Source organism: Leguminivora glycinivorella, chromosome 18 (genome assembly GCF_023078275.1).
Source record: "Leguminivora glycinivorella isolate SPB_JAAS2020 chromosome 18, LegGlyc_1.1, whole genome shotgun sequence".
NCBI lineage: Eukaryota > Metazoa > Arthropoda > Insecta > Lepidoptera > Tortricidae > Leguminivora > Leguminivora glycinivorella.
This window is the reverse complement of record NC_062988.1, coordinates 16729240-16801328: the sequence shown is the minus strand read 5'-3', so window position 1 is coordinate 16801328 and position 72089 is coordinate 16729240. Positions and strand designations below refer to the sequence as shown.

The window sequence follows — 72089 nt, the reverse complement described above, 5'->3', positions numbered from 1 at the left end:
GTTTAAAGTCCCGTTTGAGACGACCGCTAATCACTTCTACAACCCACCTGACAATAGTAACAAGACGCGATTTGTTGGCGTCTTCGGTTCTCAGTTGAGTTTGGTTAGGGAGTTTAGATGGTGGCATGTGTGCTTCATAGCCACAACCTTCGATATCAGGAATCGCATTCCTAAACCCCCTATCAACAATAAACACGTCACCGGCTTCCAGCACATAGTTCATGGGGCAATCTACAGCTAACTCATGAGACATAATATCTGCATCGGACGTCGTTGCTGCATATGGCCCTGCCACGTGGACTATATAGCCGTCGGGACAGACCACTAGGTAAGGTTTTACTAAGTTTCTAAACTTATGCGGACTGTATGTTTTTTTCTGAAACAGGAAGTTTCCACTTTTCTGGATATATATGTAGGTACCATCAAAAATTAGGACAGCCTTGGTGCCTACGTCTTGGCTATGAGCAAGTTCTTTTGTATAATTTCCTCCCTGGTTATGTGGTCCCAGCCCAAATGATTGGGCACAAAGTCAGCAATCAAACACTCTCTAGCTAGTTTCAGTTTCCGTTCTAACGACCGCCGGATCATGCTGAGCCTAGCGGCAAGTCTCTCGTCGGGTTCGCCTGACCTCATTTTCATAAGGTAAGCACCTAGTGCCGATTTTGGGTGACGAGACCGTTCCGACAGTGAAGAGTTTCACCCAACAAAATGTTCGAATTGGAGTTTGTCAGAAGAAATATTTTCGATCTCATCGAAGTTAAATTGATTTTTTTCCGTGTAAGTAGGCCTTAACCCGTCCAACTCTTCCCAATTGCCGTCCAAAAAATGTTCGTTGCACACGCGAGTACTCGGGGGCAGATACAGTTTTGAATCTATTAGTACGCGAACTTTGAGGGATTCGGGAATTCTGCGCAGGTTTTCATTTCTGAAAGCCGGAAACAAACACCTAGTCGCGGTATTGGAAGCTCGTCTGTATCCCTCTAAAGCGATGGGGTCACGCTGAGGTTTAGCCGCCACGACTGCATCGTTTGCGATGATTTCGGCTGCGGGGTTGTGCCGGCCGGCTGCCACCAACAGCGATGGCACATCATAAATTCTCTACGGTCCAGAATCTATAACCATTCATAAAGACGTATTTAATTAAAGTAATGAAATTGCTATTTATTTATTTCAACTAAACAATAAAATTGTACCTTTTATAGCTAGGGCCACAGCGGGACCAATTAGTTAACAGTAATAATACTTGTCTTATACAGCATGAACAAAAATATTTTACAGAATTACATTAATTAACTCTCCTTACAGGCATTTCTCTCTCGATTCACCTTCTTACATTCCATCCTCGAAGTGTAGTGACATTATTGCAAAGTTGAAGTGCGATTGTTGTATTATAAATAACCAGAATCCCTTCAGGTGGCGAAAGCCGGGAGCCGACCGCACGTAAAGTGGCAGGTAACCGGGAGCCGGACTTGAAATAAAAAGCTGTTGAGTGGCAAGGATACCGATAAAATGACAGAAAAAGTTTACCCTTGAGTGGCGGCTGGGACCCTTGATTTGGGTGGTCATCGCGAATGTTACTTGTTACAAAAATTATAATTACTCAAAAAATGTAGGGATGTTGTGCATAAACCATATATCACTGGATTCATTATAAAACGGCTAAAATCAATCTATAGCAATAAAATACATTTCATTTATGTGAATTTTGCCAGACTCGATCAAATATCAGATGGCTACATTTTCCTTAAAGTAACTTTATTTAGGGGAAAAACAGTAGATTGTAGAAAAACCGACCAAGAGCGTGTCGGGCCACGCTCAGTGTAGGGTTCCGTAGTTTTACGTATTTTTCACAAAAACTTCTAGTTAAACCTATCAAAATGAAAACAATTTTCCTAGAAAGTGTTTATAAAGTTTTACTTTTGTGATTTTTTTCAAATTTTATAAACATATGGTTCAAAAGTTAGAGGGATTTTTTTTCCTTTAGGAGCGATTTTTTCCGAAAATATTAATATTATTATCAAAAAACAAATTTAGTAAACCTGTATTAATTTTTAAATACCTATCCAACAATATATCACACGTTGGGTTTGGAATGAAAAAAAAAAAACAGCCCCCACTTTATTTTATGTTAGATATTTAACTATAATTCCCCATGTTCAGGCAACTAACTATACACATATTGGACACATACACAAATAATACAGTAGTTGCCTTGCTATCCGTTCTGTTCCTTGCGGCCTTGATTCTAGACGCCGGTTCCAGAACCTCAAGTCCGAGACCCCACTCCTTAATTACACTGAATTCCGAGTTCCACTTGATATTGTATTCACTTAATTAAATTGTATAAATTGGCACACAACTGTTTTTTAGCACATTTACATAATTAATTCATATTTTTATGCGAGAAGCGAACGAGAGACGCGCCGGGCGCTATTTGTTTTTAGACGCGACTAGTTTCCGTCTTTTGCCACGGAGACAATCAACCGGCGAGTGGCGTGACGGTCGCGCGGTCGGACGTACGGCGTTTTCCCGCGTCATTTGAAATATGTGGCCAAAAGTCGTGTTTTATTATGCCTGAACAGGGGGGTACCCTAACAAAACATTTTTTTTTTACTTCTTATTTTACCACTTTGTCAACGTGGTTGGTATACATATTGGTACTAAATTTCAGCTTTCTAGTGCTAACGGTTACTGAGATTATCCGCGGACGGACGGACGGACAGACAGACATGGCGAAACTATAAGGGTTCCTAGTTGACTACGGAACCCTAAAAACCGGCTACATAATAAGTTTTTTGTAAAATATTACTTTTAATGCGCGACACTTTTTTTAATAGCTCAGTCCCTGCACGTAATCCAGAGTTGGTGTCATACAATAAAATGATGTTATGAGTAAGGCCTTTCAAACGAGGTATGTCTGATGCGTATACATTCATGGGACAAAATGCCCATTCTCCTTGTTATAATTATTCAGATCGTAATCTTTTGATAAAAGTAAGTTTAATTGTTAAGTGGTCTTATCTCACAATTTTGAAATATATTTTTTTCGAGAATCCATTCACCATTTTTTCTGCCGAATACCGGTAAGTGTTGTAAATAAGTATCATAATCGGTCTCATACACTGACTTGGAGTCGATTGTTCTGAATTTAAGTTGTAGCATAAAATGTAATAGGTTTTTGTAAAATAAATATAATTAATTTTCAGGAAAATAAAGCTTGAAAAACCGGCCAAGAGCGTGTCGGGCCACGCTCAGTGTAGGGTTCCGTAGTTTTCAGTATTTTTCTCAAAAACTACTGAACCTATCAAGTTCAAAACAATTTTCCTAGAAAGTCTTTATAAAGTTCTACTATTGTGATTTTTTTCATATTTTTTAAACATATGGTTCAAAGGTTAGAGGGGGGGGGACGCACTTTTTTTTCCTTTAGGAGGGATTATTTCCGAAAATATTAATATTATCAAAAAACGATCTTAGTAAACCCTTGTTAATTTGTAAATCCAACAATATATCACACGTTGGGGTTGGAATGAAAAAAAATTTCAGCCCCCACTTTACATGTAGGGGGGGGGGTACCCTAATAAAACATTTTTTTCCATTTTTTATTTTTGCACTTTGTTAGCGTGATGGATATACATATTGGTACCAAATTTCAGCTTTCTAGTGCTTACGGTTACTGAGATTATCCGCGGACGGACGGACGGACGGACGGACGGACAGACAGACATGGCGAAACTATAAGGGTTCCTAGTTGACTACGGAACCCTAAAAAGGAACACTAAAACTTGTATTTCTGTTACAAGTAATAAAATACAATTGTTCTACTTTAACTTATCTAAGGCTAGGTGGTAATTGAACATGTGAATGGGGATTCTTTTTATTAAATGACGCAAAACAAATATAACGCAGTAGAAAAAAAAACACGCACAAGTCCTCGTCGTTAAGTAGCCCAGAAGGCTGGCCGCAGTGCTCCGCCGGACAGCAATGCTGACCCGCTGAGCGAAATATTTGCCAGCCCTCTGGTCATCCGAAGCATTGAACATGTTCCACTCTACACACTACAACAATTTTTTTGTTTGTTGGTGGTTCAGATATGTCTGAATTATTCCCCACGCAAGCCCTGAACCATGGCGCTTAGATTTTCCGCTCGGAAAGTGAGTTATATCTATTTGCTGAAGTTAGGGAGCGGTTTTGTCCGTGCTCTGAATAAAGTTAGTTTTAAGATATAGAATGTTGGATGATAATGGAATTGTAGTGCTTTTGTGGAAGCAAAAGCCAACTTTGTAGATTATTTTGGTATTTATATAACACTATTAGATTTACCTTTGTCATACAATACCTATTAGTTTTTTTGTTATAACATCTTCAGAACGCTACATTTTATTTTAAATAAATAAATAGTTGATGGTGGTCTGCCCGCGGATGTTACTGCGCGTGACGTAGGCAATCAGATCGAAGATTGTAGGTTCCAGCACTCAGTAGGTATAATCAGCGACGAAAGTTCTTCTTTAATTTAAAGCTGCATTAGCTGCAGCCCAAACACACTATTTTACGACAAAAGTAAAACTCAAGCTGTAAGTAGATATAATTAAATTAATGCAACTTCAGACTGTAACATTTGCTATTCCCGACAGAGAAAATTTTCTACGAAAAAACAAAAAAACATATATCTGTGAAGTAACATATACACCGTGTTTCCGGTATCACTCGAAACCTCAGACATCCCAACTGATTTTTATTTTTTTAAACGTATCTACAATGTTCATTTTTTAATCTGATGATTATTATTTTTTTAAATTGAATTTTTAATTTTCTGTGCAGCTCTACTCGACTTTTAACTCTACACTCAATAAAATAATTGCTAGCTACCATCATAAACCTTCAAACTGTTTAATTGTGTATGTTACTGCAACGACATAAGGTTTACCAATAGACAGCTATGTCACTGTAAAGCACTTTAACCTGTGTCACAGTAAACTTCAAATTGGACAGGTGACGCAGTAAACAAATTTAAACCTAACATTCAAAATGACAAGGTTGTAATTAGGTACGAGTTCAATTTGTTATGACTTATGATAAACTTTAAAATTAAACTGACGCAAAACGTCTATCTCGTAGCGGAAAAAATAATCGTCCAAGTAACCAGCCAGTATTAATACCCTTAAATACTGAAAAAGGTATACAACCTCTAACAATATGATATGCACAATGTTATATTACGAATTTGTAGAATGGGCACGTAAACAATAACTAATAATACAAATTAAAACAAAAAATATTACCCCCATCAAGATATAGCTCAATCGATTCTACTCTCGATTCTGAACAAACAGTTTTCAGGTTTTTAGTGTTAAGTGAAACACGGTGTATAGTGGTTTTCAGTTTTGGCTTTTCCGCTCGGCCAAAAAAATATCCCAATCGCAGCAGAGGTAAAAAAATTCCTCCTATATTTTAAGTAAACAAGTAACAAACACAAACTTTCAGATATTCATTTGTAATAACCAAGTGACAATTGACATCGAACTAATGTCTACTCATAGATTCATAATACCTGCAAGTATAAATCTACTTACATATCTACCGGATATCCCCAAAACCAACGCCAAAATGAAAAGACGTATCGAATCACCCCTAGGTACCTAGGTTATGACCTTAATAATAATAATGTCATGGTTTTCGATATATTGGCACTTCTGTTGTTTACGTTTTATAAATTAACTGAACCGCCAATATCTCAAAACCTATGACAATTTATTAGGCTAAATTCGCTTAATGTGATAGCTAATAATGCGATGTTCTGTCACCCATTTTCATTTTGACGTTAGTTTTAGGGAGACCCGTATATATGTATACGTCAACAATTTCTACAAAATACGAGTATTTTGTGACGGGCTATTAATCGCAACGTTGGCGTGACTCTGAAGCCTTATACAGATTGGAGCGGAAAATATATCACTAATACGATTATGTTAGATAATATGATAGGTACATCTTATTTCATTGCAATAAGGTTTACCATGTGTTTTTTTCAGCGATGTGGCTTGCCGGGGGCTTGCCGCATCATCATGCTGAGCCAGCGCCAATTCTCTGCCACGACACATGGTCGTATCATTTTATAGTTCAGTTTCTTCGTTTTTAGAATAGATTGTTATTCTTAATTTAAGTTTGCATGTAAATGTTTTGTAATTTAAACCATGCATGTTGTGGAAATGAATAAAGTTTTTATCTATCTACCATGATACGGCAAATAACCAGCCACCGGGCGGGAAATAAATCTAACTGCTGACTCGATTTCAACAGATAACCAATTATGAGACTTGCGCTGATAGAAGCCCTACATATCTGTATAATGTTGTCCTGCCCTGTCTGTATAATATTGAAGGTAGTCATATCAGTATAGTTTCTTCTTCTTCTTATAGTGCCATATCCTATCGGATGTCGGCGATCATCATGCGAAAGTTTTCTCTACTCTTTGCCGTTCTAGACAGAGTGGCGGTGTCTTTAATCCCTAATATTTGTACTCCATGCTGTCCTTGGTCTTCCTCTCCCTCTTTTTCCTTCTATTTTTCCTTCTAATGTGTTATATTTGTTATTTCTGTGTATGTGGCCGAAGTAAGCAGTTTTCCTTCTTTTTATTGTTAGTACTACTTCCATTTTCTTTTCCATTTTAACTAGAACTTCCTTGTTTGGTACTTTATCTACCCAAGATATTTTCAACATTCACTATAGAGCCACATCTCAAAGGCATTTAATTTTTTGATTGTGGATTTATTTAAAGTCCATGCTTCCGACCCATACATTAGAATTGACAGCACATAACATTTAACTACTCTCCATCTCAGTTTCATTCTTATGTCCCTATTTATGTATAGTTTGTTCATCTTCATAAATGCACTTCTGGCTATCTCTATTCTTGTGCGTATCTCCATTTCTGGGTTCCATCTCTCGTTCAGCCAGCATCCTAGATATTTGTCCTTGTTTACCCTCTCTCTCTCAGTATAGTTTAGTCCTTGACTTACGACCCCACTTCATGGTCTATTTTTTCGTATATTAAATATGTATATCAAGGATTGGAAGAGGCAGGAAATATCTCCCCCCATGTGAACCACACAATAATGAAGGATACTACAAGTGAAATTATTTCATAACCCATGTTCACTTAGTAGAAATTACTTAACTTTAGGAAAAATCGACAGCGTTATTTTAACGGACTTTGTAGGTACCTACCTAAAATAAAATTGCCTTGAGCTAAAATAACTGTTCAGAATTAAAAGTAAACAATTTTATTTTACTTACAGTAAGTATGTTCATTTATATCAAGTGTGTAAATTGTCGTTTATATAAAAATGTTTTCCACGAACACCGACAAAAACTACGAGGGAATTGTAAATTTAAAAAATCTGTTTTAATTTCTATTGCTCCGAAAACATCAACCAGAAGCTTGTATGTCTTTATTGTATGACGATTAGCGTCGTATGAAAAATAAACTTGTAAATAAAATCAAATTTATTTCAAGTTCATTTACAAATATTAGAGAAATACCAGAATATATAACAGCCAGGGACGTGAAAGTAAAATTAGCTGACAGGTAAGAGCGTGAAACAAGGCTCACTTTGCTGAACAGATGTGGTAGAAGCAGGCCGAGGGCGTCGCGTCGAACGTGGGTCTGTATCGGTAGGTTGTCCCGGGCCTTCTCGAAGGAGGAGCAGTCAGACGAGGATGAAGGGTTGCAGGAAGAGCTTGAATCTAGAAGAATAGCGGCGTTCCGGACTCGAGCGCAGTGTAGAGGGATAGTAACTGGAGTCCGGAGAGGAAGGTAAGTAGCCTCGAAGCCTGGAACACAGCCCCAAATATGGGAACCGTAGCACACAATAAACTAATAAACTAAGGTTTTATAAATAATCATTGTAGAAATTTAATATGCAAACGCATGGTAAAAAATATTTATACATGTATATCCAAAGTCCGTCGGCGATGTTTTGGCGTTTCCTAAAACGTCTCAAACAGCAAATAAAAATTTTGAATTTTCGTCAAATCAGCCAGTACCAAACGCAAGTAGGAAAAAAAAAGATTGGGGAAAATAGAACCGTTACACTTGGAATACTCTGTAGTACAAGTATTGACCTATCATTCACCATACTTTGTCCTTATTTTCTATTGGAAATGTTGTCTATATTTCCTCTGCGTCCTTTGGTCACATGATAGTGACTGAGTTAACAGCGCCCAAAACCTAGGGCAAATGACAAAACTTAAAAAAAAACTACTAACGTCTACTCAAAGGTCGGCAACGCATAAGTGGGCTCCCCTGATGTTGCTTATGTCCATGGGCGGCGATGACTGCTTACCATCAGGCGGCTCGCCTGCTCGTTTGCTGCCTATTTCATTAAAAAAAACTTAGTTCTTCTTGGATATACCTCTAGAACCTACAATTTAAATGTTAATTGACGTTCAACTGATAATCTTCGGGAATCATAATTTGGATTTTCATTCACTTTTTAGGATTGATTGCAGTCTGTCATTGAAAGGTTTTTATTTTTATCTGCGTTTCTGGATTTAATTATATTTTCAACATGTAGGCTTGTATAGCAACCGCAAACATAAACGTGTTTGAAATTTGACGCAAACCTTGACTGACAAGTTAAGTAATAATCGTTTTATTAATCACAGTGACAGACCGTGACGTGTATCCGGATAAGCCGATGATCGACAATTTTGACAGTGTTTCTGTTGTTTGATTGGTTATGTGTTTAGGGTAAAGTTGGATTGAATATAGTTAATATATTCGATCCTAACTCACTCAGAAATACTATAAGCACCTCGTCATGAAACTAATAAATAAGCAACTTGTACCTAATAATACTGTATTGATGTGTACCTGTATGTTACCAATAAAGATTATCTTATCTTATCTTAAGAATGTTCGGCTTCTTCTGCATCTAACTGTACATCCCTTTTTAGTTAGGTGTCAATCATTTAGAGTTCAAATAATACTGACTGTATTTATAAATATGTTTCACTGGTTCTTTTTTCCTCCCTTATAAAGACAAGTGTCCTCACTGATTGTGATTGGTGTTACTGGTTTATATTTGTACTATTTTGTAATGATAGGAACCCATTAAAGATAATATAGTCTTCGCAATTCGATCATTTAAAACACCCTACAAATAAAAAAATAAATGTAAAAAAAGGGTTTCAAGCGAAGCGCAACACGAACAATATCGTTACTACATACCGTTTAAATGAAATAATTCTTAAGCTTCATATATCTACATCAAAATAAACAAAACATTGGTAGAAGAGTGTTGTTATGGTCTTGTAACTTGAATTTGTAAAATGTAAATCGTTGCATGTATATACATTTAAATATTATTTTTTTGCGAGATATTTACAAATTTTACAATGTATATTCAGTAAAGTCGTTGAGGTTACATGCCAGATCAAATTTGACCTCAATGAGTGTGTTTTCTATTTTGAAGGTCATGTGTTCTGTTCTTTTTTTATGTTTAGGTATTTTTATGTGTATTATTTAAACATTAATTATCAAGTTCGATATGTATACTATAAGAGTTCGAAGATATAAACTAATTTAGTTTGCATAAATATATATTAGTAAGTTGAGCGTTGGAGGAAATACTAGCAACTTCCCTGTGGTGGAATCAAATTTAGGGCCCATTCGAGGACCAAAGCCCATGACAAATTCAGTCCAATACCCAATTGGAGTTCAATGCGCACTTGGTCTCCGATATCAGCCCCAGTCCTCAAAACATCCAACTACTGCATATCGTGGCATACCTAATATACCTATCAGCTGTATTCTGTCGGTTACAAAACTGTAAAAATATAAAATTCAAAATCGGTCAGACATTGTTCTCAGATATAAAATAATCGTTCCACATGGATATTTTTATATTAATCACACCGCCACGCACCGGTGCCATTTGTGTTTTCCACATGAGATACATATTAAATTGTGCAAAAAAAAAACAATATTCATATTTTTTGCTATTCTATTTCTATTGATCATCGCATGTAATAAACCCGCAGCATACTACTACCACTACTTGGCCACGAGCAAACCATTGTCAATTACAATAGATGAGCCAGTTATGCTCCTCGCTTTATCGCTGGCTAAAAACAGGACCAAATCAGCGACTTCTTCAGGTTCAGATATCTTCTTCAGCGCTGTATTGCCTTTGAATGTTTCCCAGATTTTATCAGGGTTTGGTGCACCTGCGTTCACAACGATGTCCGTGTTCACTGGTCCTGGATTGATACTGTTGACCCTCACTCCATACTGAGACAAGTCTAAAGCAGCACATCTGGTGAAATGATCCACTCCAGCTTTCGATACAGCATAACACATGTAGTTCTTCCCTGGAACCCTTACCCCAGCTACACTAGATATGTTGATCACGTTACCCTTCGTCTTAATAAGATGAGGAGCGGAAAGACACGTCAAATGGACAGTAGCGCGTAGATTTGTATTGACAACTAGGTCAAAATAATTGATGATTTCTTCGTCCAGCATGGAGGAAAGGCCGACTACTCCTGCGTTGTTGATTAGGATGTCCAACTGTCCGAAGGTTTCGACTGTTTTTTTAACGATATTTTTAGCTTCTTCGTCTCTGCTGACGTCTGCTATGATGATGAGGGGTTTGGGGCCGTTTTCTTCACATTGTTTAGCGACCTGGTTGAGTTTGTCTCCGTTTCGGGCTACAATGGCAACTTTAGCGCCTTCTTTCGCAAGAGCCAACGCCGCGGCGGCTCCGAGACCTGCGCTCGCTCCTGTCACTATTGCCACTTTGTCGGTAAAACTCATTGTGTCGACTGAAACAGAATACTAAGGGTTAGTCATTATGTTGGTAATTTATATACCTAAGCTGCGCGTGTAAAACACATGACGTATTTCAGGTACATATGACGTACGCGTAGCTCAATTGAACCTACATTAAAATTCGTCTTTGTACCTAGATTTTTTTTTCAAGGTTATGTTAAAAATAATAACATGGCAAGTTGTTATACCTAACACACTAAAATATTTGTCAGTATATATATACACCGTGTTTCACTTAACACTCAAAACCTGAAAACCGTTTGTTCAGAATCGAGAGTAGAATCGATTGACCTATATCTTGATGGGGGTAATATATATTTTTTAAATTTGTATTATTAGTTATTTTTTACGTGCCCATTCTACAAATTCTTAATATAACAGTGTGCATATCGCATTGCTAGAGGTTGTATACCTTTTTCAGTATTTAGGGGTATTCATACTGGCTGGTTACTTGGACGACTATTTTTTCCGCTACGAGTTTGACGTTGTTTGTCAGTTTAATTTTAATGTTTACCTCTAATAAGTCATAAGTCATAACAAATTGAACTCGTACCTAATTACAATCTTGTTATTTCAAGGTCATAAAATAATTTATTAATAACCAAATAAATACAAACCTGATCCGCCACATGCTTCGTCAAAACACAAATGTAATCCGCCCAAGCGTCGTCAGATTTTTATTCTACATTATCAATAAAACAAACCACAATATCTGCAACACGCTTCGTCAACACACAAAAACTAACATAACTACAAACTATTTCCATCCCCTCTCTGCATCGTGCCCGGCCCGAAAGTTCCCATCACACTGGCCGCATTCCCACGCTGTATAGCGATGGAAACTTGTTGGACCAGCCAAGACCCAGAGCGGGGATCTTGTTATTTTAAATGTTGGGTTTAAATTTGCTTAGTGAGATTATCTGTCCAATTTAAAGTTTGCTGTGACATAGCTTTAAAGTGTTTTACAGTGACATTATGGTAAACCTTATGTCGTTGCAGTAACGTACCTACACAAATAAGTAGTTTTAAGGTTTATGATGGTAGCTAGCAACTATTATTTTGAGTGTAGAGTTAAAAGTCGAGTAGAGCTGCACAGAAATTTAAACATTCAATTTAAAAAATAAATAAACATCAGATTAAAAAATGAATACTCTAGGTAAGTTTAAAAAAATAAAAATCAGTTGGGGTGTCTGAGGTTTTGAGTGATAACGGAAACACCGTGTATATATATATAATAAAATACTTGTTTAGTTTAACGGTTTGAAAATAATTTGATTTAATTTTGCATTTGTGGTCCAATCAATTTCAAGGGTGACATTATTTATATAAACTAAATTAAATAAAAATAATACAATTCCATTTGCAGGGATTAAAGCTTTTTATAAGTATTCCAAATATGAAAGCCATAGCAAAAGTAGTACTCGAGATATTTAGTTTTTAATGTGACAGTCAGACAGACAGACGAGCAGAGAGTCGCACAGGTCGCACTATAAGGCTTCCTTTTATACCTTTTAGGTACAAAACCCTAAATAAAAAACTGTACTGTAAATGTACTTAATTCTTGTCTAAACACGTCTATGAAGAATGTTTTCAAACAATATTAATAGTAACTTCAGACGGAACATGAAAGGCACTCCCAAGAACTTCACGAGCACGTGAAAGGGACAACAACCGTACGTTTATGTGTTTAAACTAGTTTACGCTTTACACCTATTGTTGGCGCAGCTTACTTCAGAGAGCTCACTTAATTGTTACTATAATATATTTAGTGCTTGGAATTTGGCAGGGCATTGTATTTGGATTTTGATAGACAGTTATAAATTTATAAATAGTTATGTTAAACTAAAACAAGTTTTCAATAAAAAAAAAGTTTTCAATAATCTAAAAAATATAGGCACATTATTGGAACACCTTCAATTCAGCGGGGAGTGGCTGTAAGTTGACTTTTCACGAAATTTGCTGTTTCAATTACAGTACTGGAGGGTTTCTGCTCGAGAGTCTCGAACTCGAGACTTCTCGAGAATTTCGGCTTCATTCGAGACGAGAAAAAAATGACAGGTACTCGAGACGTCTCGAGTCCCGAATGTAAATCGCGGTGGTGGTTGCGGCGTCGAACGGCGGCCATAAATTGGAACGTGATATAGCAATCTAACCTCTCGTTCGGCTCGTTCCCCCATATGGCTACCGCTCGCTACAGTCGTCGCCACGGGAATTTAGGCAAGTCTCTCGCTCAATTTCGGTGACGACACGTGTGTGTCGCGTTGCGCGGGCGACGACGACGGCTACTTCCGTTCACAATGTTCACATAATCATGTAAGTATCTAATTGATTTGTTTTATAAAGTGAAATGAAAGTATGTTTGTTGATGATTGACTGAATAAGGTTTTAGTAGGGTTATATCAAGGTAAGCTAGCTTTGACAGCATCGTCACTCGTGTTATTTTAAACGTTTAATTTCAATGATATCATGATTTAATACTGGTATTTTTCAGTACAAATTCAAGGGTCTTAAACTCCTACAAAATATCTATGTACATATTTTTAAATTAAAAGAAAATGGTAAAATTCACACCTCCAGCATGACTCGAACCTGCGTGCGGCCATCTAACCTGTCGGTCTAGCCGAAATGACAATAATTGACGCTAGGCGCCGAAACGCAGTCTGGCTCTGTCGTGCCAATATGGAAGCAGGAAGAGTGATAGAGATTAGTTAGCTAGATGTTATCATAAGCGTTTGTGTATTTGGCTACGCTGCTCACTTGGTCGTAGGTTGGAGTCCCGCTGGAGGTGTAAATTATCCAATTTTCCTTTAATTAAATAAAATGTAGTATCACTTGTAGACGTTTCTGCATGATAAAACAATAAAAATTGTCTATAGTCAAGCATGAAGAAAGCGTTTCCTTGACAAGTGGACTATCTATTGTACTAGAACATACTCTAAACTTCAGTGAAACGCTCCTGACATGTTGCAAGAATGCACCTAGTTTATACCGCCGCATAAAGAGTTCTAAAACGGGAACCTTTTGTACCGTAGACAATTTGGTGAGCTCGCTAGGAAGTGCATTTTGTTAGTTTGTCTACGGCAGTGCTTTTCAAACTTTACCGAACTTCTAGAAAGGCAAAGAAAAGGAAGTTTCAAAGTTTTCATCTGTATGTTTTGATCGGATTAACTATTTAAACTCCAACCTTGCTATCATTTTGTTATATATCAGTATTTAAAAGCATTGAATTTATTTTGATTTGTTTTGTGTGTTTTGTTTTTTTTTTTAATTTATTTAGTTGGTAATAGATTTATGTGTAATTGTTAGTAATTAAGGATTTATTGTATTAACTTTTAATTGATTGAATAAACTTAGTTACATTGTTTTGATTGTTTCATTGTTCGATAGATTTTATAGCGAAAAAGTAAAAAAAAATGTGTAAAATGTTTGAATGAAATGTACACCAAGTAATACAGATTGCCCACTATAATATTGTTATTGTTAAAGTAAAGAAAACGTAAACATATTCTTCAAGGTTAAATATGGACGAAGTTAAAATTATGAAAATATTCCGGTACGCAATAATAAACCAAGGGAGTCGAAAATGTAAAACCGAGAATTTTTGATACTCCCTACCAGAGTAGATTAATTTCCTTAAGTATTAAAAAAATCATTCTCCACATGCATTAATAAATAATTTCGTCTCGTCACCATTTTATATGTAGAAATTAATAATTTTGTTCGCCCTTGCGTGTCACCGTTTGAGAACCTCTGGCCTACCCGTACATTTAGAAAGTTAAAGCTTTCAGCGGGCTGAAAAAGTGGGCGATCGCCGTTAACCGAATGTCGGTGCTACGGTTTAAAAGCTAGAGGACGACTTTATTAGCGCTGGATTCTTTCCGCATCCGGTGTAGTGTAGAGGCATAAGACATTGGCAACGATTTTGATAGTCCCGCCTGTAGAAGGGTTAAGTAAACATCTTTAAGCTCATAGAAGTTGAGCGTTTAAAATAAAATTTGCACCGGCGTGTCTGTCAAAATCGTTTATTAAATACTCTACGACTGTGTGTTATATAGCGTTTTTTCCAAATTATTACTGATTTTATAATCACTGAGAGTCGAGAAAGCTTGTACTCATGACATTTTTGTGTCAGATTAAGGGTAAAAATGAAACTTCCTGTTATTTAGAGGAAATTAAAAAATATCAAAATTGTTTTGTAAATATCAGAGTATTTTCACACATACTAGAATAGAATAGTAGAGTAGATAAAGTCTGTTCAGAAAGAGAAGAGTGTATGGGGTATATCCAATACATTCCACGACTTTTATAGATATAGTACAATTTTTACATATATGTTGAAGTTTAATAATTATTAAAACATAGATAGATAGATAGATAGAATACTTTAGTCTTTATTGGCACACCTCAGCAAAAGATACAGTAGAGACAAAACAAATGATTATAAATAGAGGCAGACAACAGGCGGTCTTATCGCTAAAGAGCGATCTCTACCAGACAACCCACTTTGTGACTTACCATAGAGACGAGATTTGCTTATATCTTTGTACGAATATACTGTCAAAGTGTATGTCTCATGGCAAGCGATAAAGTAGGCCGTTTTACTGAACTTCAACACATTCATAAGCAACTATATTTATAGTTGTATTCCTATATCCTGATAAAATATGATGCTATGTATAAAAACTTGTTACTCCAAATAGGAGATGAGGATTCTGTACTCGATCCAAACGTCTCGTGCAAGAATTGAATCAACATAAATAGCATTACAAGATCTATTCACGACGCATATTGTCACGAGTATTTCCATAATAGTTATTTGTTATACAAGGGGGCAAAGTTGTATTTTAACGCCGAGTGTGGAATTGAAAAACGAGCAAGTGAAAGGATTCTATAGTTGAACCACGAGCGAAGCGAGTGGTTCGAGAATAGAATCCTGAACTTGCGAGTTTTTTTACACACGAGAAGTAAAATACATTTGCACCCGAGTGTAACACAAAACTTTTCCCCTCACTATAGCGAGGAAACTAAAACGCAAAAAATGCGTTTATCACTGTTTCCAGTAGTTCCACAGGTGGTAAATCATATTTATTACTAGATTCACCTACTTTTATCAATTTTAAAGCAGTCAATTTAACTTTATTCAAGGTCAAATTACTTTACCCACTAGTGGATAAAATGCGTTTTTACCCGCTGGTATTAAAGGACAAAACACGTGTTTCCGAGCTAGTGAGGGGAAAAATACATTTGCACCCGAGTGTAACACAAAACTTTTCCCCTCACTACAGCGAGGAAACTACAACGCTAAAAATGCGTTTAATACTGCTTCCAGTAGTTCCACAGGTGGTAAATCATCATTATTACTAGATTCACCTACTTTTATCAACTTAAAAGCAGTTAAATTGACTTTATTCAAGGTCAAATTACTTTACCCACTAGTGGATAAAATGCGTTTTTACCCGCTGGTATTAAAGGACAAAACACGTGTTTCCGAGCTAGTGAGGGGAAATAGTTATTTATTATACAAGGGGGCAAAGTTGTATTTTAACGCCGAGTGTGGAATTGAAAAACGAGCAAGTGAAAGGATTATATAGTTGAACCACGAGCGAAGCGAGTGGTTCGAGAATAGAATCCTGAACTTGCGATTTTTTTAACACACGAGAAGTAAAATACATTTGGACCCGAGTGTAACACAAAACTTTTCCCCTCACTATAGCGAGGAAACTACAACGCAAAAAATGCGTTTATCACTGTTTCCAGTAGTTCCACACGTGGAAAATCATCTTTATTACTAGATTCACCTACTTTTATCAATTTTAAAGCAGTTAATTTGACTTTATTCAAGGTCAAATTACTTTACCCACTAGTGGATAAAATGCGTTTTTACCCGCTGGTATTAAAGAACAAAACGTGTTTCCGAGCTAGTGAGGAGAAAAGATAGATTGTTTTATGACCGTTACATTCTTTATTTATATACAAAAATGTACTTACAAGGATTTTCGTTTTAATGGTTGTCTAGGAATGCATATCTTAAATTTATTTATTTATCGTATGGCATATATACACTCAACGTCACTGAACAGAACATAAAAGTTGTGGAAGCCACCTTGGCGCTCGATAGTTCTAATGATTCTGATTCGGAAAAAAATACAAAAAGAGAGGGTCAGAGGTCATGTTCGGCAGGGCGAAGATTGTCCAATTATTAAGTGTCTGTGTCTCTTTTGTTTCCTTTATGTACAATAAAGCTTATACATACATACATACATACATTAAGGATTAAAGGAAAGTCACTTGTAAATTAAACTTTCTTGTTGGAGCAGAATTGTACGCAACTACACTAAACTATACATTTATATCAGGCCCCGTAGCCGAATGGCATTTCTACGACGCGAAACGAAATCGAAACGCCGCAGAAAGGTAGTCTGGCTCTGTCGCGCCAATACGCAAGAGCGATAGAGATAGACAGCTACGAAAGAGATATTATCGTGAGCGTTTCGAGAGCGTTTGTGCATTTGGCTACGCACACTGATATCTGCAAAATCCGCATATCAAAATATCAACCGTTTAAAACATACTTTTAATCTACATTTACGAGTAAATAGAAGATACCCAATTTACAAAATCGAATGAAGGCAAAAGTCTAGCCTTCGTTCATGACTAAAATCCCTAAAATCATTGTCGCCCTAAAATTAATATCAGAAAAAAAAGATAGTATATGAAAAAGTCCACATAATGTCAACCCCTTTAAAACATATTTGAGTACGTATAGTATAGAGGTTTCAATCCACATTTACGAGTAAATAGAAGATACCCAATTTCCAAGAGTACAAAATCGAATGAAGACGAAAGTCTAGCCTTCATTCTTGACTTTCAAGTCTTCCTACACACGTCAGCGGTTCCCTAATATCGGACGAAAAGGAATAGTATGTAAATGTGAAATGTTTTAGTCATTGTATGGCGTTTGATCGCACTTAGGGTCCTGGTGACGGAGCGCGTCAGGGCGAGCCATTGAGGGGAAGGCAATCATATGGTAAGGCTGTGGGCAGGGGTAAGCGGAGAGGTTTAGTTCTTGAGGTTTGTTAAGTTTTCCTTTTGGAAGTAAAATTCAACACTGTTGTGGGCTGAGGGGTTCAAACTTGTAGTGGTTAGGAAAATCGTAGATAATACTAGACATAGACTATATTGCAATTTTGTTAGTTCGAATAAGTAGTATAGTGCATGTGCATGATTATTACTATTTTTAAAGTATGATAATAGCTCAATAATAAAGCTTTTTATAATCTAAACTTAGTTTTCTAAAGTCTAAGATAAGACCCCAAAAAGAGCTCTGATGAAAGATATGAATACAAGATTAGTATCATATGATTCACCATTAGTATTGTGTTAGTACCTATTCAGAGAAATGGAAACAAAAATTTAAATAAAAAAAAAGATTAAAAGATTTAAATAATTTTTACCAATATTGCTTAGACAATCACCTATTCTTAAATACCGACAAATGCTTTATAATTAGTTTTAGCCGCAAACTGAATCCAATAATTTTTAACTACTCTCTTTGTGGTAATATGATAGCACGGGTATCATCCATTAGGGATTTAGGTGTTACAATGGACTCACAATTGAACTATAACTTGCATATTGATAACTTATGTAAGCGCTTATAAAAAGTTAGGGATGATTCTTCGTATTGGCCAGCCTTTTAAGAGACCTATTACCTACAAATTGTTATTTTATTCCTTAGTTAGAAGTATCCTCGAATTTGGTAGTATAGTTTGGTCTCCTCAGTACCAAGTTCACATTGACCGTTTGGAGAGGATACAAAATATTTTCTTAAAATCACTTGCCTACAGAACAGGTAACTATTTTGAAAATTCTGCATTAGCGGCTAAATATTTTTGTGTCCCGTCTTTATCCAATCGCAGGAATTACTTAGATGTAATGTTTTTGTTTAAAATTCTTAGAGGTGCTATTAATAGTCCAGATCTCCTGAAGTTAGTGAACTTTGGTTGTCCGCGTCTCCCCTTACGGCCTAGACCTTTATTCCATGTTAGTTTTTCTCGTAAGAACTATGCTAAGCATACTTTTTTCAGACGAGTTCCCAGTTTATATAATAAACTTTTATTTGATATTGATCCCTTTAATAATTCGTTATCTAGTTTAAAATTGCAAGTGAGACGTAAACTTTTTTAAATAACTTTATTATAGTAAACAATAGGTATTCCTTGATGTCTGTATTTATTGATGCTTTTTGAATCGTAATTGTATGTGTTGCATTTCTTTTTTGAACTACGTTGTATTTATTATACTATGTACTACGCTGTTTTATAACTACATACCTACTGTTTTAAGTTAACTTCATATGTATTTTATGAACCTCCAGGTCTGTTTGTATTAATTTCAGTTTTTTGTAGGTACTCTATGTACTACACCTATGTATGATGTATATTACGACTGTTTGTGTTCTAAATAAATTAAAAAAAAAAAAAAAAAAATACTGTCTGATACAAAATTAGCCATATTTGTCTGGTAGAGCTGATTTGATTAAACAAAATAATACTTTGTTTAATCAAATATTATTATATCTTACGTCAAACATGTTTTTGAACTTATAATTGTTAAGAAATTCTATCCTTTACTATAACTCTTATTTACTTTTTCTGTAATTCCACCTAAATGTATTTATTTGAACCACCCTCAGCTACAATAAATATCACGCTATATTTAAATCCCTCATAGAGACCCCTCTACAGGGGTACACCCGTATTACAGTATGTACTCGTGATAATCGAAACCTGAAATTCCTTCAGGTGTCCCGCGCCGCTGAAACCAAAGCGTGACCTCTCTGCAGCCTTACAGCAGCTCAGATTGGCGCGAGACTGCGTCTGGAACGCACGCGTGCGACTCGCGACTCGTGCGGCGACTTGCGACTAGTCGCGCGACTGACAGTGCAGTGTGTGTGATGTGTGTTTGCATTGGATTAAGGACGTAAGTTCATTTCTTTTATATACTGTGTGTAATTTTATTTGCGATTGAGTGATGGTTTTTATACGCTTCATTTTTATTCCTTTGTTTAAAAGATTAGAATCGAAACAAAACACTAATTAGTGTTAGTGTGCTAATTTAATTTTGCTTTTTTACTTTATAATAAAAAAAAAATTCAAAAAGTAGTGTTATTCATTGAAGCTGTTTTATGTTTCTTAGAAGTAATTTAGTTTACTTTCTTTAGAAAACATATTTATTAGAAAATCACTTGTTTGAATTATTATGATATATTGACATATTAAGGTTACCTAAGATACTTTTAAGATCTCATTAACTGATTAACTATAATTAAGGTGATACGAAGACGCAAATATTAGGTATATGTACTTAATTGTAATAAAACACACAAATTAATTCAATGGGTTAATTGTCAGAAAAGTCAATTATTTACTGCATTACATTTTCAAAAATAGCAGAACATTTAACTACGATTATTATTAATCTGTGACTACGATAATTAAAATGATAATGTGAGGGCCAATTTAATGATACGATTTTTCATCTATAAATATTCAATGTTATTTATGACACCTACATTATTTTAAACTTTTATTTGAAACCATAACAATTAACAAACTTATACAACTTAACACCTTTATACAACTTAACCCAGAATCCTTATTACATGCCAAAGTATTAAAACACTTCTAAAATTAATTCATCCCATTAAAAGAAGACCTATAATTTTTAATGAAAGACGGCACGTCTTTAATTAACACAATTAAATCGGATTACGGGATAAGGCATTCTGAACTACCGAGCACGCACTTTCCGTCCCAGCGAATTTTCTGCCCAACCATTGTGTAGAGAGGGCTTAAACTTGTTCATCATCCATTGATTGATTTTCAGGTTTTTGTGACGTCTGACATGACAGCGTAAATTGGTTGGTGGAATCCCAGGATTGAAAGTGAACGAGTTTTCATTACTGGGGGAATCATTAGTTTGAGTCTCGAATTTTGTAATCAAATTTCGTGAATTCCTTTTATACACCGTGTAATATGAGGAAACCGCAAGATTACGCATTTCTGAGGGCAAAATAAAGATATAATTTTATATGACGTCAAGCAAAAATTTTTTTTTTTTTGTTATTTTTTTCACATAAAAAGTAAATTTTTGTAGGTACGTTTAAACTTGTTCATCATAATCATCATCCATTGATTGATTTTCAGGTTTTTGTGACGTTTGACATGACAGCGTAATTTGGTTGGTGGATAGAATCCCAGGATTGAAAGTCAACGCGTTATCATTACTGGGGGAATCATTAGTTTGAGTCTCGAATTTTGTAATCAGATTTCGTGAATTCCTTTTATATTTATTCTGCTATATTTTTTAAATGGGTAATATAGTTATTCGATTTTTGATTAAATTAAATTGAAAAGACAGAAAAGACAAAATAATAATAATTATGAAAAATAAACAAAGTTCCCCGTCGAGTACGTTCAGTCACCAGCATAAAAGTGATGATTTCTGTACCTTGTCACATTAACATCTTGTTTGAAATGTCATACGAAGTTGTCAAATGATTTAAAGCGACAAGGTACCTACAGATTAGAAATTATCACTTATTTTTGCTGGTGACTGTACATATGTATTGTCCGAAGGTGTGTCTGCCTATTCGTATATATAATATTATAGATTTTTGTGCGAATTAGTTGAAATACAGCTATATTTAATACATTGGGAAGCAATCATGCTGACTAAGTGTATAAACCAAAAAGACTGCCCAATCCATTTGAGAAATAATACCACAAAGTCAAATCATTAGTCTACAAGGAAAGTCGGCGATACTACTGTATATAATATTATTATGATATGACTATAAATTTTAGGATAATAATTTTTACCCATTTTTATGATTTAAGTAGTCGTATCGAATTTGGGTGGCTCGCAACTAATGATAAACATATTATACGTACTAAGAGCCACTGAATTCGCAATTGTACTTTATGATACAGGTATAATAAAATTATTAAAAAATTGTTTCAGAAACGTTTGTCGCAAAATCCTTTCTTAACTTTTGAAAGGGATTTAGGGAAATATCAGATTTACGTAGGCGAAACAGTACTCGAAAGATGTTCAAATTATCTTTCACTGTTAATTGTAATTTGCCTTTGGCATTCAATACTTGAATAATAAATACAATTACATTATTACATAAAATATATAACATTTGTAACGATAAATGACCTTTATCTAAGTACTGATTTCTTTCAGTACTTACACTTATGTTAATAATATGGATCATTTTGGTCAAGGTATTGGAAACATTAAAACGTAGACGTAAATCGTAACCGAAGTTAAAACTATGGGCGGTTTTTTTTTCAATGTAACAAAAGTTACCTAGTACTTACTTTCAGTGACGAAAACCAACACGGAATGGGCAGTACAATAGAACTGACAAAAAGATCGATGTTGCCCAAAATTGTTGGCACCGCTGGTAAAACCTTTTTTAAAACTCTTCGTGTTTCTCATATACCTGTACTGTTTGCGTTCATTCCACCCGGAATCGTCAAATATTTTGAACTTTTCAATTTTCTCATATACCAGGGCACACAATCGTTGACGCGAATGATTTATACAACTGGCTTTCGCGCCTATACGGAAAAGCATTAGAGAGATAATGACGACAGGATACGTATCGTCAACGATTGGACTCTTTGTTAGAGGGCCTAGACTGTTTGAGTTTATTTATCTCAATTGTCAGATGAATTTTATAACATTCAAACGAAAGCAGAATGGAACAAATATGAAAAATTAAAACAAAAAATGAATGAGACGATACCATCTAGCAGCTTATCGATTAAATTAACAGCTGCACCGGCTGGTCATGTCGGAATTGTATTACTTATCTTATATCATTATACGATATTTAAACGATATTCTTGTATATTTATTTATCAATATATACACCCTGTTTTTATTGGATTCCGTTAACTTTAAGGGAAGGTTCTTTAGATCAAATACAATTAATTTATCTAAGAAACTAGCGTCTTAACTGTTACGGTTATCGAGTTATTAAAAAAATAAAGATAATTACTTAATTCCTAATGTTATTTGTTCTGACATATGCCGTCAATCACTTGACACTAACTTGAATGTTATTCTGAAAGGTCTCTCACACTAATAAATTCATTTATTATGTATGAATACAATAAAGTGATATACAGGGTGGTTCCTGATAATGAATCTAGCTCCGTGTCGAACTTAACGGAAAACAAAAAGAACACGGTGTATAAATACCGACGATCTCGGAAACCGCTCTAACAATTTCGCTGAAATTTGTTATGTGGGGATTTTCGGTGGTGAAAAATCGATCTAGCTTAGCCTTAGGTTCCGGAAAACGCGAATTTTCGAGTTTTCATGCGTTTTCCTTTCGCGTTAGTAAACGATCGCTAATTTCGTCGCCCGCACGTAGGCTGCACGTAGCGCAGTCGTATAAGAGGGTCGGTCTAATATAATTCGCAGGCTCTTCGCAGGTTTTTTTTTATATTTATATAACAGTTTTTTTTTATCTAAAGACAATACATAATAAAATTTATTTATTTATTTATTTACATAATAAAATAGAACCGAGCGAAGCTCGGTCGCCCAGGTACTGAAATTAATGTTGATTGACTACCCATGACAGAAGCGATCTCAAATTAGTGGTCTATAATTACTTTTTAATTTATGAAAAGGTGACTTTTTACAACGAAGTTTATTAAGACAGCCCTGTGTAGGTATAATTTAATAGTTAAATTCGTCTTCCTGTAGTCGACTCGCCCATCTATCAATGCATCGTTAACTAAATGGACGCTAAACAGCTATACTATTGCCAGTCCGATGTAAATTAACAGAAACAATGCCCACAAACGGCCCAGACTACATTAATCACAATGACAGATCACTTAACAAGAACCGTGATTGATATCCGGCGAACAATACTTGGAGAATTCTAATAAGTAATTAACTTAGGATATCTCTTTTAATGAAGTATTCTGCAAATGGCGGAAGGGCGATTCGGACGATTGTATTTGTTGATTTAAGGAACCGGAGTGATGACGTGGGTCTACGGTGTAACTTGACTTGCTTTTTGCCCGGATGTGTTCCTCTACAGGTCGCAATTCTCAACTAAGTACTATCAGCTGCAAAAGTGCATGGAGAAATTATGAATGAATATCCGCCAAAAACAAACTTTAATAGCGAAAGGCTCAACAAGATATTTGCCCATGACGTCCAGGCTCCTGTGAGCAAATCAGCATTGTTCATGAGATGCCACAGGCAGGTAGCGGCAGGGGTTTACAATGCCTTACCGATAGAAATAAAGTCTCTTTCATCCACTAAATTCCTCAATCGTCTAAAAAAATATCTTATCGAACTGTGTCCATATAGTCTTAAAGAGTACTTTCAGCTTGTAAAATAAAATAAAATGTATTGCATGTTAGTTTTACTTTTGTAAACATTGTTTAAATAATGCTACACCAATCTGGTAAAATTGTATTGAAACTTATTAAACATGTACATGTACCGTCTTATGTAAACATACAATTTATGGCAAATAAATGAAATGAAAATGAAAAATTCATTGATAAATTTGCCTTGCACTTTTGCAGCTGATAGTACGAGTAAATACAATTCTTAGACCCAGTTTTTGGAAATATTTGAAAATGTGAAAATTTCCACAAGACAAACGCCAATAGCATGTATGACGCTTAACCCCTCGTATGAAGCACGTCAATTTCGATCCTTGGCAGTTAAAGCAATGGATTCAAATTCACGGATCCGTGTCTAAACATACGATGAGTCCAGACCATCGGACTTGATTGACTTGAAGAACTAAGTGTTCTTCACGTTTGAGCTTTCTAAGCATATCGCGAAGGTCTGCAGCTCACAAGGCCACTATCGTAGATATTTTATATCGCTAGATTCCACGACAATTTCATAACTTCATAATTCGGAAGAGAAGGAAGTTACTCACGCTTTGACCTACGAAGTTGAATTCAATACAATATTAGTTCTTGTAATTCTGACGTTTAATTTAAGGTTCCTGGTTAAATAAACAGTAAAATCGGTTTTGGTAGTGCTAGCTGGTTGAAATTCATGCATTGCGACGTCTCATCGCGCCCTGCCGATGGAAAACCACTTGCAGGATCCTTTAGACGTGGAAAGCCGCATGGTTTTTAACAAACATTATGGTTCTCGCTACATTACATGCTCACATAACTCTACTAAGAATTTCTCTTCTAACGGAATTCTTTCTGTTATTTAAATAGCTCTGAAGAGTAATAAAATTGCCTACTTGTGAAACACTGATTTAAACTTTCACGATTATTACACATAATTATTTTTAAAAACCGGGACTTAATCGCGTATAACTACATATTAAACTGACCTCCAACGTTTCAAGGACGGGGAAGACTGGCTTGAAATGACATCAACACCTTCTGACAGCCGCGCGAGTTTTTCGAACTACCCGCACTTGGTTTTGATTATCAACTTGACCTGTTTGCCTACTTGTGCTCAACGATCAAATACTTAATTCCAATAATTCATTTAAAAGCAAAGAAAGGAAAAAAGCTGTTTTAGACTTTATTGTTGAACGTACAATTATTGAATACTCTTTTTGATGAAATACCTTTCCTGTAAATGGGTTTGTGGAGTGGTTGCTTGTTAAGATTTTAAGTAAGACAATTTTTTTTCCCCTCACTAGCTCGGAAACACGTGTTTTGTCCTTTAATACCAGCGGGTAAAAACGCATTTTATCCACTAGTGGGTAAAGTAATTTGACCTTGAATAAAGTTAAATTAACTGCTTTAAAATCGATAAAAGTAGGTGAATCTAGTAATAAAGATGATTTACCACCTGTGGAACTACTGGAAGCAGTGATTAAACGCATTTTTGGGTTGTAGTTTCCTCGCTACAGTGAGGGGAAAAATTTTGTGTTACACTCGGGTGCAAATGTACCTATTTTACTTCTCGTGTGTTAAAAAACTCGCAAGTTCAGGATTCTATTTTCGAACTACTCGCTTCGCTCGTGGTTCAAATATACAATCCTTTCGCTTGCTCGTTTTTCAATTCCACACTCGGCGTTAAAATACAACTTTGCCCCCTTGTATAACAAATAACTATTTTTATGTGAGTACAGTCAGTTACAAAGACGTGATGTAAATACACAAAAAGATATGATGTGTGCATAGGCAATAAAGTACTGTATATATATGTTTGACACCTCAACCATATGTATTTTTATTGCTGACTGTAGGAACTATGATGTATTTGATAGTAAAGTAAATTATTTTCTAAATAAAATATGATGAGATTGATGAGTTCCATTGTGCAAGCGAGAAAATTATGGACATTTTTAATGCCACAGAGTCCAAGTTCATCAAATTTCCTCCCGTATGTCACCATTAGGTATCTACCCTAAGATGTTTATAATATTTTATAACACATATTAATCACATTTTAGTACTATGTCGTTAAAAACAGGATCGATACTCCAGCGCTCTGCCAACTGAGCCACCAAGACTTCAACCAAGCCAGCGAAATTTTCCACTACTAAGGTCAATGGGACCCGTAGCGACATCTACCGTAAGAGTGTTAAACTTCTTAAACGGCAACCGGAGTTCACCAGTTACGATGCGCTAACCATGCTAAATTTTAACTTCTGATTAGCAGAAACGTCTGCAATCGATGCCACTAGGCTTAGAATAAATTTAAAAGTGGAAAATGTCTGCCTTGGGTGAGACTTGAACTCACGGCCTCTGGATCGATACTCCAGCGCTCTGCCAACTGAGCCACCAAGACTTCGACTGTTATGTTATATTTCAATAAGTTTACCTTTTTCTATTCTCTCAAATTCAGTAGATCATTGCGCGAAACTACATTGTGTTTATTTATAACCTGTTTGACGAAGCAAAGAGGATAATAACGTAATAAAGGACACAGTTATACCTAGGTTTGAAATATTTCAGGACAACCAATTAATAACCCGTATAGTTTAGTTAATCTCGTGAAAGCAATAAATCTAGCCTAACGGAACACCTGGCGTGGCGTTAAAATTGTATATTAAAGTGACAGACGATTATCTGCGTCGTTACCTAAATAACCTAATAAATTGCGAATTTAGATTTCAAATAGCACTAAAATATTGGTGTGAAATAACACAAGGCGACTTTGATAAATTTTGTACGACGCTGCTTGTACCAATTGATCGATAACTTGTTCGTTTTAGGATTTTTAGAAAAACCCCCAACACTTCCTGCTATTTCATGTCTAAATTTACAGTTACCTATGTGTTTCTTTTATGGTAAACAAAAAAGAATTTTTGATCGGTTATTTCAAGGACAAACCATTTATATTTATATTAGTCTTCCCTGACGTAATAAGTATTGAAGTCCTTTAAAAAACATTGAAGTGTTTTCATTTAGTTTAGTTTATTAGGAAGAACGTACCTAAATAAAGCCTAGATAAACATCAGCATTATTCATGAACTGCCAGACTAAACAAGTAGGTAGGTAAACAGAGTTCAGGCGTTGGTAACAGACGTAAACGACGAACGCTACAAACATCTAAACAGGCTATTGGGACCGTGCGCGACGACAACGCCACGTGACAGTGACAATATTGTAACCGCTGTCGAGCGAGAAGTAAGTAAACATTGTGAAAAAATTAATGAAATCTTGTGCTATTTTACTACATTAGACAATTTTGGAAGATGGTGGTTACAACATTATCGCCAATAACATTAAAATCGTTGTTTTCAGTGAGAAATTAACAAACTGGTGACTAAAACGGGGATTCGTGCCATCGCTCACGAAATCATTTTCCAACCTGAGACGATGAATAAAGGCAATAAATTGGTGCTAGCTGGGCATTTTCTACAGATTGAAGACATTATTCCACCATTTGTACCTATGTGCAATAAAGTATAAATAAATCATTGGCTTTTGAAATAGTTGATCAGTTCACTGCTATCCTGTCATTTTCATGGGCTAACTATGGGTATTATAAATATCATTGCAGGGTACAGGGTTTATTGTAAAATAAAAACAAACTAGCTATAATAACGTTTAATTATAATATACATTACAGAAACTTGTTTCATTTACTTGAAAATTTGGAGGTTTACCAGATATCACATCAAATACAATCATGAATGCGATGAAATAAGTTCTCAGGAATTTTATTTAAAATGTGATAAGCCTTCAGTGGATGGACTGCTTCTGCTTCTATTGTTCTCGTGCTCCTTCATCCCATTGAAACCTCGATATTTACGCATTTTCGTCAATCCGTTTCGATTTGTAAACAGGAGCACAGATGAGGAAACAAATAAAATGATTTTCGAACATAACTGGGATTGGCTTCCACGTCGGCTTTTCTACCTCCAATAAAATTTGCACTATAAATTCACCGTAAATTCAGTTCAATACTTGTATCAAATGATTACGCACTTTAAGTAAAACTTCAGAGATTGGACGACACTTTTCTTCTTACGGCAACTATTCACTTAAACGGTGGATTTGTTTCCACTACGGTGTTGGAAATAGCTAGAATTTAGTTGCTACTTTTCTTGGAGTTATTACAATTCCCCATAACAAATTTTACTAGGCCCGTATTAAATTTATCTCAAAAACGACATGAAAATGTTTACTGCAATATGGATTTGACAGCGCAAGTCAGCGACTAAGATGTCAATTTTGGCCGTAGTGAGCGCTGTGATCGTTTTAGCTACCCCCTCCACCCGCTTTGCACCCTGCCAATTGAATTTTTAAGTTGGCAAGCTTGTAAAAGAAATAAAATAATTACACATTCAAGTTTCTAAAGCCCCACATTGACAGTACGATTCATCGCTTCGACCGATCGGATAAATCGGATAGCAAGTCGTTCAAATTCGTTTTGGCAGTTCTTAAAAAGAAGCTGATTTGATTAGGAGGCAAGTAGCCTATTGTCAGAGCATTATTTACATAACATTGTATGTCATAAAATTTGAAGTCAGATTAATTTTTGAACATGCTTGTTTTACGTCAAAACTGTGTTATATCATATTTATTTTGTTATCGAATATTTATTTTCATAAAATTTTAAGTTATAAACTTGCTGAGCATAAAGAGAATTAGTTCGATGTATTATTATGGATAGTATTAATATTGTATACAAAAATGAAGTCATATATCAGACCCTTTAGCACAACTTGCCTTGTCGCGCGCGAGTCCATACATCAAGCGCAACTTCAAGTATGTACTCGCGCGCGACAAGGCAAGTTGTGCTAGAGGGGCATATTACGTTTCATTTATAACTTTGTTAAGGCGCGAATTTATGTATAATAATAAGTATAATAACACAAATCACATGTGACAGAGTCCAGTTAGGTGAGACGATGAGCGAAGTGAGGAGGAGCGTGTTAGGTTGACCGTGAGCCAGCCGGAAATAACTTTTTAATGTAATAAATAGACAAATAACACCTTTCTTTCTCTCAAATTTACTTTTCAGAGAATATGGAAAATAAGGTTACTCTCTGAGATAATAGGTTTCATTTATAACTGTGTTAAGATGCGAATTTAATTCAATAACACGTATAGAAAAACAAAAATCTGGCAACCCCGGCCAGGTAAACATTGGAAAGTGAGAGCTCGCTAAATTTTATTTATTTATAAGTGGTTAAACCTTACGAAAATTTAGGCTGAAGTAAGCATAAGTGATGTGGGTCGCCCCGCGGCCGAAGACACATTAAATCAACGTCGCTGCACTTTATTTCAACGTTTTACACCACGGTAAGAATCACAAAAAGCCGTTTAGTATTCAAAACTCAACTTTTTGAAAATATAAAGGGTAAACACAGCAACGTGTACCATTATTTTGAGCAAACTGACGTTGACACTTCGACAGTGACAGACGAGACGGATTGACACATTATCACGTCTGCCAACATAAGCAGTTGCACGCTGGAAGGTGCGTTCAGAAACCAAACTTACGTCGACAATAAAGGGCAGAATAAATTCACATCACTGTTCGACACAATCTTAATTTTAACAGAACTAAGTAAATAATATACTTCTTAATAGTGATATACTGAAATATATTTAAAATATGGAGAAGAAAAAGGAAAACCTTCGAAAGACTGCCCTGAGGCAAAGAAAAATTGCAGAATCAACTCAGACTCCCAATAGTGACGGAGAGAGTACACATGATCACCTAATGTGCCTTAAAAAAATCACTGAAAGCGACAAGACTATACAAAAACTGAGGGAAGAATTAAAACAACTTTCGGATGTTGACAATGAAAATAAGATATTAAAACAACTTTTATCAGATAAAGACCGGCAGTATGAAGAGCTCGAGGCCAGGCTTATTAATAAAGACATTCTTAACACTAGTAGCACACAACTGGAAGTAGGATCACTTAGCACAGGTGACATAGAAATATTAACCCCGTTAAAATTTCAAATTGAAAAGAAAGAAAAAGAAAACCTCTCTTTGGCAATGAGAATCACTGAATTAGAAAATGAGAATAGAACCTTATGTGATATGATTCAAACAAATGACCCACCCTCGTGTAATAATTCTCTCAATGAAATGAATACTAACATAGATAAAATAAAGGACTTGGAGCAAAAAACTTGTAATTTTAGGCGAAAGATTAAAGCACTCTCCTCTAGACTACGCGCTCTGACAAAAAAACATTCGACCCTAAGAAAACAATATGATGAACTAAAAACACAAGAAATATCTATCGCTACAATTCAGAAAACAATAAAATGTCTTTCGGAAAGCACAGATAAGCTGAAATTGACTATGGAGCAGACCCCCTATGTGAGTACAAGCATCGAACCCAATATGGTACAACAACAGTCATCTTATACGACAGAAAGTGGTACGCAAATATACACTGAGCCTAGGCACAAAAATCAAGAAACTAAGCCAAATCTTCTGCTGATATCTGATCTCCACGGAACAGATGTAATCTCATCGCTGTCTCGGATACGACGTAGAGACTACAACTTCACTGCTGATATTATAAACAACGGAACTACGGATCGAGTCTTATTAGATATTGACAAAAAAGCTCATCAATTTACAAATAAAGACTGTTTAGTCTTAATGTGCGGAGGTTGCAATTATAACATTTATACTCCCGTAGAAACAGTGCAAATGATAGAGGAAGCTATCAAGAAACTATCCCATTGTAATGTCATTGTATGTTCTATCCCAATGAGCATTAACCATAATAGAAAGGGATTCAATGTATTTGCCAACAAAGTTAATACCGCGCTCTCTTTAGCTGTGTCAAAATACAATAATGTAAAATTTCAAACTATCGACGATAATATTAATGAACGTGACTTTGCCATTAATGGTTTTCATCTAAAAATTAAGGGTAAATTTAAATTAGCCACCGCTATAAACACTGCACTAAAGGAGATAAATGAAAATTTTTATAATAGTTCTCCTTTTTTATGAATTACGACTCCATTGTAAAAGTGACTGGGAATCTTGCCATAATGCATTTAAATATTAATAGATTAAGAAACAAATTAATTAGCTTAGAAGCTTTCATCGAGTGTGAACTTCAGTTCAGACCAATAGTAATCATGCTTACTGAAACTTGGCTTGAACCCGCGGAACATGAGCATATCAATCTGCCAGGATACTCAGTCACTACAAACTCCTCGAGAACCAATGTAAAGGGTGGAGGCACCATCATTTTTATTAGAAACGAGTACTCGGATAGTTTTCAAGTAATGGATGTGTCACAATATTATATCGAAAAACATTTTGAAGTATGTGCAATTATGTTAAGGTTAGGTACCCATATAAATCTATTCTTGCTCGTACTCTACAGATCCCCAAATTCAAGTTTTGACATTTTTATTACGCAGTTAAGCAATTTCTTGAGTAAATTCAATTCACATAATATAATCATTGCTGGAGATTTCAATATCAACATAGCAGATAAAAATGATAGTAAGACTAAAATATTTTTACAGACCTTGTTGGAACATAATATCAAACCTACAATATCAGACTTTACGCGAGTTACAGCCAAAACTAAAACCACATTAGACAACATATTGACTGACTATAGCGATTATGTAACAGCGTATGTGACTCCTTGCAGCTTCTCTGATCATGATGCTCAAATTCTTGAATTGCCATCTGAACTCAGGCAACCTAAGCAACAACAGAGATTCATAACCAGACGTATTTACAGCAAGAAAGCAACATATAATTTTCACAACGAACTTACGTGCATCGATTGGCAATCCGTCCTTGATGGTAAAGATTGTAACAATAAATTTCAGGAATTTTACAATATATTGTTGCCGTTAATAGATAAGCACTTTCCACTTAAAACAGTACAATCCCGAACAAAACCTAATAAATGGATTACAAAAGGTATCAGAATATCAAGTCGTACAAAACGTAAATTATTAATGAAAGCTCGACAGACGAATGATGACCAGTTTACAGAGTATTTTAAACTGTATAAAAATACACTTAAAACAGTCATAACCTGCGCTAAAAAAATGCATTTTCAGAAAACTATTTCTGCTGCTAAAAACAAGGTCAAAACAATTTGGGATCTAATAAATGAGAGTACGGGCAAAAGCAGTAAGACCATGCCTAAACTAGTAATACAACTGGATAATGGTAAAACTGATGATGTAAATACTATTGCGAACGCATTTAATCGCTATTTTTTGAGAGTGGGGAAGGCAACCGATGACTCTGTGTGTAGGAGTCACTTGGAACGTCTGCATCAAGTAAAGATTAAAAATGGTAACTCGATTTTCTTAAGTCCTATTACTGAGTTAGAAATTGTCAAAATAGCAAGAGACCTTAAAAACAGCAACTCAAGTGGACCAGATAACCTCAATACAAAATTTGTCAAAGATAATATAATGTTCTTATGTACGCCATTATGTATTATTTTTAATGAATGTTTAGAAGAGGGTATTTACCCCGATGCTCTGAAAAAAGCTAAGGTCGTTACAATATTCAAAAAAGGAAGCCGTTCTGATCTGAACAACTACAGACCTATATCTCTTTTATCAGTAGTATCAAAAATATTTGAGAAGTGTATAGCTACAAGACTGGAGAAGCATTTCGAGAAATACAACCTGTTTACTTCATGTCAGTACGGCTTCAGGAAAGGGAAGAACACTACTGATGCTGTCATAAACTTAGTTACTGAGGTGATGTCCAGCCTGAACTCAGGACAGCACTGTGGTGGAGTGTTCTGTGATCTGACAAAAGCTTTCGACTGCGTCAATCACAGAATACTTCTTAGCAAGCTGGAGTATTACGGAGTTCGTGGAACAGCCCTTAGTCTCTTTGAGTCTTATCTGTCTGATCGTGCACAGTATGTTGAAATTTCGTATGGAGATAACGGCATTAAGTATAGATCTGATGAAGGTATAATTAAGTATGGGGTGCCACAGGGCTCAGTACTTGGGCCCCTATTATTTCTTATATTTATAAACGACTTGCCAGCGAATCTTACTCACGGCTCACCTTACTTATACGCCGATGATACTAGCATTATACTAAATGCGAAAACCACTCACGAGTTTTATACGCAAATTGAAAGATGTTGGAAGGAACTCGAAAGTTGGTTTACAAGCAACGGATTAAAAATAAATTGTGGAAAAAGTTTTTACACTATCTTTCGCCGGAGCTCTAGGAGTACTGATCTAAGCTGTAATCTACCTATAGAAAAATCTGACTGTATTCGATTTTTGGGAGTAGATTTAGATCCATACTTAAGGTGGCATAACCAGTTAGAGACGGTATGCAAAAGGTTGGCTAGTGCGTGTTACTCGTTGAAAAGTATTTCCAAAATTGCAGACACCAAAATTTTGAAAACTGTGTACTTCTCATATTTTGAAAGTATTATTAGGTACTGTGTCGAAGTATGGGGCAACGGCACTAATATAAATTCGGTATTACTCTTACAAAAAAAGGCGTTAAGACTAATTACTAGATCAACAAGCATACCAATTACTCATAGAGATATGTTCAAAGATCTTAAAATCATGACGATCACCTCAATGTACTTGTATCGCATATGTATATATGTATATTTGAATAGAAATAAATATCCCACTTCAGGTGAAAGTCATAATTTCAACTTGAGGAACAACAATAGACTAGCCCGAACCAAATCTAGCTTTGTCCACTTTGATCGCAGTTTTAATAACATGACAATCAAAATTTTTAATAAACTAAGTAATGACATCAAAGACTGCACAAATTTCAGAATATTTAATAGAAAATTAAAGGATTATTTTACTAATAGGCCATACTACTCAATTAATGAATATTTTGCTAATGCTCTTAATTAATCTTTATTGACTTTTTTTTTGTAATTATTTAGTTGTAACTTGTAACATGACATTATATGTAATAATTTCATTATTTTAATGGACAACTTCATGATCTTGTACATCAGCATAGAATAAGTAATCCTAGCATGTAAGTACTTAGAGTATGATTTGTAACTATATTTGCATGTATTTATACTTGTAATGGCAAATAAATCATCTGAATCTGAATCTGAATCTGAAAATCTCATGTACAGAGACTAGAGAGTCCAGTTAGGTGCGACGACGAGCGAAGCGACGACGAGCAAGCGTGTTATGGTCCAAGAGCTGGCAGGATTTTGGAGTAGGTCCTTGAGGCAACCTGGAAAGGTGCTCAGATGCTTCTCTGATCATAGCCAACATCAGGTCTGCAAGTCTGGCAGCTGGGGAGCGGGGCTTTATCGAGCTATGAATTTTTAAAGATTTAATTTTTTGAGGTCCAAAAAAGGTGTTTGAGGCAACCTGGAATGATTAAAAAGTGAAAATAGAGTTCCTCAGAAGTCGCATAGTATTTATGCCAGATCATTTGGCCGGGTCCTTCACCGTGCCAGAACGGTACAAAGTGGTAAAAAAAAAATTCCAAAAAAGGTTCTTGAGGCAGTCTGTCATTTTTACCAGTGAAAGATGAGGGTCTAAATAGCCATGGAAAAATAATGCCATGATATGAGGTGGGGTCCGTACCCTGCCATTCGATCTTGAAAGTCAATTTTTAGTTTTTCGTAAATAACTCGTAAACGGTGGCCCACAGCAAAAAAATATGTTAAACAGAAAATATCTACATAAAATTTCCTACAAGAAAGGTTATGTACACTTTTTCGATAGGATCAATATATAAATGGATAATTTAGTAAGAAATTTTTTTTAATCGATTACATGCTCCGTTTTTCGTCAATACCTCGTAAACGGTGGCCCACAGCAAAAAAATATGTTTAACAGAAAATATCTACATAAAATTTCCTATAAGAAAGGTTATATAACTTTTTTCGCTAGGATCAATTTTTTAGTTGGAAAGTATTTTTAAATAGATATTTGGGCCGTTTTTTGTTGATAACTCAAAAACGGTGGATCACAGCCAAAAATAATGTTAGACAGAATTAATCTACATAATATTTCCTACAAGAAAGGTTCTATACGTTTTTTCGCTAGAATCAATATTTTAGTTGAAAAGTATTTTTAAATACATTTCATGGGCAGTTTTTTGTTAATAACTCGAAATCGGTGGCCCACAGCCAAAAATAATGTTATACAGAATTAATCTACATAATATTTCTCACAAGAAAGGTTCTATAACATTTTTCGCTAGAATCAATATTTTAGTTGGAAAGTATTTTTAAATAGATTACATGGGCCGTTTTTTGTTAATAACTCGAAATCGGTGGCTCACAGCCAAAACTAATGTTACACAAAATTAATCTACATAATATTTCATACAAGAAGGGTTCTATAACATTTTTCGCTAGAATCAATATTTTAGTTGGAAATTATTTTTAAATAAATTTCATGGGCCGTTTTTTGTTAATAACTCGAAATCGGTGGCTCACAGCCAAAACTAATGTTACACAGAATTAATCTTCATAATATTTCCTACAAGAAAGGTTCTATAATATTTTTCGCTAGGATCAATATTTTAGTTGGGAAGTATTTTTAAATAGATTTCATGGGCCGTTTTTTGTAAATACCTCGTAAAAGGTGGCCTACAGCTAAATAAAAATATTATAGAATCTTTCTTGTAGGAAATATTATGAAGATTAATTCTGTGAAACATTAGTTTTGGCTGTAAGCCACCGATTTCGAGTTATTAACAAAAAACGGCCCATGAAATCTATTCAAAAATACTTTCCAACTAAAATATTGATCCTAGCGAAAAATCTTATAGAACCTTTCTTGTAGAAAATATTATGTAGATTAATTCTGTCTAACATTATTTTTGACTGTGAGCCAAAGTTTTTGAGTTATCAACAAAAAATGGCTTAAATATTTATTTAAAAATACTTTCCAACTAAAAAATTGATCCTAGCGAAAAAAGTTATATAACCTTTCTTATAGGAAATTTTATGTAGATATTTTCTGTTTAACATAATTTTTTGCTGTGGGCCACCTTTTACGAGGTATTGACGAAAAACGGAGCATGTAATCGATTAAAAAAAACTTTCTTACTAAATTATCCGTTTATATATTGATCCTATCGAAAAAACGTACATAACCTTTCTTGTAGGAAATTTTATGTAGATATTTTCTGTTTAACATATTTTTTTGCTGTGGGCCACCGTTTACGAGTTATTTACGAAAAACTAAAAAAATGACTTTCAAGATCGAATGGCAGGGTACGGACCCCACCTCATGTCATGGCATTATTTTTCCATGGCTATTTAGACCCTCATCTTTCACTGGTAAAAATGACAGACTGCCTCAAGAACCTTTTTTGGAATTTTTTTTTTACCACTTTGTACCGTTCTGGCACGGTGAAGGACCCGGCCAAATGATCTGGCATAAATACTATGCGACTTCTGAGGAACTCTATTTTCACTTTTTAATCATTCCAGGTTGCCTCAAACACCTTTTTTGGGCCTCAAAAAATTAAATCTTTAAAAATTCATAGCTCGATAAAGCCCCGCTCCCCAGCTGCCAGACTTGCAGACCTGATGTTGGCTATGATCAGAGAAGCATCTGAGCACCTTTCCAGGTTGCCTCAAGGACCTACTCCAAAATCCTGCCAGCTCTCCGTCTATTAGGTTGACCGTGAGCAAACCGAAAACAACTTTTTATTGTAATAAAAAACAAATAGAAAAATAAAACTTTCCTTACCCTCAAATGTAGTTTTTAGAGACTGATATTTCAAGTTGATGAGTTTGTGAACTATTATGGCTGATAATAAATATTATGCTAGAAATCCTTATACATAAAACAATTATCATCCCTAATAAGTGTGCAGTCAGTTGGTATGACATTTGATTGATTATAATTTAAATTTGTATGTATAAAAAGTATATGACATCTACTAAGTATGACACTAATTATTAGAGCAAACGAGGTATGACAAAAAAAATAATATAAATTCCCGTATGTATGCGCACTGATGATGATGCCATAAGTTGTTATGCGCATAGAAGATTTTTTTTTTTTTTTTTAGATAGCCCGTTTATGTGTCCCACTGCTGGGCAAAGGCCTCTCCCCGTGATTTCCACAGCTCCCGTTGGTGTGCTATTTCTGGCCAATTAGTCATGAAGGTGTCAAAGTCGTCCCGCCATCTCCGTCTGGGCCTTCCACGTCCGCGCTTAATAACAAAAAAATATATGCGACTCGATATGGACCCTAATAAAAAACTTCATACCTGAAAATTAAAATAAAAACACCCAGGTCCTGGTAACTACTCAAGTTACTCTGATAGCCTTGCCGCATTAACCGCGATACTTGGCATATTTCAGTGTCTTACTGTTTTTAGTTTTACACTATGTATTCCAAGCTAGCCAAATGGCCTCACTCTGGGATTAGCAGGCTACGACCAACGACCTTATGACATGCCTTTGTTAAGCGAGCGGAAAAATGCGCTCGTGTTGGCTCGTTGATTAGTATTATTTGAATCCTGGCACGGGACGCAGACTACCTTTTTGTACCATTTACATTCTAAATTGTACTGTAAAGCGCGACATGCCGTGTTTCCGGATTCCAGACGAAATTAATTGGAAATAAAAGTCATGTACAAAGGTGGCACAAGGCTTCCAAGTGTCCAAGTTATATTTTGCTATATACTTCCGAGCACCGCTGTGATTAAACTCAGGATTGATGCATAACGGCCCAGCCACGACATTGGTCTAAGCGCGACAGCGGTGAGCGGCAGCCGTACGTGCGAATGAAAAGTCCCATCGCTGTGTCTCGCTCCAATGTATGGCCGCCGCTCACCGCTGCCGCGCTTAGCCCAATGTCGTGGCTGGGCCGTAAGGGTCCCCACATCTAGCGTTTCGCGAGCGTAATAGCGTCGGGCCAACTCGCCGCGTCAACGTCGTGTTGCCGCCGCGTCGGCGCGGCGATTGTATTATGTGGAGTGGAATCGTAGCTTCGGTTTTTTGTGTGTCAAGATTGATGCCTGTTTTAAAACAATTTATCATTGACTTTTCTGTAATATAGATTTTTTATTGTGTTCGGTATTAAAACTTATTTTTGTGTTATCTTATTCTATCGATTTTTACTTTTGAAAACATGATAGGTAAAACTCGTTTTTTCATCTCATTGTGTCATTTTTTATACGCATAATAAATAAGTAACCAGTGATAAAATACGTGTTTAATTCAACATAAATATACAAGATCCACTTCACTGATAATTAATGAATATCCTTTCAATACAGTAAGCTTTTCTTTGAAATCGCATTTACACTAGGTACTTGCAGTCCATGGTGTATTTTAATTTGTTCGGCATTTGTTGATCCATACTAATATTATAAATGGGAAAGTGTGTGTGTCTGTTTGTTAGTCCGTCTTTCACGGCAAAACGAAGCGACGAATTGACGTGTTTTTTTTGGTGGATATAGTTGAAGGGATAGAGAGTGACATAGGCTACTTTTTGTCTATTTCTAACGTGAGCGAAGCCGCCGGCAAAAGCTAGTTGTGTAAATCCTGGCATTTCAATAATGAGATCATTAACAGTGCCATTTAATACCGAAATATATTTCTGAAATAGTCCTAGTCTCCCTATGTGCGTATGACATGTGAATTAATTTGATGTCAATCACTGTATTGATTTTCAAGTATTTACATTTGACATATACCTATTACCTATGATACAAGCTTTACTTAATTATTTTTTTAAGACAGAACTAGTACAGGCAAGTAGGGGTTTAAAATAAAGTATTTTGTATCATGTATGAATCAAAGAATCAGAAAATCATGGACAGTGGGTACTTAGGTAGTTATTTTTAAATTTAAGTCTGATATAAATATAAATAAAGAAAATTAGTTGACCGTGAGTGCGTTTTCACATTATCCGATCCGATATCGGATGTCGGACCGATATCCCATACATTACAGGCGCCATCTTGGATTTTTTCTATTGAAATCCTTCCGACATCCGATATCGGATCGGATAATGTGAAAACGCACTGACGTCGCTCAACTCGATTTCATATTAATTACATGTTAACAAACCATTTAAATTCGTTTTAACAGTTCTTAAAAATAAACTGATTTGAAATAATCAATGTTCTAGATTTGACTAATGTCTCTAAAAGTACCAAGCCTATTAAGAGTTGAACAATTTTCTTCATAAATAAAGACACTTAAAACTTAACAAATATTCACTTCCTCCATCTCCCACTGCACTAAACTTCCATCAGGCATAACAAATTCCGTGATAAAAACAATCGAGTCTCCCGGGTCCAGCGAGATTTATCTCGGAGTGGGGCACTAACTCAGCCGCCGTGATCCCGGCTTACGTGCGGGTGTTGCTACTGTGCCTGCAGCCTTTTTGGAGGGTAGATTTTCCTTAATAAAATAAAAATTCCCTAATTAAAAAAGTAAAAAAGGGGGAAAAGTCAAGGACGGAACATAAGACCTTGTAGATAAGTTGCATAACTTCGAGAAAACTAATTTCGGTTCATGTAAATGAGGTATTCATATACTCTGTACTTTTCGCTCACTCTGTAGGTTCGTAAAAAAAAACAGAAACAAATAATTTGTACATTTTCAGGTAGTTACATTTGTTGGTTAACCAACCAAAAACAAAACCAAGTGGATCAGTCACTGAGCGACCTATCTTTAACCTTATTATTTTGGCCCTTTAATGTTTCAATTTACCCTCGGAAGGCTTAAGGAGCTATTCGAGGGTAAATTTTGTTTATTTTTTTTTAAATAATTACTTAAAGATACAGACTAATATATAAATATGCTAAGAAATGCCTTGTTTAAAGTAAATTGCTAAACAACTAAGTGCGTTTTCATATTATCCGATCCGATATCGGATGTCGGACCGATAACCCATACATTACTACTTGCCTAGAATCCTAGCAATGTTTTTTAACCTATGTATCGGTCACTCTTATTTACCCAATCATATGACAAAAACTATAGTGGTACTGATGTGACGAATTACAGACCTATTTCTCTGGCAACAATCGTAGCCAGAGTACTTGATAGTTTACTTAACATGCAATTGGACAAGTGCTTGCAGCTACATGACGCACAGTTCGGCTTCCGAGCCGGCCTGTCGACGGAAAGTGCGATCATTTGTCTTAAGAACACTGTTGAGTACTATACCCGGCGTAGGACACCTATTTATGCGTGTTTTCTAGACCTTTCCAAGGCCTTTGACCTGGTAAATTACGATTTGCTATGGCAGAAGCTGGGAGAAACCAGGCCCCGTAGCCGAATGGCATTTCTCCGACGCCAAACGAAAGCGATACGCCGCTGGCTCTGTCGCGCCAATATGCAAGCGCGATAGAGATAGATATCTACTAGCGCTTCGTTTCGTGAGCGTTTCGTGAGCGTTTGTGCCATTCGGCTAGCCACCCAGTTTTCCTAAAGAATTAACACGCATATTTAGATACTGGTACGCCAGCCAGAGAAATAGTGTCCGATGGGGAAATGTTTTGTCAGATGAGTATGGATTAAATTGTGGAGTCAGGCAAGGCGGATTGAGCTCACCAAAATTATTTAATCTGTATGTTAACGATCTCATCGATGAGCTCAGCAGCATGCATGTCGGATGCCATGTTAACAGGGTAGCATTTAACAACATAAGCTATGCAGATGATATGGTGTTGTTAAGCCCATCGGTTGGAGGACTTCGAACCCTTATCGAAAAGTGTGAGTCATATGCTTTAAGACATAGCTTAAAATCTCTTCTTCTCAGTCATTCCCTCATGGCTGAGGATCGTGACCAACAGTGATTTCTCTCCACTTGACGCGGTCTAGGGCCATATGGACTGCCATCTGCATGGAACCACAAGCTTTCTTCACGGTCTCAGCCCACCTTAGCGGTATTCCACCCCTGGAGCGTCGGCCTTCAACTTTGCCGAGGATAATGTTCCTTTCGAGAGTGTGCTGTTTAGAACGCATGATATGCCCGAAGAACCTGAGTATTCTCTCCTGACAAATAGCTTAAAATATAATGTATCGAAAAGTGAGTATATGGTTTTCAAGGCGGGAACCAAGTGCCCGTCTCATGTCCCGCCGATTCTCTTGAACGGTGAGCAGCTCAGGAGAGTAAATTCATTTAAATACCTTGGGCACTTGGTTACCGATGATTTGCGTGATGATTCTGATATCGAGAGGGAGCGAAGGGCTCTTGCTGTTAGAGCCAATATGATAGCTCGCAGGTTCAGTCGGTGCACAGCTCAAGTTAAGATTACCCTGTTCCGTGCGTACTGTACATCGCTGTATACCTGCAGCTTGTGGACAAATTTTACGCAACGCTCGCTAAATACATTGCGGGTTCAATATAATGATGCGTTCAGTGTGCTGTTGCGGCTGCCGCGGCACTGCAGCGCATCCGGCATGTTCGCGGACGCGCACGTAGATGGTTTTCACGCGACGCTGCGCAAGCGCTGCGCCGCAGTGCTCCGCAGAGTCCGCGACAGCCGCCACAGCCTCCTGAGCGTAGTGGCTGAGAGGTGGGACAGTGGCCTAATCAGGCATTGGTCCTCACTTCATTTAGGATTAGGTACTAATATAGTTATTTAAGATGTTCTTGTTATTGTTACTAACAAACTATGGACACATGTTAGTCTGAAATAAACGCATTTTATTTTATTTTATTTTATTATTTTTATTATTACAGTCGTCATCTTGGATTTTTTCCATTGAAATCTTTCTGAGATCCGATATCGGATCGGATAATGTTAAAACGGACTAATGGTGTGTAATATAATACTACGTTTGTATGGCGAAGTGATCACTTATTAACATCCGCTGCAAAAATCGCTCTGCCTATCACCGTGCGACAGCTACACCGTACATTACCCAGTTCTTTTTATTACAGTCTTTCGACGACACGACGTTCGTCGATCGGTCACCGTTACTGTAAATATTGTACGTTGAACTCTTTCGTCATTAGCCACATCTTTGCAGATGGAAGTTGCAGCGATTTAGGAGATATAGTCTTCTTTTTGGTAGAACATCATCGCTCTGCCAACTAAGACAACAAGACTTCAACCCAGGCAGCGAAATGTTCCGATTACGGTTCATTACAACCAAATTTTATAATACCATGTTTTGAGAAAATACTTAATTTGAGAAGTAGGTTTAAGTCATTTCAAGTTTTAGACATTATGAGAACAATCTGTTTTGGCATTGTGACGTTTTAGGAATATGGTATTATAAAATTTGCTTGTAACGAACCGTAAATCAACGTTCCACGATATTGGACAATGGGACCTGTAGCGACATCTACTGTAAGATCCGTACCGTACCGGGTACTTAAACGGCAACTGGAGTTCCAGGTCATATTGGAAATGCTGAGTACTTTTCCACTTTTAAATTTATTATATTAGTGGCATCGATTGCAGACGTTTCTGCTTGACAAAAAGTCATCACAAGAACATAGCAGATTGTAAATAAAACTTATAAAATGACCAATTACGTCAGAATTAAGTAGTTATAAAAGTTGAGTAAAGAATTCTTGACGTTAAATTCCAACGATATACTTACTCCCCGCAGCCACGCTAACCCAAATTCACCTTATTAGGACGGTGTAATATAAATATTTGTAAATATTATTGAAACAATAAGCGTTCGTGAGTTGGTTTCGTGACTAATATGACGTCAGTTCTAATGAAACAATAATAACGCCAATTAAAAGCATAGTTTTAGCACTTAATGATTTCAGATATGAGTGTTATCGGAAAAGTTAAGCTGTTTAAATAAGGGGAAAATATGTAACAATTTTTTTTCTCAAACTTGCAATGAAATGTAATGTTGCCATGACGTACTTCAAATTAGTTAGGGAACTATTCGGTATCCGGTGCGCTACATACACGTATTTAACTATTAGTCAGTGGATAGTGAGCCGAGCCTGCCTGCTAAGCCGTGGTACTAATACAACACAATTTTTATTGGTGATTTGTCAAAAATGAACTTAGTTTTATATTTTTGAATTGGGAACTATCTTAAAATGACTGCGGTCAATATAAACTTTTAAGTATTCACATAATGTAGGTCATAAAAAAAATATTTCTATGTAGGTATCTCGTCCTTAAAGTTTTTGGAAAGAACTGGGACTTAATCGTCTTTTTATTGAACAAGTTTCGAAACAGCCACCAAAGTTCTCGAAGTTTATTGTTCAAATGAAACTCTAGTACTTACCTAAATAATTAGGTAACTGATTTTAAACAAAAAATTAACCATTAGTGGATTTCGGAATTGTTAAGAATATAATAATTGGACACAATTATTTTGTTTTTAAACTCCATCCTAAGGCGTTTAGGAATTGAAGGAATGCATGGAAAAACTCGCAAACATCCAGCAGGCCTCCGTGACTCCCAAGTTGGTCAGAGCGGCTGCACCGGCAATGTAGTACATAAGCTCGCAGGTTCGAGTCCTGCCGGAGGTGTGATTATTTCCATCTTTCCTTTAATTTAAAAATACATGCTTTAGTATTTATACTCAATTGATCCATCTTGTAAACACAACTATTCCCTTATAAACAACCACCATTTGACCAGACCCAAACTACTTTAAACAAAAACTAACAATCCTCTTACTTGAGTTAACTCCTCAAAACTTCGCCCCGGTCACTCGTGTAAGACAAATTGACGAGCGATAGGAAGTTATTGCGCTAACCGTATTGTTCACCATTGAGAAATAAGTTAAGATAGAATGCTCAATTGCTCACTACATGCTCAGGGTGTAATTGATTTCTAGTCAAGATGCCTATTTGTTTGCCTTGTGTGAATATTTTAATAATTACATCTAAAGTGACACTATAGATGAGGAATACCCTGTCAAAAAGGCATTGGCTATACTAGATAGGGGCAGAGGAAAACCGCCTACCACGTGGTGGACAACCGTTAACAAAGAAATACACATAGCTGGGCACCGTTAATCAAATAGTTAACTTCGTTAATCGCTAATCCGTTACTAAAAAAGTTAACTTCGTTAATCGTTAAAGCGATACATTTCGACAAATTTAACGTAAGTTAAAGTTAATCGTTAATCCGTTAACACGTGAAGAAAAATGAACTTTTCTTTAAATATTTAGTTGCATCAGTATCCACTATAACGTATTATATTTCTGTAAAAGGCCGAAGTACAGCTAGCCTATTGAACTCTAGGCTGCACGTGGAAGGCAGTGATCGCCTGAGCTACTGCCAAGAGCTGTGTCAGGAGAGATGCTGGCGATGACGGGACTGTTGTGGCACTTTGGGCGGTAGAGGCTAGGGTAGCGAATGTGGTCGTAAATAGGGCTCGAATTTGCTGCCCTATCACTACAACAGTCGCCATGGTAAAGCTCAGGATTCACCGAATCAAAGTTAGTTAAAGCAAATCCACGTGAAGAATACTTCTTTAGGTAATATTTCGGACTTTTAGCAATCGACATCGGTAAAACCTAGGATTTACCGGCAAATCATAGGATTTGCCGTACTTCGGGCTTTTATAGTAGCGTTCAGAACGTGTTTTTCGCAGCGCAGATGGCGCCTGTGCCCTACTAGATTAACGATTAACGGACTCGGAGAAATTTAACGGAAGTTAACGAGTCCGTTAACATTTTTTCAAGTTAACTTAAAAGTTAATCCGTTAATCGAAATGTTAACTTCGTTAATTAACGATTAACGGATTAACGAGTTAATGCCCAGCTATGGAAATACAACGGGCACAGTTGAACACACAGACAACCCAGGATAGGGTGTCCTGGCGCCTACGAACGAGGAGGGCTGACCCCACGTAATGGGACCAGGCAAAGAAGAAGAGAAAGTGACACTATAAGATCCAAATTAATTAAAACCTGATATGACTATTGTCAAGATGGCGCTGTTATTATGATGTATGCGGTATAATATAAAGAAAATAGTTCTTATGACATTTCGCAACATGGCGCGTAGTTATTCATATTAATCATATATTTCTGGATAGGCTGTATAAAATATAAAAAATATTAACATCAGGGGCCCATTTCTCGAAGCTACCAAGTTACAATTTACAAGCGGTAGTAAATGTGACAAGTTGGAAAAAGACATCCGCTTGAAACTTGTAACTTTCAGTTTTGAGAAATGGGCCCCTGTATACTCTCTGTAGGTCAAATTTATACTTAGATCAAGTTTCTAAACAAAACGCTTATTATTTTCATAATCTATATCGATTTTATCAGCATTGCTTTCGCGGGACATATTTAAAACCAATTAAACATACATGGTTTAACCCACATCATTTTCGCATTTGTGTGTTTTGAGCCCATCGGCGGTCCTTCCTCAGGTTTGAGCGCTCATGAGCCATAACTGCTACTTCGTGTATAGTTCGTCCGGCGGTGTAAGAGCCAAAAGCCATAAAGATAAGCTAATTATTCATCTATTGTTAACCATTGTATGCCATTGTAACAAGTTTTATGGCTTTTAGCTCTTAAATCGTCGGACAGACTATACTATACGCGCGCGTTTACGCGGGTAGCAGGGGGCGAGGGGTAGTCAGTCGGAGTTAATAGTTATGGAGTGAACATTTAGAGTAACTGAAAAACATGTGTTAATATTAAGACGATACGATACAGGTTAATTCTCAATACAAACGCTCTCGGTTTTTGAAGATAAAGCAATGATTTTTTCAACACAGATTATTACTATTTTTGTTTTGAAAGACGCTAGAGCCAATCAAAATTTTCTAAAAACGGCATTTTTCAGTATGGCTCAAAAAAAGGTATGATACACAAGATCGGTAACAATTAGCCAAAAAATCTAAACGGTCCGACACAGATTATTTCATTGTTATTCAGATTCTCATTCTCAAATTTAGTCCCGTTTAAGAGGGCTTTCGTGTTAAAAATAGTGAAATCGCAACCGAGCGCTCGATCATACCGTGTGTGGTATCAAATTAAAGGGCTTTGCGAGTAATTTATAAATATATATCACATTATAGGACTTTTTCTACTTGGTCTAACAAAATATGAGAAAATGTCCAAAAGTGGTAATAATTGTACCGATGAAGGCTCGTTTTCAAAAAATTGACAAAAATCAATAATAGCAATTTATAATCACTAAGGCATAACAGCAATTTAAGTAAACGTTGCAGATTAATTTAGTACAAAACTTACTTCGATGTGATGTAGATTTTCAAAGAAATTGTCACTTAATTTTAGGTAATTTCTGAAAAAAATTGAATTCGCCTTAGGCTAGTTTACTCTTTTTCAAAAACTTAAAATAAAAATCTAGTCTGAAATGATTGTGGTACAGGATATACGAATTATAAATTTACCCGTTTTAATATTCAAAATTGTCCAAATTTTACAAATAAGATCGACTGATTCAGCTCTATACGTGCGTTTTTCTAAACGTGCATTAGAGAAAAATTCATAATTAATTTAGTGAGTTAGTTTTCAAAAATCCAGTCTTATAAAAATCAAGATAATAAGATGCTCTAACTGGAACTTGAATTAAATAAATCTATTGGATAAGGGAAAGTGTAGTATTTCACCGACTAAAACTATCAATTTTACATTCTTTTGACGTTTTTTTTGAAAGCAGCCTTAAATAAGTTTTGAAGGAGGAAACAGTCGAGAGCGGAACCTCGATTTTAAAGATTTTTTCGTAATATCTTTTAACTGAGTTGTTCTTAATGGACATTTTTTTTCGATAAATCTAGTTAATAACACTAGTATATTTAACTGAAATTCCCAAATTGAAAGGGGGACTCCTTTCCATTTTAGCATTTTCGCTCCCGTAACGTCTGTGTAAAGCTCATGTTGAGCGTGCAGCGGGCCGGGGCATGCGGCGTGCATGTCAAACAATTGAACCTCATCGAGTGTCCTGAGTCCTGACCTGAGTAGACGCTGCATAGATTGCATGCACGCTCGCCTGCCCCGCCAAACGCTCCACACCGAGCGTCCACTCAGGCCTTACGCTAATGAGTTCTGTGTTTGGTTTAATTTATCGTTTTATGAGGCTTACGTTTTACGTTGCATGTCTGATAACCATACATCAGGGTTTTGGGAGCGGGAATGATTTACACTAGCCCAAAAATGGTGAAAACGATAAAAGATAAACATTACTTTAACATTTCTAGGTACATTTGGAGCCAGTTACATAGTTAAATATCTATTTCAGTAATTCAAATGACTATAAACAGAGTTAAAAATACACGAATTCATTCCTGCTCCCAAAACCCCGATGTATGCTGATAACAGCTGTTTTGACCAGGAGCATTACACTGGTTAAACCGTATTTAGTTTCAATATATTCTGTATTGGTTTAATGAACGCGTTTGCTCTGCTACGTGTGTTAACAGCACTAACCTGACTAGTTAGAAACTTGGATTTACTTAACTAACTGCAAGGTGTGTACGTTTGGGTTTGCTAATACGTTTAACAAGGGGTTGCGTTATTGGAGAAAGGGGATGTTTGTTTCTATGAACTTCAATTAATATTGCCAAGTAGATAACAAGATAGCACATAATAATTTGATATTACGTTTTATTATTAAGACGTTTTAAAAGCACCAACTAAAACTGATGAGTTTAATGCATATTTTATTGACATCCACAAGTACTATAATTGGATGGTGATAAGCAATAATGTGTCAACCCACAAAAACTAAAAAAATGAGATTTTAATGCCATGTTATAGCTGGATTTTTAAACTTCTATTTGCAAAAATGACCTTTTCATTTTGAAAATTTTTACTATCCCAAAAGTAAAAAAATAGGTTAACACAAATCCTGTATCGTGTGTTGCCTGTTTTGCATTAATGTGTCAAGAACCTTAACTTATTATAGTAATTGGCAGAAGACATATTTAAATTACAATAATGTGTTATGAGGGTTGACTCAACGATTTTTTTACACTTGACTCATTCTTGCAAAACGCAAAAAATGACATAGTTACCCACTATGAGACTTGAATGATTATTGCAAAATGATATTTTATTCGTTGTTTATGCTACGACCCGTGTTATAAAACATAAGTCATTATTGTTAAATTATATTCGGGTCATAAATTGTTCGTTTTTGGTGTAAGTACCATGACACTATATTGTAAAATATAACTGTTCATATTAATTTATGTTTGAATAAGTTATGACTTAGTCCATTAGTATATTTTTGCACATGAATGGTAAATTCAGTACGAAATTGAACATTTTAAGTCATGAATATACATATTCGTTATTATAATTTGCAAACATTTTTTACAAGTACGTGTTTATATAAAAATCTAATATAAGCTACTATTTTTTTATAATTACTAATTACATTAAGACGTGTTAATGTATTCATAAAAATATTGTTTGATTTTTGAATACTTACTGAATGGTAGTTTATTATTTTGTTAAAGATATTTTATGTTTTGTTCTTGTACAAGTCATGAGTTATTCATAATTTAAATGACTTAGTCTATTTCTTAGCGTAAAAAAATATTTTGTTGTATATTTTAGATAAGTAGTTTATTTTTTTTAAAGATGATTATTTGGTTTTTGTAACGATTTTTTTTTGAAAAAGCACAGATAATTTAAATATGTGTCTAGAAATGATCATTACTCTAATGGTTAATTTATAGTATTTTATTCAACAGGCGTTTAAAGGAGGTCAAGAAATATGAGTGGCGTACTTTCCACGAGTATTTTGGAGTCAGTTAAACACCATTGCATACAATACTTTTACAACGACCATGCACTTAAATTTTAATAGTTTTTTTTAATAATTCTCGCGAAATTCACACTGTTTCCTGTATTGCAAAGGTTTGCACTGTCAGCTCAGCTGCCCAAAGCCTTCCCGCGCACGCAGTATCGTTAATGCAATGCGTTGCCATGATTACAGAACCAAACAATGCGTTTTCAGTTTTTTCGATACGCACAATCCTGTAAATGACGAATAACAGTTCGGGAGTAGAAAAATCATTAAAAGGTTTGATTAATAAATAATGTATTGATTCCTACATTACATACCTAATAACATAAGTGACCATGACTGATATGTTACTTAACACTTATAAAGTTAAAAATATGCATAGGTAGAGTATTTTACAACAACAATTTATGTGCTTTAACATGTTTATTTAAGACTCATAGATATTTTTAAACAATTAGCAAAAGTGGGTTAAGTATCATAACACAGTCTTGAAAAAGTTAGACGTCGTCGAACAATTCGCAATAAAAGAAAAGGGCATTATTTCGTCAAATTGAAGTTTGTTTTGAAATTAAGCTACAATAATCACTACTACTGAACGTATTATAGCTGAAAAACACAACAATCTATATAAAAACAATTTTTTTTAAGAGAAACACAAAAAAATGAGAAAAAATCTTTAGACGCCATTTTCTCAAAATGGTTGGCGTGTGGGTTGACACATTGTTGCTTATCAGCATCCAATTCATAATAGTCAATTCAATTTATATTTACTTGAAACACCTGCAAAGGCTACTTCAGCGTTCAAAAATGTACAAAAAGTTTAAGTCTCAAGATATTCAATTTTCTACTTTTACTCTGAGAAATAGACTTTCCCTAATTGACAGTAAATTTTTGGCCTTCGATGTCGTGGTTGCCTTCTGTGCGGAGTGTCGACTACAATGTTCTAGAATTCTATTTGTAGAATTCTGTTAAAAGTTACCGAGATCCGGTTAAAGTGTGCGCTTCAGTTTGAAAATTAATAGCGTACAGGCTTAACAACATAAGACAAGTAAAGAAAATGCATTTATCTAATGCCACAAAATTATCACACAAAGAATAATAATAATAGGTTCTCCACGCAGCATGATACGGCGGCAGCATGATTCCTTAGATAAATTATTTCGACTAGTATAGGTAATACCCACCCAGCCAACTATCGGCCAATTGCGATAACCTCCCTTCTCTCCAAGGTAATGGAGCGCGTGGTTAACAAACAACTCTTAGCGTACCTTGAAGACCACCAGCTTATAAGTGACCGGCAATACGGCTTCCGCCATGGTCGAGGCGCTGGTGATCTTCTGGTATACACGACTCATCGTCGGGCCACTGCCATTGAGAGCAAGGGCTCTGGCAGTTAGCCTGGATGTCGCCAAGGCTTTTGATAGAGTTTGGCATAAGGCGCTTATTTCCAAGCTTCCTTCGTACGGGCTCCCAGAAGGGCTTTGCACGTGGGTCGCCAGCTTTCTACCTGGGCGGAGCATTTCAGTTATCATCGACGGTCAATGCTCAGATCTCCGGCTCATTAACGCTGGTGTACCCCAAGGATCTGTCCTATCACCGACCCTGTTCATCCTTCATATGAATGATATGCTACTATCTAGTAATATACATTGTTATGCGGATGACAGCACTGGTGATATAGCCAATACACTGGTCGTGCAAATGCCTCTCGTGAGCAAGAATAGAATAGCAACTTGTGTCTAAAATCGAGGCCTCTCTTCAGCAGGTATCCGAGTGGGGTAAACGTAATCTCGTTGAGCTTAACCCCAGTAAGACACAAGTTTGCGCATTTTCCGTAAAGAAAACCCCATTTGACATAGCGCCTGAATTCCAGGACATTCCTCTTACTATCTCCAAGAGTATCGGGATACTCGGTGTCGATACGAAGGAGGTCCAGTTTCGATCATTTGGAACTCAAGGCAAAACTGGCCTCTAAGAAGCTCGGGGTGTACAATAGAGCGAAACAGTGCTTCACATCGGGTCACCGGCTTTTGCTATACAAAGCACAGGTTCGACCTCATATGGAGTACCAACTTCTTCCACTTGACTCTATCCAACGTTGGGCAGTTCATATTGTTGGCGATTCCGATCTCACAGCCGGTTTAGATCCTCTTAGCCTTCGGAGAGATAGATGTTGGCTCTCTATGATTGTTCTACCGTCTGTACAACGGGAAATGTTCTGATGAACTCTTTGATTTGGCACCTCCCGCCAAAGAAACAAAGTTCATCCTCACTTTCTCGACACGTGGCAAACCAAGAACAAACGGGCTTCTCGCTCGTTTTTGCCTGGAACGTGCAAGTTGTGGAATCTACCTTCTGAGGTGTTTCGCTTGCGCTATGAGTTTCTTCAAGATGATATGAGTTCTTCAAGAAGCAGGTATTTCCGTTTCTCAAAGATCGGCAACGCATAAGTGGCTCCCCTGATGTTGCTTATGTCCGTGGGCGGCGATGACTGCTTCCCATCAGGCGGCTCGTCTGCTGTTTGCTGCCTATTTCATATAAAAAAGGTACTATTTCTCTTATATTCTCATGAATCAACGGTCGCAATTTTTGATTTTTTTATTAAAAAAATGTCTTATTTAAGTAATTAAAAATATTATTTTAAAATTATTTAGTAATTTTGCAGACTAAATCGTTCACATTGTAATAAGTCAAATATATCGTAGGTATGTTATTAAAACAATTCCAATACTTATGATAATATTCTTCATGACATATATACATATTTTTAATGCTAAATCTTAGTTCTTACTGTTACTACCAGGGCACTGTTCGTCGCTACTGGCAGAAAATCCTTGTGAGATGGTCCTTTTGCTAAAAAGTTGACACAGCGGAAATAAGTTTTGATTCGATTTGCTTTGACGCAGCTAGCGACCTTTGCTTTTTAGTTCAGCCACTTTGCAGACAATTAGACGAGATGAAAAAAGTTTTTAGCGGATTCCACTGCAAAAGGTTGCCATTTAAATCTTTTAGAAAGCTTTAAGGCATGTATTATTGTTAGGAGAGGATTTGAAGTAACAAAAAAATGTTTTTTTAATAGATAGAAATCATTTTGCAAGTGATTTCTACGTACCTACACTTATGTAACTCTTATTAGTTAGGTAACTAACGCACAGTAGGTAGCAACGACCTGTACCTCTACCATGAGATAATCAAATGACATTTTATAGTGTGTGACATTAAAGAAAATGCTAAATTTTGTCCAGTTTCCTCTGGACGAAAGCGTGGCAAAGTAATGATTCCGTATTCCCGTATTTATTATTAAATGCACTAAGCGTTCTTAATTTTGGATACTTCACAATGTTTACATTTCGGGCTAATCCTAAAGCCGCTAAAGTTGCTGACCGTATGTACCAAGGGTTCTTGCTCCACTTTTACGCGAGCAATAATGGCCTAAGGTGGGATCTTCGCCTCTCTTATTATTACGTTCTTCATCAAATTCAATCCAAACATAATAAAACGTTGCGTTTAAGAGTCTTGACGTAGCCCTTATTCTAATAAACCCTGGCTCATTAAAGTTTGCATCTATTTCGCAAACTTGTTTATTTTTGTCTTCTGCTGCTGTTGTGTGTGCAATATTGCATTATTTATTAATATTGACTTTAATTTTTTGTCATACAGCAGCGGAAAAAATGTATCATGTTTGTGTTTTTATTAAATATTTATATAAGTGATCAACAAAACTTGCCTTAAATAATATCACATGAAAGCTTTTAAATGGAGAGTATAATCATATACATTATGTTCATATGATATTATAAAAGACTCGTTTTGCACAGATTTATTTAAAAGTACCTAAAATAAAAAATATCTAAAACTCAAAGTATAGGTAAAAGTGGTTTATTCACAATAAATAACAGCAAAAATAACAGATAATCTTCGGGGCAATGGTGCAATCAGCTTTGCGAGGAAAGAATTTGGAATGCGTTCCCATTCTTCCTTTAATTGTTCAAATCTTTCATTGATATTTCTTGATTTTCTTGCACTTACACGACGTCCCAGCTACTTCCATAGATTCTCTATTGTATTCAAGTCCGGACTTTGATTGGGCCATTCCAAAACCCTCACTCTATGTTGAACCACTGCTTTACAAGATTCGATGAATGTTTCGGGTCATATCTTGTTGAAATATAAACGACCTGTTAAAAGTTTGGCGTGCCTAGGGAAGAAAAACATCTTGTTTTATTTTCTCATAAACTTTCTTCGTCATAATGCCGTTTATTTGATGTAACGGACCAACGCCAGTTGCACTGAAACAGCCCCACACCATTAGGGAGCCGCCGCCGTGCTTGACTGTAGGAGCTGGTATACTTGGGGTCATAGCGAGCATTGTCGGGGCGTCGTATGTACGTAATTCCATCTGTTCCATACTGTAAAAACTTGGATTCGTCCCTCCAAATTACCTTTTCCCAAATTTCGGCAGTCCAAGAAATATGTTCTTCCGCATATTTTTTTTTAGTTGTCCGATTCTCCTTGGAAATAAGTGGTTTCTTAGCAGGGCGACGAGCACGAAGTCCACCATCAATCAGAAGCTTCCTTATAGTTCGTACTTTGGTAGGAGCAGCACTGCCTGCCCTTATTGCCGTTATTGAAGTCTTACCATGTTGAGATGGCGCAAATGAGTCTCTAAGGTTATTAAAAAACGTAGGTATGAACCCTTGCTTACGAAGCTTGCATACCTAATACTCACGCCTCAAGAGATTTTATATCGGATAATACACTTTACACTTCAGAGCAAAAACTACTCCACTTCACTGACTTTCCTGGTACAGAAAACTATATTTATTCCCATTAGGCCCACGTGTAACGCTTATTTATCCATATATGCGTGAACAAAGGCATGTCGTTATTATATCCCGGATTCTTGCTCAACTTTTTCAAAACAGTAACACAAAAGAAAACTTCTACCTTTCCTACTCGTTTGGGATTCTTTGCGCAAAATAGCTGGTACTTTTATAAACTTTGTAAATAATATGCCGAGTTTTGTGGCAACTTATGAAATATGCCGTTGGCTTTAAACCTCGGGAAATAGGGCTTTCTGGTTGCTTACCTTTGTTTACCCAAATGGTGCATTTTGATTGGTTTATTTAGATATTGTTTCTTTGCGTTATTATTGAAGCAATTATTTAATGTAAGTCGTTGTTATCTTAAATACTCACCAACTTTATCTTTATCTGCTTTTCCATGAGCGCGTGCGTTGAAAATGGTCCTCGATATGGATGAAAAGTACCGAGAAATCCTCGACCTTTTATGCGTGAGGGCTCTCATGTTTTGACATTGAACCCTGAACCCAAAAACATTTATTCATCAAGTATTACACATATATTTTAAATTTTAATGTCTTTCCACTCGTTTTAAGAATTTTTTGCTTTATGAAGGTTCATAAAGCAAAAAATCCTTTGACCTTTTTGTTTTTTTATAAACTGTATAATTAAAATACAGTAAGCACTTCATTAGTCTTTTTTACCGCTATCAAGCATGGTTTCAAATACCCCAATGTATAATTATTGCCGGCACAACCTACTTAATTTACTTATACAGACAGTATCTACCTAAGTTAACCACAGTTGGTACAAGTATCTATCTATACCCAAATCTTAAGAGATTATACTAGTATCACCACATATAAGTGGCACTTATGTGTTGTTTATATCTTCATCCATCAGTCGATAAGAGATCTCTTGATGGACACTTCTCAGTCAGTGGGCACCTATGCATCATATCATTATAAAGGTAATTCAATCCCAAAGCCATTTAATCCAAGATGACACAATGCCTCTCAACACTTAAATTCCTACCTAATGTAGGTACGAAAAACGTCTGTTACTGAAATACATTATTTCTATTTACTATTCGTTTGTCATTTTGTAGATGTATCTACGATTGTGACTTTGGTTACCTTTTCACCTCGGAACCTACTCAATATAATAGTTAAAGTTATTTAGATAAACACATGAAAAAACCAGAAACTAAACGTTACTAATTTACTTTTAAGTATAGGTTACTAATAGATTTCAGACCACGATTTTCCCCTACGAATAAAGTCAAGCATTCTTACTTCAAACAAATACTTACACAGTTACACACCTATCATGCACCTATGATAGAAAGCGTTCAGAAATTCAAACCTCAAATATGAGCTGAATCTTACGTAATATTTGTCTCCACGCCACGTAGAATAAAAGTTGTAAAGTTCAATTTTCTCCATGAAATCGCTTTGGCGTCTAGATGTCCGTGTTCCGTGCTTTTGAGGTAAGGTGAGTCGATCTTTTTAATAAACCAGAGTAACACGTGACCTTGTAATTAGTAAAATCAAAAACCCTCCAATTGGCTTGTGATTAATACAACACAATATTCAAGAAATATTTAGTTATCATTCCGACGAATTAAAATTTAATACAACAATGACAACCCCGTTGCAGCGTTTGATCATATTGAATAGGTAATATTTAATTTTAAATAAAACTTCATTTCGACTGATACGTGATACTATATAAAATTTTATTAAGGTCATATCAAATTATTTTGTTCATCAAAGATACTAAAAATATGAATGCTAATAAATTTTATATCGATAGCGAGTTTTTTATTATTATCTTTTTTTCTATTTCACATCATTCTGCATTCACCTCTCGTTCTCTACTCCTAGATTGTTATTACAATGCATTGGTGAAAAACCTTTGTTATCTTTGTTTACATTTTTGTATAGTTGTTTTTTGATTTTTATTTAATTTTCATGATGTTTTTAGAAGTTTATCTATAAGAAAAAAGGTTGTTTTCATGCGTGACGTTATTTTACAATTTATCAATGCATTAGGTACTAAAGTTATTGCAGCAGGTTATATTATGTTATTATTTGATTAGATTAATATATTTTTAACTTCCTCTTTACTTCACTGGTTTTGCGACCCAAAAAGGGTCTTGGTCTCCAACATTAAAGATCGCGAATCTATCCTGCGCCATTTCGTGCAACTTAGATTACCTACTCTTAATAAATCTGGATAAATTTTGGATAATATTTCGTTCCTATCTATGTACTTAATAGCAAATTGTGGAATAAAATGGTGATAGGAATAACAACATCCTGTAAGCAGCCCGTCGATTTCAGTCACACGAGCTATTTCTCAACTACATACGGATGAAAAGTATTCGATAATGCCGTCCTTATCGCACTCGTGACGGGTCGAGTTGAAAATAGTTCTCCTTTCACGTTCAATTCGGTTGTTAGGAGGGCATGGACCCAGAATTTGTTGAATAGAAATTGAGGTTCTTGATAGAAAAGAAAACTTGTAAATGAAGAATATTTTTTTTACAATTTGGGATTTTCTTTATCTATAGGGAGACTATCCAAAGTAATTAAATATTAAAAAAATAGAAAGAAGAAACTTCGTTTCATTTTATCTTCTTAAATCAAATTTTGAGATAGATTAATTTTATTTATGAAAGACAAATTACACCGAAGCATTTCAAAGTTACTTTACTAATTAAATGTTACTAGTTACGTTTTCTGAAAATTTTACTATTTAATGTTATTTCATAATGAATGTTGTGAATCACAAAACGTAAACATGTGCACACTAAATAATAAAATAAAATCTGTATTTAATTTGTAAAAAAATATTCCATTTCTACCGAACTTCTGGCCGAAGGGTGTAGTCTTTCGACGGTTCCGGGGCAACCTGCCGAATTCTACGCCCGGACAGACGACGCAACGAAGCCTCGACATTACGTTGTCACCTAAATCTAGATAATTTGTGATGTATTTGTTATGGTTTTATGTATTTTAGTTACTCAGTGCTTTGGTTTTTACTGTCATACTGTGTAACGTATTTGAAATAAAATAAAAATAAATAAATAAATAAAAATAAAGCATGTTATATTTAGTAGGTACCCATTACTAGTGCAACAAATTAATAGGTACTTTAAAGCAGACAAAAAGTATAGTAAGATTGGTTAGGATGATGGGAAAATAAACCTTCATTTCACAGATACAAATCCTGAACCTTCAATTTGAGTCTGCCAAACTATTGTCCCGGAGCTGTAAGTTCTTATTTTTGACACATGACAGCGTCCACAAAACGTAAACTCGCGGGACCTAATGAAATTTTAAATAAAATCCTGTAATAATATTTAAAAAAAATCAAGTACCTACTTAAAAACAATATTTTGCTTACTTTAAACATAATCTAATACATGTTACATTTTTGCAGATCTTCGTTACTGAGTATTTTACGATATTAATTTATCACGCAGGATTTACTTATTATGTCATTTATCATTCATTTTTATTTTTAATCATAGTGTTGTGGCAAAGTCTGTCATTTCGATTCAAATGACATTTCAGTTAGTTGATAGAAATCGTATATTTGTTTAAGCGCCTCCTTGTACATAGGGCCTAATCGATTCAACCAACGTAATTAATCACTAGATTTGGCAAACGATACGTCTTAGCCACATCGCAACATACTTCAAAACAAATGTGTCAAAAATGTGAACTTACAGATCTGGGACAATATGTGAGCCGGCCTAGCCGAAACAGCAATCCTTAACGCTAGACGCCTATCGCAACAAATTATCGTAAGCGTTTGTGCGTTCGTCTACGTACCGTACCCTGGTCACCACGGTTGGAAGCCACTACAACAACTTCTATGCATATTTAATCACGTGGAAGGGTGTTGGTAGAACTGTAGTCATACAAGGTGCTCGCGAGGAACCTGCATAACTTGAACCACGCGTTTCTGAGGCAAAAAGAAAGAAAAAATGTTATGAACTTAAAATTTTTCGCCAAAAAAAATTCTTTTTTTGTTTGTTTTTTTACTTTTTTGGACGTATTTTCACATAATTTTTTTTTATCCATAAAGTTGGCAATTAAAATGAGTTCCTTCATTTATTTTTCTAAAAACCAAATTATTTGGAAGTTTTTCTTGTCACATTTGACATCTATATCAATTGACTACTGTGAGACTATGCTCCACAATTGCGCATCAGCGCCGTTAAGAAACCATTTCTACTGAGTAACAATACGGAAATGTTTTTTTTAAATTGGCAATAACTCTGAAACTAGACGAAATCTAGAAAAGTTTATATGACATTTTAGTCTTAAAATGTGACCAAGAATATGCCGTTAAAGTTATATGGGTTCCTCGCGAGCACCTTGTATATATAATAATTATACATATCTTGACTATTTACCACTTAAGGGAGACGATAGGGCTTTTGAGACTTTGTTCTTGGGTCAACCAAATGCACATGCTTTTGAGACTGGGAGATTTGGCGGCGGTTCGGATTTATGTCAGGTGAGACAACATGATCGGGACAAGTGGCGTGCTCTCATTTGATCACTGCAAAATAGTTAATAAAGGTCAATAGAATTTGTGAACAATATATAGTCAAAATAATCCATTCTAACTCATTAGATACTGGCAATTATAAAATGACACACAAGAAAATCCATGTAAAACAAATACACAACAATTATTATAAATGAAATAAATATAGCCTATTTCAGAAATCAATTCATCAGATGACAGGTACATTTATAATCCATATTTTTATTAATTTAATTAATTTCAATCCATTCATTATAATCCTCAACCTTCAAAAAAATAAAATTGTGCTAAAATATTGATATTTTATACAATGGTTTGTTTACATTGTTGACAATTTCTATAGACATCGATTTTAGTTGGATTGTAATGTTACCAGTGTTACCACGCTACCGATGTTATCCAGTATAAGTCGACCTAGATTGCCCAGACGCGTACTTTCCGAACACTTCGTTTTCGGCGGTTAGTTAGTCCAATCCAATCGTATCAAGGGATTGGTTAGATTTTTCGTCGCATATTTGGTATGTAACTTGCAGTTTGGTTACACTCCAAATTCTCCATGTTTTTCCCCTGTATTGTGTCGATGCATTTGAAATTAGCTGCGGTTTGTATTTTGATGGAAATAGTGGAGTAAAATGGGACAAACGTTAAACTAGGTAAATGTTTAGCTACTACCATGTGCATTTGACGTTTTATAAAGTGTTGATAACTAAATAAGTTTAGTTATCAAACAAAAACGGCTGCAAGCACTACAACACATTTTTAAAAGAAAAAAAAGGGAAAAAATGACACCACCGGTAGGACGTGTGAATGTTTTCGTTGTTTTCTTTTTAAGTAACAAGCGCTTGCAAACGGTCATTACTTAGAATTAGAAATAGAACTCGTTTGACATGACGTTTATTTTATCGATTAATGTATACTAAACCTCTAGTACCTTAAACGTGGGACATCACACTTTAGTGTAATTGCGAAAGTAATTACCTGTCAGTCGGTATGTAAGCTTTTCACATTGTAACCACTGAGTCGTTTACGTAAATTATCTTCATACTCCCAATTCATACTTATGAAAGTTACCTATACCTAGTCAGGGCCGGTTGCATCAACCGTCTGTCACCGTTAAAAGTTTCGTTAAATTTTATTGTATGGAAAGTTCCATAGACATCTGCTGCGTGACAAATATCGTTTGCGTTTTCGTTTCGCGTCGCAGAAATGCCATTCGGCTACGGCACCTGGGCGTCCCTAACGCACTTATAATATGTGCTAATAGTGCGATAGGGACGGCCTGATTGATGTTTTATCATTTATCGCGCGACCATGCTTGCCTGCCAGGGTACGTAACCGAATGGCACAAACGCTCACGAAACGAAACGCTCGTAGATGTCTATCTCTGTCGCTCGTGCGTATTGGCGCGACAGAGCCAGACTACCTTTCGCAGCGTTTCGTTTTCGGAATATTTTATAGTTATTGCTGTTTTAGCCACGGACAATTTACTTACCTAGTACTTATGTTATAATATATACCAAAATTGACAAAGTATAGAATGCAGTTAATGCAATATTGGATTAAATGAGACTTTGCGGTTAAATTAGGTACCTTCATTTGATTTTAATCAGTTCAATGTATTATTTGACTGTGTTTTATTGTATCAAATTAGGATTAGAGGCTACGTAATTAATAATTCGTGAAAAGGGAAAAATAAGTGTCAAATCGAATCAAATTTCGTTCATTGTAAATTCAACATTTATTGTATTGTACACATTTTACGGTAAGTATAAAATTATTATTAAAAAACCGGCCAAGTGCGAGTCGGACTCGCCCACCGAGGGTTCCGTACAAACTTTCTTTCAAACTACCTAGTAAAAATAATCTCATATTTTCATATAACTCTAATGACTTGACTAGAAGACAAAAGTATAGGCACTAATGAGTATTATTGTGTATAGCGCCATCTCCCGGTCAATTTGCTAACTAATTTGCGCGACCTGGTTTTTCAGGGATAATTCTTTATAATGTTAACCGATTTAAACAGTTTTTACTTTATTGGACAGAAGATGGTTTACGTAACATCTCGTATAATATAATTTGAAGTACGATATACATCCGCAAGGGTGGGTAAATTGAAAGTAAAAATCTGAAAAGTTTTTTGTGAATTAAAAATAAAGTATTCATAATACAAACATGATTATATTTTTCCTGTAATATTTAGCATAAAACCAATGTTTACTAAAATTTTCATAATTTTTCGTTGGTAAACTTCGGAGATAAGGGGGGGGGGAACGGTATTTTTTTTACATTTTCCTTCAAAATTCTTTTTTTTTCCACAACAAAAAAAATATAAAAAAATAGCTTATTTACGTTCAATTTGAGCTCTTTCCAACGATACCCCACTTGACCTAGTAACTTGAAATTTACAGTTTGCCCCCCTTTCATTTTGGCCATTTTCTACAATTAAAATTAACATATTTAAAAAAATTATACTTTCTATTTGTAGAGGTTTACAATGTTCATAACTATTCCAAATTTCAAGTTGATAGCATTAGTAGTTCTCGAGATATTTAGGAATGTGACAGACGGACAGACAGACGGACAGAGTCGCACCATAAGGGTTCCTGTTGTACCTTTTTGGTACGGAACCCTAAAAATCAAAAGCTGCCTAAAGTATTTCTAAGATTTTTACAAAACCTTAGACCTTACTAAGATTTTTATCCAACACTTTTATTACTTCCTAAGGTTATCGCTGTTTCAGTGACCCAATTACCGAACATTCTGCCACCAGCAATTCTATCTTATTCCTAAAAAGGCCTATATCCCATCTAAACCTACAATTGTCCGTTCTTTTAAAACAGTTTCGGCTATTTCGTGAACACTATCAAAATGGGTTATAAAATTTAAAATGTCGTATCCGTATTTGACTTTAGTGTGTACATACGACGTTCTGGTGTTGTGAAAAGGAAGCCCTACTAGCTCACATGTCTCAGTCGTGACGTTTATTAGAATTAATGGCCGTTTCGATTCAATTCGGGCGAAAAGCGCGGTGTCGCCATGATATGGCTGTGATAGTGAAGGTACAGATTACATGAGGATTTTATTATGTCACACGTTGAGGGACACTTTTTGTGAAAAAATGCCGTTTTCATGTCGTTGTTGCCAATACGGACGACCGGTCTGGCTCAGTCGGTATTGACCCTGCCTGCTGAGCCGAGGTCCTGGGTTCTAACCCTGGTAGCGGCATTTGTCTGATGAGCACTGATATTTGTTCCTTAGTCATGGATGTTTTCTATGTATATAAGTATGTACTCGTATTTATCTATTTATGCATATCGTCGCTTAGCACCCATAATACAAGCATTGCTTAGTTTGGGGCTAAGTTGATCTGTGTGTAAGGTGTTGTACCCGTTTCGGAATGCGAAAAAAATGGGGAGAACTCAAAAGAAAAATAGATAAATAATGGCCCTATATACTCACCCGCGCCTTCTTGTAGGTTTTTTTATTATTTATTTTTTACTGTAAGTTTTTCTTAAGAGGGCTTTCGTGTTAAAAATAGTGAAATCGCAACCGAGCGCTCGATCATACCGTGTGTGGTATCAAATTAAAGGGCTTTGCGAGTAGTTTATAAATATATATCACATTATAGGACTTTTTCTACTTGGTCTAACAAAATATGAGAAAATGTCCAAAAGTGGTAATAATTGTACCGGTGAAGGCTCGTTTTCAAAAAATTGGCAAAAATCAATAATAGCAATTTATAATCACTAAGACATAACAGCAATTTAAGTAAACGTTGCTGATTAATTAAGTACAAAACTTACTTCGATGTGATGTAGATTTTCAAAGAAATTGTCACTTAATTTTAGGTAATTTCTGAAAAAAATTGAATTCGCCTTAGGCTAGTTTACTCTTTTTCAAAAACTTAAAATAAAAATCTAGTCTGAAATGATTGTGGTACAGAATATACGAATTATAAATTTACCCGTTTTAATATTCAAAATTGTCCAAATTTTACAAATAAGATCGACTGATTCAGCTCTATACGTGCGTTTTTCTAAACGTGCATTAGAGAAAAATTCATAATTAATTTAGTAAATTAGTTTTCAAAAATCCAGTCTTATAAAAATCAAGATAATAAAATGCTCTAACTGGAACTTGAATTAAATAAATCTATTGGATAACGGAAAGTGTAGTATTTCACCGACTAAAACTATCAATTTTACATTCTTTTGACGTTTTTTTTGAAAGCAGCCTTAAATTACATTTACAAAAGTGCCACTATTGTAAAACCTCTTTTGGTTTAAATCCACGGCTTTTCCGCTCGTCGTAAATTCACAATATTTCAACCGCAATTCACAACCGCCATGAATGTCAACAATTTTCTTCTTCATGTGACATATTCTTTTTCTTCTATTCTTTTCCTTTTTTTTTAAATCTTGTTCTATATACAACGCCTTTTGCGCATGCCCATAAGTTCCCCATACGAGATATATATATAATATGTTAAAATGATATGAGAGCGAGACATGGTAAATTTAAACAATTTAGAATGCGGTCCCAAACTATATATGGTATTGAAAATTTACGTGGATCTTTTTACAATTTTAAATAGGTCCTATAATTACTAGGAAACATCTTTAAGCATTCTTTTTTCAATATAATTAGCAAGTGGCGTATCTGAACTTCCTGTATAGTCTGAAAAAGGTTTAACGAGGTCATTGAACTTCCCAATTGTCATTTACCTAAAATAGGGAAAAGGGACAAAGGGTAGAAAAAGGAAATAGAGGCGTATAGGATGAAGCGGATGTACTTTATAAAGCCGTGGCCTGCGTGGACGGCGGTAGCGCGACGGCGATGCGATGTGATGCGGCGCGACGAAATCAAACCTTCGATGTCTATGGAAGTGTCTTAGGTAGGCGACGTCGATGAATTATCGATGATAGGCGATGCGATGCGACGCGACGGCGACGGTCGCGCGACCGTCGTTCACGCAAGCCACGACGTAAGAGTGGCGGGAAAAATGTATATTATATGCTGATGTTTTCCGTCTTCGTAATGGCTAAATTAAGCTGCGGGTAAATAGTAATTCGGTAAATTTACGTAAAATAAAAAATCTAAATAACTAAAAACTCCTTAACGCCTTAATTTATCGTGCGTTCGAAATTCGAAAATCTCCCAAAATTTTTTTTATACGACCTTTCTGAGAAACCAAACTTGTCCGTGGAGCATAATAATAATATATACTTAACTGAAATAGTAGCTAACGCAGACAAAATGAAGGCAGGGCAGATGGACCAAAATGTTGACAGACTGGTGGCCGCTTTGGGATGTAAGAAGCGCCTGGCATCCATTCTCTCTTTGGGTGGACGACATTCGGAAATACGCGGAGCACGTCTGGATGAGACATGTCCAGGACCGGGATAGGGGGCATAACGAAAGGGAGGCCTTAACTAAAATAATAATATGTAAATTTTATATTTTCGACACAAAAAATGAAAAATTTAACGTAATTCTGAACAATTATTAATTTGAAATGTATACTTACCTAACTGAATTTATGATTATCGCGCAATTGTAATAATATATTATACTAATCGCATAATTTACGTTTAGTCTTAAATGTATGTGGCTGTTTTAATATGACTTGTAAAAATGTATAATTTTTTACCAATAAAAGAACTGAAATCTGAAATCTGAATATACTCAGCAAAGGGCAATTACTTAGAGGCTAAAATGATGACATTGATGATAAGCTAAGTGTGGTCGCGCGATAAGTGATAAAATAGCTGGCCGTCCCTATCGCACTTACCAACGGTGCGATAGGACGCCAGGCTCCCATGATCCGTGGCAAAATGCCGAGAAAACGCAAGGACGATGATGAGAATACCTAGAGCCTTTACGCTCTATTCGCCAGATCTTTTCAATTTGTCCTATAAGGTCTAAGTTATAGGTGTTATAAAATTTAATTACCTATGTAGTATTTCATTTATAAGTGCAGCTTCAAATTCAAGCCGTGTACCACGAACCTTTAGTACGTTACAGAATGTAAGTGATTCGCGCCTTGGCTTACAGTTTACCTTAAAGTTGTTTTTCACGGTCCCAGTTGGTCCATCGTAAATTATTTCTATTAATTGACTCCAAGTGAACAACTCCTTACTCCCTAGCACGGAGCACGGAACCCTAATTGTAAAACTAGCCCAACTACAACCGTACCTGACTCTCGATTTGTTCCTTTACATCTGAAAATTCAGCAGCCACCCTGAGGCATTCGCCTCACGTACCTATAGGAAGCCAATGCAATGCCTCTAAAACAATATTAATGTGAAGGCCCATCTCTCAGACTCCAAAAGGGCATAAACGCCTAACAAACAACATGAACTTAAGTTCTTTTAATTCAATACCAGGTCAGGTCACTTGGCATTTTGCCAGGCGCACTGCTGTTGTGCCTGATTTAATTTAGCTCGATTTTCCGAAAGAGCTTTAATAAAGCGTAATGAAACGAAAAAGGCTTTAAGCATGCTTTTTGCTGTAGGTTGTGTAAGTTTTGCAATAATTTTGGCTATAGAACGCCAATTGTTTTTACGAGAGTTCTTTACAAGCAACTTTTCTTTTATGGTTTTTATAACTGTTTGTTAAAAGGAATTCTTTTTAGTATTCCGTTTATGTGAACTTTATGAGAAGAAAATGTCGGTCTAGGCACACCTCGGACACTGGCGATCAAATATATGAAAGAGGCGCGTTCCTAGCACACATTCTAAGCTCGTGTATGAGTGAGATATGACAGGTCGATTGTTTGCGTTTTGACAGGCGGTAACTATGAGGTAACCGAGAGCGGGTGGGGGGCACTTTCAGTTGGGAGCGGAAGTGGCCATACTGTAGGATAACTCTTTATTATACTGTGGTCTAGGTGTTAAAATACTCGTATTTTCCAGTTTCCTCATGCCCTCACTTTTGTACTAGAAAATGGAGGAGGAACCATATTAATGACGTGCCACCCTTCCTAACGAACTGTGAACTTCCATGACGTACGAAAGGGAACTGGTTCTATCGCACCAATATTAACGAGCGATAGAGAGAAATTGCCACTTCGGCTAGGCAGGTAGTTGTCTTGACTTGTCAAACCGATAGAAAAAATATTTTAATATAAATAAGCCTTAAGACGATACGGTAGGGGTCAATTCTCCATATAAACGCTCTCGACTATTTCCTCCCTGGTTTTTGAAGATAGAGCAATGATTTTTTCAGTACAGATGTTGTTTTTTTTTACGCACTAGTGCGAGAAGTGGTTCATTATATGTTAGGTCGAAACTTTGGAGGCTCATCTGTACTGAAAAACGTCGTACGATACACGTGCGAAAAGGAAATTCGTAACTCGTGTCGATTTAAAACACTCCCTTCGGTCGTGTTTTAATTTATCGCCACTCGTTTCGAACTTCCTTTTTTACGCACTTGTATCGTAATGTACTATTTCAACACAGATTGTTATTATTTTTATCTGTGTCGGACCGTATTGATTTTTTTGATATTCTGCTTTTTAAAGATTCTGGAGCCAATCAAAAATTTCTAAAAACGGCCTTTTTCATTGTGGCGCAAAAAAAGGTGTGATACTCAAGATTGGTAACAATTAACCAAAAAAGCTAAACGGTCCCACATAGATTATTTCATTGTTATTCAGATTCTCAAATTTTGTTCCGATTGATTAAGTTTTGAAGGAGGAAAGAGTCGAGAGCGGAACCTCGATTTTAAAGATTTTTTGAAATATCTTTTGACTGAGTTGTTCTTGATGAATTTTTTTTTTCGATAAATCTAGTTAATAACACTTGTATATTTATCAGGTCAGATGGCAGTTGCTTTCGTAAAAACTAGTGCCTACGCCAAATCTTGGGGTTAGTTGTCAAAGCGGACCCCAGGCTCCCATAAGCCGTGGCAAATGCCGGGATAACGCAAGGAGGATGATGAACACTTGTATATTTAACTAAAATTCCCAAGTCGAAAGGGGGGCTCCTTTCCAATTTAGCATTTTCGCTACCGTATCCACTTAAACCTGACTACTCGTGCGTATTCCACGATACAGCATTAGAGTGTGCTACGAGCTACGATGTTGATGTCGTAGCAAACGCAGCGTAGCTTGGGTAGGTAAATATTATTATATTCTGTCCGGTATAAATGGCGGGTTTAGGCGGCGTATCGCTTGACGCTTACCACGTTCAACAATTCGTCTAAGACTAGATTTCGTCTAAGTGTAGAGCGTGTCATATATAATATTTTTGCTGACTGAAATTGTAAAGTCGTACTAAGTATAACAGTTAAGGTACAGCGGGGCAAATCTCGACTGGAGGGCAATTGTAACTGATCCATTTTTTCCATTATTACCCTATGATGTTGAGTTCTACATGTATCTACTGAACACGCCTACCATGTGTAACCGGTGGACACTCTATTTAATAAACATCATCATCATTGGCCACGACATCTTAGCAGATGATTGTTGCAGTGATTTTATTGTGTAGTGCCGGTACATCGTCTTTGGTGGCTTAGTAGTCCGATGGCAGTACGACACCTTTTGCCACATATTGGAAAAATGGACCAGTTACATTTGCCCCCAATCGATATTTGCCCCGCTGTACCTTAACTGTTATACTTAGTAGGTACGACTTTACAATTTCAGTCAGCAAAAATATTATATGACACGCTCTACAAATACGTTCAGGCCAGGCCCCGAAGCCGAATGGCATTTCTGCGACGCGAAACACGACCAAAACGCCGCAGAAATGTAGTCTGGCTCTGTCGCGCCAATACGCAAGAGCGACAGAGATAGATAGCTACAAAAGAGATATTATCGTGAGCGTTCGTGGGTGTTTGTGTATTCGGCTACGCACACTGTTATACTTAGTAAGACTACAATTTTAGAGAACAAACATATTATATGACTCGCTCTACAAATACGATCAGGCCCTGACGTTTTTGATACCTTCGTTTTGTCACATAATTATTATTACTTGTCTGTCTTTTCCATATCTCGGGACCATGGGGTCCCGGACCTTTGGGAGGCATGCGTGGGGCCGAAGCCAACAGCGCAGAGGCCCTTTTAGACATTTTAAACTAAAGGCAAGGGATACACGTGGCGGATACCATCCCCGAGCGCACAGTATGATACAACCGGAGATGGTCCCCGCCAGGTGCAAAGACTATTGCAGTGCAGCACTTTTATGCTACGATGGGAGCTAAGGTCATGGGTTATTGTTTTGAAAGTTGGATGAACTGGTTAAGGGGCTATGGGAGGAGACTATCGGACACCTTTTTTTTTTAAGAGGGAAAATGCATTACGCATACCTCCCAGGCGCGGGGACGGGCCTGGGATGGTCATGTGGGACTCTTTAGGCTGATGAGACCTGGTTTACCCACTAAAACCCCTCTGTCGCCGTCGCCTTGCTATACGGCGAGGTCCCAGGCACTCCGAAGTACTCGTCCGCAACTAGACTATCGGACACCTGCCGTGACAATTTGTCTCACAATTTAAAAGGCAGGCGGTGACTCGCCAACTCACCCACTTATTATTACCTACTATTATTAGCGTACGTCACTAACTTATATTTTGTACATTGTGTACTTTCTATAAAATATGCATAAAATATCTTGTGTACCGAATTTCATCTAAAAGGATAATATTGTATGCCACTAGCGTAAAGCAGGGAAGCACGTTTCACTCAATTTCAGCACGTAAACTAATCTCGTGGGTGGACATTTAATAATATTCCGGCATAAATTACTCCGGTCAAATACCCCAATTAATCCTGGCTGCGGTTTATTAGGCTAGGTATTCTAGATAATCTAGGTACCGAGTGCAGGAACACCTAGGGACTGACATCATCAATCTCCTTGCGGTATCCCAGCATTCGCCACAGCTCATGGGAGCTTGGGGTTCGCTTTGACAACTAATCGCGTAGACACTAGTTTTTACGAAAGCGGCTGCCATCTGACCTTCGAACCCGAAGGGTAACTGTGGGCCTTATTGGAATTAGTTCGGTTTCCTCACGATGTTTTCCTTCACCGAAAAGCGACTGGCATATCAATTGACATTTCGCACATAAGTTCCGATAAACTCATTGGTACGAGCCGGGGTTCGAACCCGCGACCTCCGGATCAAAAATTGCACGCTCTTTACCGCTAGGCCACCAGCGCTTTTTTCAGCGGTTTATTATTTAGGCTAGGTATTCTAGATAATCTAGGTACCGAGTGCAGGGCTCAAACCTAGGGACTGACGATGGATGTGAATATTTGAAAAAGGCTTTTAAAGCTGATGTTTTCTTCCATTTCATTTTGAAAAATCACGGTAAATTAGATTTAAGTCAGTGTTTCTACTAGTTCAGTATGTAAATTATTAGACTGACTAAAACATATCGACCTCAGTAGTTTGGTTCAGTTATTGTTGTTCTTGTTGAAAAGTATAGTAGCAGAGTCACTTAAAATATTTCGGATTTTTAAGGAAAATAATCAAAATGTTTTATCACAAATATGTAAATAACAAGATAAAAGAAAAACGTACATTGTCATTTTACAACATGACTGACTAATCGAATTTAAGTATGCCCTAATGATGGCTTTGCTGTTAGCACAGCAGTAGGCATTAGCACAGCAGTAAGCATATCGAAATTGCAACTCACGTTACACCACGTTTTTAAAATAACTTAATTTTAAAATATTAATAAATATATTACGAAAAAGTTCAACGACTTCAAAACATGTTTTGCTTTTTGGAAACCGTTTAATTAAAACGAGTAGCGTTGTTTTTACATATCTTATAAAAACATTATAAGGAGCCCACTTAATATTCGTGAATATTCAAAAACAAGTAATACGTTTACACTGAAATATCATGTTAGAATATTATATTAAACTAACAACCACATCAGTGGGTTTATTTTAAATAGTTATGAATATAATTATGATTTTACACTACAGCGCACATGTTCGGGACCCAATATAATTTCATTAGAGAGCAAATATGTCCCGAGGCTCCAAACCGTATCGGATACAAACAAGCAACTAATTAGAGTGACGCAGTAACAAAACTCGAAACCCTTTGCCGTATTAGACGTCTCAACTCCTTTGTCGAGCTCACGTCAATCATCATTACAGAAGGGCCTATCTTATGTCAGATCTTCATTAGTCACGTGCGCAGATAGGTCAGTACGATACGCCACGGTGAGCTTCTATTAATTATACCCTACCTATACAATCAAGGGCCTTTGAAACTCCCCGTGTGCAAAAGGCCCTCAAAACCAAAGGCCAATTACTAAGAAGAGCACACTTGATTGACCATCACTAAAAGCTTTCGTTTTGTTCCAGGTAAACGTCAAAGGTTCTGCTATGAAATGGGCAGTCGAGCATTATGGCGGGGATTCTGGGTCCTCGTGCTCGTAAACCAGGCCGGGAGCGACTGGCTCAACTGCGCTTACATCGCGCAGTGTCACTGCAAATGGTCGTCCGGGAAGAAGACTGCCTCCTGCATATCCGCTGGTCTCGAAAAACTACCTCATTTGGCGGCGGATATCCAAGTGCTCGATCTACACGGAAACTCATTAAAAGCACTCGGCCAAGATGCATTCGCGAGCATAGATTTGCTAAACTTGCAACGTTTAAACTTAAGTTCGACAAACTTACGCTCCGTGAGTCCAAATGCTTTCCGAGAGCTCCGCATTTTAGTCGAACTAGACTTGTCTCAAAACGAATTGTTACAATTGTCACCTGACACGTTCCGGGGAAACGTCCGCTTGAGACTTCTGGTACTTAACGACAACCCTTTGAGCTCACTAATTGCGGAGCAGTTTCCGCCGCTGCTACATTTAAAGAAACTAGAACTTTCCAGGTGCCGCTTGCGGAGCATACACCAGTTTGCTTTGGTGAATTTGCGGGCGTTGGAAACTGTGTATGTGCATCAAAATTTACTGACTTATGTACAAGAAAACACATTCAACCTCCCCGTTTTGAAAACTTTGACGCTCTCAGATAATCCTTGGTATTGTGATTGTAGATTAAGACGATTCCACGAATGGTTTCTGAATAGTAATCTTGGGAACGAAGAAGTGATCTGTAGTGGTCCAGAGAATGTTTCTCAAGTGTCATGGCGTTCTATCAAAGGGGAAGAAATGGTTTGTCCGCCTATTGCTGTGTCGAGTCCAAGAGTGATTAGAACAGAGTCCGGTGCTGATATACGGTTCGGATGTTTCAGTCGTGGAGATCCCGAACCCACAGTGACTTGGTACCTACACGACACGGAAGTCCAAAACGACACGATAAATCATAGTGAGATTGTTATAAATAGATATCAAAGTAATTATTTTAATGAATTTAGTGACGATATCATAAATAAAAGTGCACAATGGGTCAACGTGACCATAACTAATGTAACGAGTGAACTGTCCGGTGAGTGGAAATGTAGTGCAAAAAGTTCGGTAGGTGAAGCCACTGCGTATCTGACCTTAGTTTTACCTAAAGCACGAACAGCCACTGCTCGCGTCGCCCCAGACTACTCAACGCTCTTCATGGTGGCGGGATCTATGGTCGGCATGCTGGCATTAGGATGCGTAGCAGCTTGTGTTTGTTGGAATACTAAACGCCAAAGAATGCCTCCAAGTAGGAGTTTTACCGACCAAGAGAAGAAGCTTCTTGATACGTCCTTAGCCGTCAGTTGCGATCGAACAAGCGGCGGAGGCTCATCGTACGGGTTTGAGATGTTGGACCGATCTATGTCGATGGAAAGCGAAGATACGCGATGTTTAGAGCCCGTTCAGATAACTATCGAAGGTCCGCCTGGTTCTTTCCCGCCCCTCCGGCTGAGTTCGCTCTGCCCGCTCCGTATGGCAACATTTTTATATCCGTGCAAGTTTCTGGTCATAACGATGAGTATCCCGACTTGCTCGGCGGCGGAGCCACGCTGCCTCGGAGAAGTCGCACGTGTTTCTTGAAATCGGCCTACGATAACATGGGGCCGAGGATCACGGCCGCCGGCAGCTCCACCTGGTCCCTTCCTGGTGCCAACGTAGATAGTAAGGAAACCCCCGCGCCCCTGCCCCTTTCCACCTTTTCCACTGAATTTACCGCTCTATAAACTAGTTAGTAAGTTTTGAACCATAATCATTGTTTACTTTGCATATTTTATCCGAGAGTTTGTTGTTGAGATAGTATTATGAAGCCTGTTATTTACGTTACATTAATAATTAACACTATTTAATAACATATCACTTTTGTAGATGTTGTTAATTTTACTGATGTTTTTAACGAGTGTCATTTTATTGTAAGTGAAATAGGACTGAGTACATAGCTAGTATACGAACGACTTCTTTTTTTTATCCGCGATAGTTTAAGAACTGTCTAAAGCTACTTTTACTATACAGTATTGTAAATGTAAAGCTACATCCTAAGCTATATTTGTAAGAATTTTTTGATCGAAAACTGTTGCTTTAAATCGGATGAGAGAATAAAAAAGATTGAACTAAGAGAGTGCTTGCTTGATTTGTTTTCAACTATGTAAGTCCAATTTTTTTGTTTTTATTTGAATTTAAATTTATCCCAACATCAGTATTACATACAAATTTTCAGAAAATGCCCTTTAAATGTAGTTACTGGACTTGCATAATTTTAGTTCATTTAGTACATATATAATCATCTAAAGTTAATCACATGAATAACCAATAATGTGGACATAAAAAAAAAACTATTGAGTCTGATGGGTTTTCTACAGTTAACTGAATATTGTCAGTAAATATTGA

The 72089-nt window shown here is 36.3% G+C and overlaps 2 protein-coding genes across 2 annotated transcripts; one reads left to right on the top strand and one right to left on the bottom strand.

The window, feature by feature from the left end:
• Positions 1 to 9990: 9990 nt before the first annotated feature.
• On the bottom strand, positions 9991 to 10825 carry LOC125235889 (uncharacterized oxidoreductase TM_0325-like). The gene has a single exon (XM_048142517.1). It carries the CDS (start codon positions 10814 to 10816, stop codon positions 10055 to 10057), a length of 762 nt encoding a protein of 253 aa, XP_047998474.1. The 5' UTR covers positions 10817 to 10825; the 3' UTR covers positions 9991 to 10054.
• An 8574-nt stretch (positions 10826 to 19399) lies between these two features.
• Positions 19400 to 71811, top strand: LOC125236054 (leucine-rich repeat-containing protein 24-like). Its single transcript, XM_048142743.1, is given in 4 exon segments — positions 19400 to 19442; positions 19636 to 19813; positions 69667 to 71133; positions 71136 to 71811. Coding segments are annotated over 2 exon segments (1734 nt in total). The 5' UTR covers positions 19400 to 19442; positions 19636 to 19813; positions 69667 to 69692; the 3' UTR covers positions 71429 to 71811.
• Positions 71812 to 72089: the final 278 nt, after the last annotated feature.

What these genes read in the sequence shown, in the direction of transcription:
- LOC125235889 (XM_048142517.1), bottom strand. Translation starts at nt 10,816, where the DNA reads ATGAGTTTTACCGACAAAGTGGCAATAGTGACAGGAGCGAGCGCAGGT.